Source organism: Cibotium barometz, chromosome 3, assembly GCF_041138505.1.
Source record: "Cibotium barometz isolate CiBa-2024 chromosome 3, ASM4113850v1, whole genome shotgun sequence".
In the NCBI taxonomy this organism is placed as follows: domain Eukaryota; kingdom Viridiplantae; phylum Streptophyta; class Polypodiopsida; order Cyatheales; family Cibotiaceae; genus Cibotium; species Cibotium barometz.
Window position 1 is genome coordinate 60175093 of NC_141048.1, and position 72089 is coordinate 60247181.

Consider the following 72089-nt stretch of genomic DNA (forward strand, 5'->3'; position numbering starts at 1 on the left):
TTTTCTCTCATGGTGAAAGAGGAGAGAAGGGTCCCAGGAGAAGGAAAGGGAGAGGGAGGAAGAGGGAGAGGGAGGGAGAGGCTTGAGGAAGAGAGGAAGGCTTGAGGAAGACTCAAGAGGGAGAGGCTTGAAAGGTGAGGAAGAGGGAGAGGCTTGAGCCTTGAGGAGGAGATGCTTTAGAGAGCCTAGAGGGGACTCAAGGGAGAGGATAGACTTGAGCAATGAGCACTTTTGAGGATGGGGTTGAAGGAGGGCCTATTATATAGATAATAGGGAGAGGCTCAAGGCTCAAGCAAAGGCAAGTTGGCAACCAAAGGGCCAAGGCAAGCAAGCAAAAGCTAAGCAATGAACAGCCCCAAAAAATGCCCAACAAACGGCTCTCCAAGGGTCAAAAACGGGAAAAAAAATGGGCAGAAAAAAAGACGGTCGCTTGAGATCCATATCGAACTGCTTGCATACCGTCCGTTTCGAACTGCACCGTACCGTTGGTATATTGAACCTAGGGGCGGTGCGCAAACCGGTTGCAACTATGCGTACAAAGCATAAGCAGACAGATTAAGACAATGCTTCATTATAGAGGGGGAAAGTTGATGGTATCATTTTGATGTTGTATTGCTCATGGAGGAGGAGATGTGGAGACAGCCTGGATGAGCATGGGCTTTAGGGATGAAATGTACAAAGCATAGGCAGACAGAATAAGACAATGCTTCATTATAGAGGGGGAAAGTTGATGGTATCATTTTGATGTTGTATTGCTCTTTATGAAACTTGTAATTGACACTTGCTTATGGTATTTGCAGGATCCATGTGACTGATGTGATGGAGGTATGTGAGTGTCTGGAAGAGTGCATTCCCTACCATCGGGGCTGGAGCAAACTCTGCTTGGATAATTTGGTGTGGGACTGATGGTTTGATGCGGATCATGCGGGAGAACATCATGACCTAGGGTTGTTTTACTAATTCTCATTGGATAAATCTGGCCCCTAGAAGGTTTCTCCATACATCAAGCTTAGTGTGATGAGGGTGTCAAAAAGCCAACTCAGTTGAATCTGAAAGGACGATGATGTCATCTGCATAAGTAGTAGGGGGATCAATATGCTTGCCAGTGTGGGACTAGCGCCGCCTAATCCGTCAATGTAGCTTGAGATTTCATCAATGTAGAGGCCAAAAAGAGTGGGTGATAGAGGGCAGCCCTGTTTCACTCAAATAGTGCCGGAAATCTCCTGCAATGTTCCTCTTGGGGCTCTCACTCGTCCGATGAGAGGCTCATACAGGGCTATGATGCTCCAAACCATGTCAGATGGGACTCTTGTATCCTATAGACAGTGTAGGAGGTGGGCTCGGGGTACAATATCAAAAGCTTTGTGAAAATCCACAAAGTAGTAGTAAATCCTTGATGCCATGCTCTACCCTTCTCAATGATGGCATGGAGGGTGAAGATGTGGTCAAGGGTAGAGTAGCTCCTCCGAAAGCCTGCCTATCTTGAGGCTTTGCATCCCTGTCTCTGTGCAAATGAATTGAGCTCCACCTCTAGCACTGATCCATAGAGTTTGGCCAATGTGTGGTCAATCATGATCATCGTGTAATTATTAGGATCAAGTGGATCTCCGGCTTTGAGGATGGGGGTGATGGTGTTAGCGGACCAAGAGGGTGGAAATCCTTTAGAAAGGCTTCTTTTGAATATGTAGGCTAGTAGGGACACCAGGGTCTCATCGGCATGTGAGATGTACTCGGCAGTGAGTCCCTTGTGATCTTGTGTTCGGCCATTACTTAGTCTATGAATGGCCTTGAGGATCATGCCCTTTGTGAAGAAGGTAGAGGTGGATGATGGGGGATGTGATACAGGGAGCGTGCATAGAAGTGCCATGTGTCCGGGCAGGTGATAAGTGTAGGTGGGCTTTGTAGTTCGGCCCTAAGAAAAGTCAGTAAACTCATCCTTTTTTTGAGTGTAGAACTCTTGTTTCTTGCATTGTTGAGGCGTTGAGAAATCGATTGCGCTTGGCACTTTGTGATTTGCCCAATTCGTACCTCATCCTTAAGATGGGAGCGTGTGGCTCGGCAATCGTCATCATACTAACAGTTCTGGGGCATGGAACTGCAATTTGTACCTCATCCTTAAGATGGGAGCGTGTGGCTCGGCAATCGTCATCATACTAACAGTTATGGGCATGGAACTGCAAGGTGGCTTAGCAGACCACCGCGTGCTTATGAAAGACTTGTTGGTAGATGTGTTGAGTATGGTGGTGAGTTGTGATGTTAGGGTGGGTAGAGGGATAGTAGGTTCCACATCCTGGAGTTGGCAGTAGATGTGGTTGGAGTAAATAGGGTAAAGCTCGTGATTAAAACGGACCTAGGTGTAATGTGAGATGGGGGGTGGTGGTGGAGGGACGGGTGGTGTGCAGGTAAGAGTGAAAGAGAGGTAGGCATGGTTAGCTTCATAGCGGGGTGGCGGGATGGAGAAGTCGGGGAGGAGGTGTGCCAAAGCCGGAGATCCCATAAGATAGTCCATGGTGCTAGTACATTTGGAGTGAGGAAAGGAGGTGTGAGGGCATTGGAGGAGGGCCGTTGAACATCCTGTTATAATAGATAACAAAATCATGTGGCAGCTCCCAGCTCTTTAAGAAATATCTCCCATGCACCGTGACCTCCTCACGGTCATGTGATGATCTTTGCAGCTGCATGTCAGTGACGTCTAGCTCCTATAGTCTGATAGGGTGGGTCCAGATCTAGTAGTGGGACCTGTTGACTCCCCGTCAAGGCATTGAAGTCCCCGAGTAGGAGGACGTCCCCCAACTGTGAGAACTCCGTGATATCCCCATATAAAGGTAAGTATGGTGATTGGCCCCATGTTGTGCGGTGTATGGGGAGTGGTGCGGTGCAAAATAACACAGCAATATGGATGACTTTTGTCATTGCTAAGTTGTAGCCGCACCCAAAGATACCGTGCATTCTCATCCTTCTGGACGATGCTGAGAATTTTTCGGAATGGGATCTAAAAATGACAGCTACCCCTCTTGAGCCATGTACTCGTCCTGATGTATGGGTCTCGCCTCGGAAAGCTGACTCCTTCCACTCATACCCGGTTATGTATGGTGAACCCCTCAGGGCTCTGATAAGTCTCCGTATAGAAAATGACATCCTGCATGTGAGAATCTTGCTCAAACCTCATGCATTCAACCATAGGGTGCCACATGGTGGTTGAGTACTACGATGCGGTATGGTACGTGTAAGGTACGAGTACATAAAGTACACATCAAGATAAGTACTTTAAGTACGCTCACGTTTTTTACTATATATATATATAAGGAATATCTAGCATCCATACAAAAATAGCATGAAAGAAAATGGTAATGCTAAATGAAAACTAATCTATAACTCCTGAGCAATGACCATTGACTAAAATAATTAAAAAACGGGCCAAATAAGTGTTGTACATTGAACCTCATATTTGGTACGCAGACCTTATCCGTACGAGGTACGGTACGTATGGAGTAGTACGGAAAGTACTGAAGGTACACATCGGACGAGTACGGGTACGGAATGCAACTATGGGCTGCCATTGCAGTTCCATATTGCTAACCTTAGGTGTTTGGTCTCATGGAGACCGTGTCTCTATTTGGGACCACGCTCAGTGATAATGACCCCATCATCTTTGTAGAGATCCCACTTACCTGCTCGACGGGCCTCATGAACTGTCACCATCGCCTGACGCTAGTGTGCCACTTGCACTGGGGCGAGATCATTCCCCATGTAGTCTTGTGTGCCCTTGAAGGCAGCCCGTTTGTCTAGGAAAGCCTGTCTGCTGGTGGCATCAGGGAATTTGATGATGATGTGTATGTGAGAGAGAGATTTGTATTAACGACTGAAGGGTCTAGGAGACCAAAAAGTGGTACAATGAGTCCATGCGAATACTGGTCCTGGTAAAAAACTGAAAAGAGACTAGATAATAGTGCTGAGAGAGCAGGATGGTTGACACAATATGTCAGTATGTGGGGTGAATAGGAGATGGTGTAGCAAGGCTCCGCTAATGATGCCATCTTCGTCCAACGCAGATCGGAGGGCTGTAGCAATATCTCTCGGCTGAAATGGGAGCTCTTCATGTCGTCGAAGAATGTATCGGATCTGCGGTTGACGGGTAGAAGGTTGTGCATGTCTGGCCTTCGAAATGTATCTAGCCCTCTTTGGTGACCCCCCGAGTGTGTGGCTCCAGGGGATCATGTGTTTGGATGGCAGCCTCTGAAGTGGATGATTATGCACCAAAAAAACTTAGAGGTTTGAGAAGGGTCTCGCTGGATCTGTCACTTGGAGTGCCGCCCAAGCATGGCCTTTCTATGATGACGAAGCTCTAGTAAATACATGCCCAAACATCTCTGATATGCTATTGACCTGTGAGAGGGGGCCGAATCTTGTCTTGGAAGAGCAATGGAATCTCCCTCAGAACTCATACTAGGATGGGCATGATCATATGCTGTTCTGTTAAGCTTCCAATCACATCATTTAGAGAGTGTCCTCCTTGGTCACTCACCAACTCAATCGAACGTCGTGATATTGCTGTATTATCCTTCAAGCTTTTACCTACTTTGTGCAATAAACTGTTGCAACTAAGATGTACCGGTTGCCTGTTCTTTGAGCTTCTGGATTTGCTTGTCGGACAAAGTCAAGACCCCATTTTTTGACAAGGTTCTATTGTAAGATTGGATTGTGCGGAATTCTGTCTGCTGCTGTAGGCTGACCTAGCCGTTGACAGACATCACATTTCTTGGCATTCTCCCATGCATCTTTCAGAACACATGGCCACCATAATCCAACTCAGACTCAATCTTAAGATGGTGAGAAGATACCCTCAAGTGGCCAATTGCTATCCACATGGTAGGAATTTGTTAGGCTCTCAATGAATCCGTTCTCTGAAAGTTGCGTGTGTAAAACCGAGGTTTCGTGGTGAGTTCTGTTTGGGACACCCATGTCTGGCTTGTGTAGAGCCCTAGTAGGTCCAACCGAATGACGGTTGATCCTTTGCGCGCGCGCGCGCGCGCACACAGAGAGAGAGAGAGAGAGAGAGAGAGAGTAGAGATTTTGTTGAGAGGGATGTATGTGGAGTTTGGCCTGCAGCCATAGATTATGAGGATTGAAAGCACACCTAGCTCATGCTGACGTCTTTTATCTTTTGGATTTTTAGAAATCTTTTTGGAGCTTTTGATACACGAAAGGAAGGCAGAATAACACTTGACTTCAACCAGTTTGTTTATTGCGGTAAGGTGAATGTGAGCTTTCCAACTGACCTAGATTTTTCTGTTTGCAAAAGTGATGACGTTTTGATTCTAATGGTATGTTCTATTTGTCTTTGCAGGTGCGAATTTGAAGCTATGAGTTCTGAGCTATGGTGTAAGTGAAACATTGAGGTGTATTTTTACAAATATTGGATTGGGCTTTAGTTTGCTTGCATCGAAAGGCGGGCTGTTTGTTTGTCTTGCAGGTGCGAATCTGAAGCTATGAGTTCTGAGCTATGGTGTAAGTGAAAAATTGAGGTGTATTTTTACAAATATTGCATTGAGCTTTAGTTAGCTTGCATCGACGAAGACGGGCTGTCCGTAAATTGGTCCCACCTTAGTACAAAAACTAGAAAAAGAAACCCTCCTAAGAACATAGCCTTGTGGAAGGCAAACGTATTTTGTTTTGAATATACAAGATTTCTCAAGTATAATAGGGGTTGTTTGTCCTACCGAAAAATTATTCATCACCCTCCCAAAATACTCTTCTTTGTATTGCATTCCATATTTGCAAAACATGTAATCACTTTGTGAAAAGAGTCTTAAATACAGAGAGTATGAGCTTAAAAACATGCAAAATTCGCAGACATGGGGAGCACGCCCCCTCTTCGGAATATGGGAGCTGTGGTAGTGTGACAATACGTTTCCAGGTTGTGCCATTACCTGACTGGCAAGGTAGACAGCAGGCAGGACAGGGCTGCAGTGAGAGACACCTTGACCTTATGGTCTTTAGAGTGACCTACTTCTTTTGCACTCCTTGATGTATTGCTCCCTTTTTTGCTGCATTAAAACCTATCAACTTTCTTTTTGAACTGTTATCTGATAATGCTATTTATTCGAAACCATCCCCTCACCATTTAACCATCCCTTCATGTTAGCATTAAAGCTTGTTTTCCTTGCCTATATCCAAAGTCTAAAATTGTCTTTTAACCATGCCCAATGGACAATTGATACTATAATGTTTGAAGTATAGATTTTTTGTACATGCTTTATGGAGTCTAGAGACTTGAAGTTGATTGTCATAGCTCCCTTTTCTCAACACATCAAGAGGCTTCCACACCCTCCTTATTAAGGTTTTTGTAATTCTTTGGCTCTCATATAATTTGGAACCATGCACCTTGGTGGTTTCTCCACAGGTAACTCCTCTATGTTTCTATTAAGGAAAGCACTTTTTTTTTCTCATAAAAGAAACTTATATTAGTATGAAAAAATATAAGAGGGAGATTTCAAACCAAACAAGGTGGAAATCTCAACCAGTTCGGTATCTTATATCCCATATGAGTGGGAGTGAAAAAGATGCCATAGTTCCACTCATAAATTTTCAGTGCTCTCTCCGTAGCCTTCAAATATCCCTAGATTTTGGCCCAAGTGGCCATGAGGGCGTGAATGATATTATTCCAAATCTTGCAAATGCATTGGGACACTTAAAACAAAATTGCTCTCGGTGGCTTTAGTGCATCTAGCCTTCCAAATGTGCTAGGATATAGTATTGGCAATAATCTCCCAACATTTGTGCTTGGGATACGACGCATGTCTTGAAGACGGCATTGTTGAGTAATTCCTTGATTGATCATAATGAGTAGATTTATGATGTTGCCCTCGTTAGACCTTAGTTGTGGGCCCAACTATGTCAACCAAATGATAGCACCAAGAGAAATGTAAGCATCCTTCCTCATCCTTATAGATATGTGCTATCATAGTCCAAATTTTGTGTTTTCTCGAACTCATCCTTCCTCATTCTTACAAGGAGATGTGCTATCATAGGCCAAATCCTATGTGTTGCGTTGCATTCCCATAAGCAATGGTAAACACCAACAATCAATGTCCACACTAGTTGGTGGCAAGACTACCAAGAAGAGATTGCCAAATAAAGGAGGATATTTGTGTCCCTCTTGTAAGAGTGCCACTTCTTCCAAAAATTCCTCTAAATGTTAGGTGTGATACCATGAGCCTCTCAATGAGGTCTAAGAGTAGGGACTGTGTCCTAGAACAAGATGCTTGGTGTTTCACACAGTATAATTGAAGAAAGCATGCTTTTTATTGGGTTGGTAGCATTCCTCCACACCCACTCACCGTGGTCCCAATGCAAGTACTTGATACATAGGCTCCAAGCATACATGATTATCGTTGGGGCATGATCACTATAAAAGAACTTACCTTTAAGTAAACATTCATGTCCATGCAGCGCCAAAGCTATTATGATGCATATCGTAGTCAATTTGAATGTGGCAAGAAAAGCCATTCAGTAAAATCCTTCAAAACTTGTAAAAAACCTGTAGCAACTAGCTATGCCTAGTATATTTGCAAAATACTAGTAGACTTGGATCCCCATGCTATGGACTCCTAAATCTCAAGTACATTTGACATAAGAGTGTAGTTTACAAGATTCTTCGCTCCTAATTGTATAGACTTGCTAACATGCTGAGGCACATACTTGATGGCTGGAGGTTTTGGTCCATAAAAAAGTTGCTTATTCCACTTGGATAATTGATTGTTATTTTGAGACACATCAAGTTCTAAGTCCTTGACTCAAGTGTGGTTTTGAAGATGGAGTTGTTTTCTACTCGCATGGATGCCATCCAATTCGGTTCTCTCATGCTTGTGGACTCCTAAATCTCAAGTACATTTGACATAAGAGTGTAATTGATGAGATTCTTCCACTTCTTATTTATGTGAAACATGTACAAAGCATTCACGTTTCAAAAAGTTCAAGTGTGTAGTTGAAGGTTTCAATTTCTTTTATAACATTTTGTTGCATTCCAAATAAGAAAATAGTTAACTCTATTAATTATCCTAGCCCAAAAAGAATTTAAGATCTCTGTCATTGACCATACACCTTACCGTTTTGACATAAGCATACGCTACAAAGCTCTAAATCTCAAAGATCTCTTGTAAATAAATATGATACTAGAAGATCTCATGTGCTTTGCAATACCACTTTGTTACAAATATAAGTGATGATGAGTTGATGTTTCATGCCTCATTCTTTACAGCAAGCCAAAAATCCATAAAAGCAAAATTTCCTCCTTGATCTGTCATGAATTTCTTTAGCTTGTTCGCTATTTGAATTTCAACAATGCTTTCCATTATTTTCACTTCCATTAGCAAAACTTGGTAAATTTCCATCACTTATACTTTAAAATGGAATTGGAGAATTGTATCCTCTTTAGACATGAGAGAGATTGTACTTACACTTTTGATATGGCTATGGGTAACTTGAAATGAACAAACAAAGTGAACAAAAGTGAGTTGCATTTAGGGACAAAAAATTGTGTATTTTTTCCATTCAAACGGGAGTATTTACATAAAAAAGCAACCATTGACAATCTTTTCACACTTCCCCTCCTAACCCCTAGCCATAGTTACAAAGATACCATACTTTTCCATGTTGCCTAAGCCCTTTCTGGCCATACTTGCCCACACAAAAAGACCCTTTCAATCCATATACAAGTACTCTAGGACTTAAAATGTTTCACCTTTCTTGGTGAAAGCCATAGCAATAGGGGTTGTACATTCTCAATCCTATATCTACACCACATGATGCAATAGGGGTTGAACATTCTCAATCCTATATCTACACCACATGCCAAGTTTTCCCACATGAGACCACCACAACAACCACTTATTCCAATACAAAGGGAAGATGGACATACATAAGTCATATTAAAACAAGCCATAAAGATGATGCCGAGACTCCTCAGAGGTGGGTCTCACTCTCAAGACAACTTGGACCTTTATCTCCACATCATCAAACATGATATCAATGCTTACCAAGGGCAAGCCACCCCATATATCCCCTTTGGATCACAAGACCCTCGTGCTCCTAAAAATATTTTAAAAAAACTATGGCAAATTTATGATTCCAAACCGATAAGCCACTTTTCTGATATGAAGAAGGCAAGGTGCATGGAGGAAACTTAGAGTTAGCATCAGAGGTGTTTCCAAATCCAGCAAGGTCACAGACACGGTCACACACGTACATGGACAAACCAAAAACATAATTAGAACACATGAAGAGGCTTAATGAGGTAGACAATTGAAATGAATCCAAAAAGAAGAGAAGGAGGGGTAGTGATTAGAAAAGAATGCGAGATGAAGGGGTGGGGGAGGGAGAGGGGGTAAACTAAGAGCTCTTGTATATAAGACATTTTATGAAATATGAAAAGGGACAATCCCATTAGTCTCATTTGAGTTTTGCCTCTCTCTCTCTCTCTCTCTCTCTCTCTCTCTCTCTCTCGTGGATGCATGCTTGCTTTGTTATTGCTTGCATGCTTGATTGTTGTGTATGCTTGTAGGGATGGTGATGATCTAGCTTCTCCTCTCCTCTCCCGTCTCCTTACTCTACCAAGGTTCCTATGGCATGCATGTGGCATCACGCCCAAAAAGAATGGGAAGGTAAGAGTATGCGTGAAACTCAAAAAGGTCAATGCCTTCACAATACAAGATCATTATCCCGTACCCTTCACCGAACATGTGCTCAAAAAATGAGTTACAAGAAAGGAAGCCTACAGCTTCCTTAATGGATTCTCTGGTTTTACAACCAGGTGTTGATCGACCCCAAGTATCAGGACAAAATAACCTTCGCCTCAAAATGTGGCACTTACACATATTGTGTCATGCCCTTCGGGCTGACCAATGCCTTCAACACCTTCCAACAATTAATGTGCATTGCCTATCAGGAATATATTTGGAAATTCCTTGAGGTCTTTATGGATGACCTTTGTGTCAACTCCTTATGGAAGGCACACCTTGACTGTTTATGTAAGGTGTTAGAACGATGCAGGCTATATCACATTTCATTGAACCCACTCAAATGTAAATTTTGGGTTAGACATGGAGTTATCCTAGGTCACATCGTCTCGAGATAGGGAATCTCCCACAGATGATAGCAAGATGCGGCTCATCCTTGAGCTGTCACCCACCAACTTTAAGGGAGTCCAGCATTTCATGGGACATGTTGGCTATTATCGGCGGTTCATTTTTATGTATGCTGACATAGCTCGACCTCTTTACGAACTCTTGATCCTTTTCGAATGGACGAAAGAATGCAAATAGGCTTATACCACTCTCAAGAAAGCCTTGGCTAGTGCTCCTATTCTCAGGTCCCCCAATTGGGACATTATCTTTTATCTCCACATAGATGTCTCCGCTTTTGTTGTGGATGTGTGCTCGCTGAATCGGAGAGCACAAGATGGATTTTCCCATTAGCTTTGCCAACCGCCAACTCAACGAGGCTAAGAGAAATTATACCACGATGGAAAGAGAAGGGTTAGCCATGGTTTACACTGTTTAGAAGTTTTGCCATTATCTTCTGGCGACCAAATTCATTCTCTTTGTAGACCATCAAACTCTTCTATACCTGGTAAAGAAGCTCTGTGTACAACAGGAAGGATCACCAAGTGGCTGCTGATCTTGCTTGAGTTTGACTTCATTGTCACAATGAGGAAAGGCTCCCAGCATGTCTTGGTAGACCACATGTCAAGAATCCCCAAACGGCGATCCGGCCTTGGGAGTGGATGATGATCTACCAGACGCCGCCCTATTCGAATTGTGCTTAATTCCAGGTGGGACGAGGTGTAGCACACTTTCTAGCCAACGGCTTACCGGTGGAACCTCTCCTAAACAAGCACCTTGCCCGTCACCTAATTAAATAGGCAGCCCCCTACCAACTCATCGTCGCAGGCCAACTCTACAGGCAAGGGAAAGAAAAGATTCTCGGACGCTGTGTTCGTCGTCGCGAAGACGAATATGTCTTCCTTCTAGAACAAGCTCACTTTGCTTGCGCTGGGGGGCACTTTGTAGCAGATATCACTGCATGGAAAGTCCTCATAGTCGGGTTATGGTGGCCCACCTTAATGGCAAATGCAGCAGATTTGTTAAAGCGGTGCGATGAATGCCAACGAGCGGCAATCCCCCACTTTAAGGATCACTTGCCCCGAAACCCTCTCGTGTCCCTGCAACAATTTAAAAAGTGCGGCATTGATTTCATTGCGCCCACTAGTACCGCAGCCAGATACACTTAAGCTAGATATATAATCACTGCCATGGACTATTGTACCAAATGGGTTGAAGCTTGGGCTACCCGTAAAGTTGATGCGTGATCGACTGTAAAATTCCTATATGAATCAATCAACAGGGTTGGATGGGACACAATAGGTGCAACATCGATTGGGATGTAAGGGACAACTACCTTACACTGGCCTCCGGCCAAGGCCTCCGGCCAAGTCACTGTCCTCCGGCCAAGTCACTGTCCTCACATGAGACAGATGAAGAGTCCACTGCTTCCTCATGCCAAGAAGTCCCTCCTCCATGCCCCATCATCATTCCATCCTCAAATCCCCACCAATCCATCCCATTCAAAAAGAGGCCGCTCATCACTTAGAACACCCCACTGCCTCTCCCATCCTCTCCACCACCGCACTCAGTAGTAGCAGCCCAATCCCACATCTCAAAAACTACACAAGCTGCTAACCAACCAAAGAAAACTAACCACACTAACACTTCACACGCCAGGTAACAAAAGCACACAGGGCACACCTTCTCAAAAATGGGTACCTAAAAGGCTCCTAACCGAGCAAGGCTATTATGAGGGCACTTCTATTTTGTGGGTCCCTCGATGATCCAACTCTTATCTTCATATACCAGCACCCGAAGCTCCTCGTCCCCCTTGCAGGAAACCAATTCCTCAACCACAAGTTCAAGTGGATCCCAAAACCTCTACTACAAGCCCAACATTTCTATGGAGGGAAATTGCCACATTTGGGTCCCCAAGTCACCATGACACCAACTCCCAACTCGTGTCACTCCGCAGTTACCCACCCTTCAATGGAAACCTAAAGTGGCCTCTGCCACAAAGACTGCCTAGGAAAAAGGGAAACAAAAGCTTCACAACGACACTCTGACCCCCATTCAGTAGTTGATAGCTATTACCAACAATAATATACCCTCGACATCGGTAACTCCTCCACCCATTATTACCAGGCTACATCGGAGTACTCCCAATCAACCATTAACCGCTCCTATCTCAGGTACTCCCTTGTCACCAGCTTCTGAACTCCCCTAGGAAGTCCCACCATTGCCTTCACCTAATTGGAATCGACTACTCCATTTGGTGAATTGGGCACGCAGTCAGTACAAAACCCGCAATACAAAACCTGCAATGGGATGCTGGTAGCATAGCCCAAGGGTACACAACCTATCCTCATGGTGCTCTTAAAAAAAAAATCTATTTGCCACCACGGTTGTACCACAGTTGCCACGGCTGTACCATTCACCTCCCCCTTTGCCACAGCCGGACCATTCAGAAATTTAGCGTTGCCATGGCCGTAGCAAACTTGCTATACGACCATACCATTCAGCATTCCAGATGCCACGGTCGTACCAACATCAATGTTAACCACTCCAGTTAACATTATTTTCCAAGCGTGGCTATACTCATTGTAACTGCGCAAAGCGCTTAATGATAAAAGAAACATGGGATGATTGAGGTTACGGCTTGTGTAATGCCAGTCACATAGGAAAGAGTTGTACACAGAGCTACAAAGACTAGTTTTGGCTCCCTAATTGTAAAGCTCGCCATTGTAAACTAAGAGCTCTTGTATATAAGACATTTTATGAAATATAATCCCATTAGTCTCATTTGGTTTTTCCTCTCTCTCTCTCTCTCTCTCTCTCTCTCTCTCTCTCTCTCTCTCGCTTGTGGATGCATGCTTGATTGTTGTTGTGTATGCTTGTAGGGATGGTAATGATCTAGCTTCTCCTCTCCTCTCCCATCTAGCTTCTCCTCTCCTCTCCCATCTCCTTTCTCTCTACCAAGGTTCCTCTTGCATGCATGTGGCATGGAGTGAAGATTGATATTTCCATAGCTCCCTCCTTTTTGCCCTCCACCTAGCTCTTGAATCTCCATTTGGGTGACATACGTGGAGGTGGAGTGAGCCACTAGCAGCCTCACAAAGGGGAGTTAACTCTCATAAGGGTTGGCTAAGTGCACATCTCCAAGCTTGACCCTTGCATGTTTCTCTTCTTCTCTCCCTCTCTCTTGTGTGCAAGGTTGTATGTTAGGATTAACAAAACGGATCAAGTCTGGTGTCCTAAGCACCATCCCCTCAAGCTCAAGTCACGAGACGAGGATGAGTACTTGAGCTTGCACCATTCAAGCCATGTACTCCCATAGCATGTTGGAAGTACTATTACTTCTCTTGGGGAAATGATTTGGTGAATATGTCTACAACCTGCTCCTTGGTAGACACATGCTGCAAGTCTACCTCTCCACTGACAATTTTCTCCTGAATGGAATGGTAGTGAACCTCTGTGTTTCGTACGAGCATGAAACACATGATTATTAGCAAGCATGATGCTGCTAATATTATCATAGTAAAGTGGTATTGGGTCCACCACATCATACCCAATCTGATCAAGTAGGCTACATAACCACACAACCTCACATGCTGTAACTGTTGCCCCTCTGTACTCAGCCTCTATAGAAGATAGTGCAACTATTGTCTGCTTCTTAGATGACCATGAGATTGCAGTCACTGCGAGACTAAATACATATCCCGATGTAGACCTCCAACATTTGCACTACCTACCCAATTGGCATCCATGTATGCATAAAGCTTGGGTTCTACATTAGCCTTTGTAGTGCAATCCGTAGTTCAGTGTATGCTTCACATACCTCATGATTCGTCTCACTGCATCCAAATGCAGTTTCCTGGGTGACTGCATAAACTGACTAACTACTCCTACCAAATATCTCAAGTCAGGATGAGTAACAGCACTGAGATATATCAAGCTACCCACCATTCTCTGTACCTATTTGCATCCTCAATCTCATCACCCGTATGAGCTGACATCTTTATACTTGGATCAAGTGGTTTGCTCATAGGCTTGGTTTGCTCATAGGCTTGCATGCTGTCATGCCATACTTTGCAAGCATATCCAAAGCATACTGTCTTTGAAGCATCCATATATCATCACCTTCCTTGACAACCTTTATGCCAATAAAGTACCGTAAAGCTCTGAGATCTTTCATCTCAAACTCAGCAAACTGAGCTTTCACCTGAGCAATAAGCTGCACATTATTGCCAATGACTATCAAGTCATCTCAACATATAAAATGATAAGCACCTTATTGCTCCCCCTGACCAATGCAAACAAAGATGAGTCGTCCGAACATGCATAAAAGCCTAACTACTGCAAATAGGGTGTAATCCAACCATTCCATGCACGCGGTGCTTGTTTTAGCCCATATATTGCCTTCCTCAACCGACATACTATGTGTGGGTACCTCGAGTCTTTAAATCCTGGTGGTTGGACCATGTATACTTCCTCATGCAAATAACCATTCAAGACCACATTATTGACATCCATTTGATGCATCTTCCACCTATGAGCCATAGATAATGCAACCACCATACGTATAGTTACCATCTTGGACATTTGACTAAAGTTTCATCATGATCTATGCCATATTGCTGAGCATAGACCTTTGCAACAAATCAGGCTTTGTACCTACTCACCCTGCCATCCGCATTGTGTTTGACTTTATATACCCACTTGCAACCTATGGCACTCTTACCAACAGAGCAGCATCTCATCATTCATGGCGTGTACCCACTATGGATTCTCAATCACATCCTCAAATGTTTCCGTCTCTTTCTCTTGTAACACTTGTGTCATGTAAGCATGATAAACTGCCACAAATCCATTATAAGAGAGTCTTTGCACACTGGGTATCTCACCCGAGTCGACCTGCATGGCATAATACTCTGCGGTGTACCTTCTTTTCTTGCATCCACTCCCAGTTGTTGCTCAAAATCAGCAATACCATACGTTACATTTGGGCTGTAAAACTCATCTACATGGGGGTGAACATTAGTGCTACCAATTCCATGCGATTGAGGGCTTGCTAGAGCTGATACCATGCCACCAAAATCACTGATTTGGGGCTGATTTACAACAGTAAGATCAGCCATACTCCTTGCATTCCTATTCTGTTATTAGCGGATGATGCATTGACATGTGGCTTTCCATAAGCTTGATTTTTAGCCAACTTTTCATGTGAATCCCAAGTGACATTTGTTAACTTGTACCAATTGCTCAACTCATCAAAGACTACATCCCTACTAATGCGTAACTCTCTAGTGACTGGATTGTAGCACCCGTAGTAGCCTTTTGATTCCAATGTAGACCCAACAAACACACATTTCTCAGCCTTGGGAGAAAGTTTCTTCCGCTTCTCATCTGGAATATACATGTAGCAAACACAATCAAACACTTTAAGATGTGACACATCCGATTTCACACCAGTAAACCACTCCTCATGCACTTTGTCATGCACTGCCATTGTAGGCATCCGATTCATGATATATGCCGCACACTGTACCACCTCTGCCTAATAGTGTCTAGGCACGTTCTTCTCATTAAGTAATGCTCTAGCTACCTTGTATATACTCCTATTTTTTCTCTCAGCTACACCATTTTGATGCGGTGTATACGCACATGAAACTTGCCATTTAATGCCATGAGATTCTAAGTATGAAGTGAACTCTTTCCACATGTATTCTCCCCCTCCATCTGAATGGATGGTAACAATATGCATATCCATTTCTCGCTCTACCATAGCCTTAAACTGTTGAAATTTATGAAAGACTTTAGCCTTCTATTGCATGAAGTAGACCCATGTTTTGCGTGAGAAATCATCCACAAATGACACACAGTATTTCAGCCTGCTCATGCTTAATTGCTGTGAAGTTGTCCATACGTCTGTGTGTATGAGCTCGAGTATGCAACGAGCTCGCTTTCCTTCTATCAAAAATGGCTTTTGAGATTGTTTTGCAAATTGGCATGCCTCACACACGCATGAAGGTTCTGTTACCTTAAATTTTGTATTCCGGTCACTACATTTGACATAGGCAACTTGCTCAAATTCATGTGTCCTATACGTTTGTGCCACATCTCAATGTTTGAGATTTTTGCATTGGAAAGAGCATACATTTCAGCCTTAATGTTAGGCATAACATCATCAAGCTTAAACATGCAACCAACTTTCTTTCCTTGAGCCACAACACGCATGCTATTGTTCATGTCCAAAATTTTATAGCCACGCCTATTCATGTGCACCTCATAACCGCTCTCAGTCATATGTTGCACTGACATCAGACTCTTAGCGATACTGACACAACCAAGTGTTTGATTTTTTTTGTTTACCGATTTGATTGGCACATTGCCTGTATGTGTAATAGCATGCTTTGTGTCATCCCCTGTGTACACATAAGATGCATGCTTCAGTAGTTGCAATTTCGTAAACCATTCCTCATGTGAACATACAATGTATATTGAAACTAACCCCCTCACTTGCAAGTTTTTTGTGGTTGAGTATGTGTTGGAAGCAGATTTGATCTTGGGGCATAAATGGACTGTTGTTGCCCAAGCACCACTGTGCTTTGCTCTAGCAATAGAGTCATCATGTCGATCAATGACAAAAAGTTGACAATACCATATTGTTAGGAAGAGGATCCAACTTTAATGGATATCTATGATGCTGAATGCAAAAGGATACAAGCCTCTTCCACAACAGCCCCTCTACACAATGACCTACCATTTGTACCAACAATTGACTTTGATAAAGCATCTACTCCTTCAATCCCATCCTCACCTATGAAGTTTGATGCCAAGACCTCGCAATCAACATCTATTTTTGAAGAAATTCCCACAGCCAAACCATCTATCTCTAACACGGAACTCAAAGGAAAGGCCTCGGATCCTATGCATCTTCATCAACAAACCTCACCAAAGGAGACAACCACATGCTCAAAGGCCTCGTCATCGACAACCACTCCACAAGAGACTCTAACCTCATCATCAACAACAATGCCAATGAGTCTCAAACCTACAGCCTCAGTGCCAACCCAAGTCAAGGAGGGCCCCAAACCTTCCACACCAACCCAAAAGAAAACTCCACCAAGATTCCCACAATCACAATATCTTAATAGTATCAAAATGTGGGTGGAGAAGCAGCTACTTGTAGCCTAAGGCTACTATGAAGGTGCCAATCGAATTTGGTTGCCTCGAAAGTCAAAAACTCTTCCTCAATGAAGCACTCGAAAGCTAAGGAAGAAGAAGAGTACTCCACAACACCGTCCACAAGAGCCTATGCGAGTTCCTTAAAGAACTCCACCAATGCAACAAGTGTGGGTACCAAAAACATTGCTACAAGCACAAGGGTACTACCAAAGAAATACCAAAGCTTGGGTCCCCAAGCGCATCACAAAGTCCCCTAAGCTTGCACAAAGAAGAAAGCCTAGACACCAAGCACATCGGTAACCAAATTACATAAGTAGACCCATGTTTGTCTGAGACGGGTTCAAGATCTTGGATGATCGTCCTAGTGTAAAGCATCCAATGGATGACATTCTAAAGATGGGTGCCTGTGCATGTAGTTCAATAACAAGGATACTATGATGGTAATTCCATCTGGTTGCCAAAATCTAACAATGTGAAGAAAATCTCACCATCAACTTCAACCCCACAACTTCAACTATAGCTCGACAAGAATGAATCCCAAGCAACAGTAAGCAAATCCCTCCACCACTCTTGTGCAATCCAACATAAGAGCTTGTCTGTTCAAGCAAACAATCAGCAGTCTTCCCTACTGCCTCGACATCATTTTACCAAACAAATTCAAGATCAAATATGGAGACTTAGGAGCACATCAAGAACAAAATAGCAATGCTCTTGTCACTCCTCTGGTAGTGAGAAATGAGCGTACAAGAAGCTGTTGCTTGCAAGTCATGACCTAAAAGATAAAAAAAAACACCTCCAGGTCAAAACCTACAAATTCATGGAATTCTATATCACGAAATTACAATTTACGGAGTTCCATCTCACGGCTTAAGAACTTGCACTTTCACAATTTAAGCCTCATCATAGATTAAGCCATATCACACAATAGCCACCACTATATATTTGTTAATCTTACTGCTTACTATGCTTTTGGCTAAATTAATGTAGTAGCCGCTCCATGCGTATATATCCATACTTATGCACTGGAGAACATTTGCACCAAAGCCTCACCATCGACAACTTCCAGGTACATCTTTGGATGGGGGGCCATGGTGGGCGAAAGCTTGGTCAATGGTACAACCCATCGCCTGTAATTTTCTTTCAAATTACAAACCTCTCCAAACGACACCATCATCTTCACAACTCAATGATTTTCAATCCCTAGTGAAGATCTCTATATTAGCCTCGCTAGTTGACGTAATACTTTCAATCCTCACCAAAACAAGTGGCTACTTCAACACATAGCAGTTCAATAAGAGTCTATATGACTCAATTCTTGTACATGTAAATCTGCTTCTAAGAGCACTTAAATATGCATAAAAACATAAAAGCACATGGGCAGAAGAAGACATGATTAGTAGGTCCTACTCAACAACATTTGACAAGAATCCTGCCACACAAAGGGACATCATCACAAGCCAATTACTTCAAATGATGAATGTCACTTCAATGAATCAAATGAGGAACTGAGAATCATCATCTCATTCTGATGATTAAGTCTTCTCTCTCTTCTCTCCCATTATTAACATCTCTTAGTGTCTCCACTAACAAAAATCACATGTGACGTTGCCGATGATTGCTAACAACAAATTGAAACAAAAAAAAAAGAGAAAAAAAGAGGGCTCACACAAATATAAAAATGCAATCATTCGCAAAAGCCCCCCACCCCGTTAGGAATTCCTAATACACCACTAACCTCTTCATTCATTAACTAGCTTTTCTTATTCCTTCCAGAGGAACAAAGACCATTGAACGTCATTCAACATCAAAGCCATCGACAAAGCTTGTTCACTCTCCCCACACAAAGGTCTTTAACGCGATCATGTGGACACGATCGTTATCTCAAGAAGGGGGGAATGCTAATCCAATTCTAGGATTAACAAGAGCTACTGCCATTATCTTACATCAAGGAGTCATGGTAGATACACCAAAGGGTCATACATTCAAGATATGAAGCAATAGTGTCCAAAGCTACAACTTGGACGGGCACCCGTAATGGTGTGACAGAGTATTCATGGCGATTCCCGCTTCAAGAGCGTGTGGTAGCAAGATATGATGAAGTCCTAAATGATATACTTCATGGATATATTATGAGAGTAGTCATTGTAATAGCATTAGGCCTCTTATGAGCCTAAAGTGCCCAGTCGGCCATAGTTTGAGTGTGAATACTTATGGCCATGTATATAAGTGAATTTCTCTCATAATATAACATACTCTCCCATTGTGCAATTGAGTCTTGCTCTTGCTAATCCTCTTGCTAATCTCTCTCCCTAATGCATGCTAGTGAGTGTGTGTGAGTGAAGTGAGGTGAGAGGAGGGATGAGGATCCATAGTGCAACGTGGCGGTGTGACAACGCTCGTGGGAGACACGGTGGAATTGCTTCTCAAGGAGTTGTAGAGCTTGCAGACCTCAAGGGTTACGAGATCGGCTATTGGAAAGATCCTCACGACAGTTGCGGTTCACTAGGTAATCTCTTTTTGGATATGTTTCAAGGAGGGTTAGGGTGAGCCATAACAGAGCATGCAGTGAATTTTGATGTAAAGGAGAACTTTCCACAGTGAATTTACACTCCAAGTTTCCAATTTTGGACTTAAATTAGCCTAATTTCTGAGTTTAGTAGCGTTTCTTTGTTTGGTAGGTTTGGGGATTGGGCTGGTTGATAGATATTGTTGAGTTTCTGGCTTGGAAATTTGGCATCGAGTAACCGTGGTTCATCACTCGCCTTATGGCTATGTAGATATTGCCGGTATGAGGATTGAGGTTTGTTACTTTGCCTATTGTAATGATTCTTTAAAATGACAGGGATATACACAAATTCTTGTTTTGATCAAACAACCTTATGACATGAATGACTCTTCTTTCAGTGCTTGACATCCATGCTCCTCTTTGTGCATTGACTTGGTATGGATCCTCCCCTGTATGTCCTAGATAGTACACCTCTTTTTCAGAGTCTCCACATGAGGCCCTTGGATACTTTGGCGTATCATCACATGCCTGCTCTGGCAGTGAGCTATGAGTGTATACAGTTCAGATTTGTGTGGTGCCTTGGAGATGAGCTCCACTTTTGTGGGGTGCTACTTGGAGCTTCTATGTCGGCCTTGAGGCACATTCTTGGAGTTAGAATGTGGGACTGCACCTGTTCTTAGAGCGTGCCTTGCTATTGGGCGCGAATGTGCATGGTACTTGACACTGACAAGAGGGCCCTAAGAGACTGTGTCACCTATCCTTGCGCATCAGAAGAGGGTGATTGGTGGTAGTCCTAGCCGACAGCAATAGCATGGCAATGATATGGTTGATCCTCTAGCTGGGGAGGGCCCTTACGAATAGTGAGCACCTTCCCTTTTTGGCTTCGTACTGGTGACTTTGGATGCACTATCCTTTTATGAATGTAGTTGACCATTTGGGTCTTCTATTTTGCTTTTGAGTGCTTTTGTTTATTTTGGCATTTGCGACGATGGACTCTGGATATGTATTTTTGGCATTTTTGGGTCTTGCCTTATTATGTGATGTGGCCTTGGTTTTTTGGGCCTTGCCTTGTTATGTGATGTGGCCTTGTTATGTGATGCGGCCTTGGTTTTTAAAATCATATCTCTTTTTTGCCTTTCCATTGCGGTGTGCATATTAGTTAAGTTAGTGCATCTTCCATGCACTGTTGATGACTTGTTTCATTTTTTTTGAAGTACTTTACCAATGTATGCTGAGGCTATGGCTAGACAAATGATGGGGGATGCAAGATATGAGCATTGTAGTCGAGACCATCACCGATAACGGTTCGTTTTGGTGGATGATGAGTGCATCTCTGAGTAGCACTGTGTGGCAATGTATCTTTTGTGTTTGAGAGTGTTCTTTTGCCTCTATTGTTTTGTACGTTGTAACCTATATGAACGAAATTTCTCTCTCTCTCTCTCTCTACCTTACACACACACATACACACACACAAGTCTGTGAATCATTTTAATATGAGAAATAATGGGCCAAATGCAATGTACATTCTGTTGGAAATGATGGGGTTTGCTCAGACTTTGTCTTGCTCGTTCTTGCCCGCTCGTTGTTTGGGTACATCTGTTGCCCCCATGCGACGGTGACACTTCACCCTCAGGTACACTAGGTGGATACTCCTATCTTTGGTGCCTCTCTACTACCTTTTGGCGCACCCTCTGAGCTTGGAACTCCTCTCTTATGTGTCACCTCTATGAGCTAGCCACTCCTCTATTGGGTGCCTCTCTATTTTCGGGTGCACCCTCCAACCTTGCCACTCCTTTCTCGGGTGCCTCCCTTGAGCTTGCCACTTCTCTACTTGGTGCGACCCTCGCGAGTTTACCTCGCCTCTCTTAGGCAATACCTATGAGCTCGCCACTCCTCCATCTAGTGTAGCCCATGAGCGTGATGTCACTCCTCCTCAAAGTGGTGGCCATGCATGTAATGCTCGTCGCATCATAAGCTTGAGGACTTGTAAGACTAGAACTTTGATTCTTCACCCAACCATATCCCAAATGGACCCTAAACACATGGTTATATAGGCCTAAGTGATGCATGACCTTCCAACTTCAGCCCCTTGACCTTTTGTTGGCTAGGCATGGCCCTTTCACTATCCAATGCCTTCTCAACTCCCCCTAAAATGGGGTGCCAACTTTTGTGCTAAAATGGGGTGCCAACTTTTGTGGACTTTGGGCTTCCCTCATGCACCATCTACATCCCTTTTTAAAGAACCTTAATGCCTATTAACCATTACTTTGGGCTTCCCTCATGCACCATCTACATCCCTTTTTAAAGAACCTTAATGCCTATTAACCATTGCTTTAGGTATTTCCAATTTGAAATCCCTTGAACCTTATTTATATACAAACCTTTCACATATAAATAATCTTTTCTAGTCTTACCTTATAGTGTTTCCTGTCAGTCTCATAACATTTCCTCCCCCTTGAAAGAAAAGTTTTCATCCTCGTGAAAACAAACTCAGGAAACCTTTTCTTCAGTGTAGCCACTCTTTCCCAAGTTGATCCTTCTTCTGGTTTATCTTTTCACTTTACTAAACATTCTTTAAACACAGAATGCCTAGTTTTCTTTTCTCGATATTCTAGAATCTTTTCAATCTCATGTGGAAGAATAGGTGGTTTTATGAAATCAACTATTTCTTCTTTTCCAATGATGCTGTCATTGTTTTCCATTTTGCGTTTCAGTCTACTAACATGAAAGACAGGATGATCCTTCAGGTAAAGGTACCTTGTAAGATACACTTCCAATTTTTTTAAGTATTGTATAAGGACCACAATACCTTGGACTTAACTTTGGAAATTTTCCACTTTTTAAAGTTTCTGACTTTTCAAAAAAATTTACATAGACTAAATCACCTTCCTCAAAATTAATGGTCTTCTTTCTCATAACTAATAGAATGATCCTACTCTTTTAACATTGCTTGTTGGAGCGTTTAACATGCCTTGCATGTCTTTGAGAAATTCTTTTACACTCTACAATTTTACTTTTTGTAACCCAACAGCTATGGGTGCTCTAGGTTGAAATCCATACATTAGCATGAATGGACTAAAATGGGTAGCAGAATGTTTAGCATTATTATAAGTAAATTCTAATAATGGAATATACTCATCCCAATTATTTTGCTTATGGTTAACATATGCTCGAAGCATATCTTCTAGGACTTGATTAATCCTTTTTGTCTGTCCATTGCTTTGTTAATGTTCAGACATATACTAAGTTTGGTGTCTAACTTTTTAAACACTTCTTTCAAAAATGGCTTGTAAACTTTTTTGTATCTCGGTCGCTTACTATATTTGCTCACAATCTATACAATCTATATAGATGATGGATAAACATTCTAGCCAAGTCTGATGTTTTTACTTCATGCCCTCTACTTGTTCGAGGTTACCTATTATGAAATCCATAAAAATACTTTCCCACTTACCCTCAGGTGTTTGTAGTGGTTGTAATAATCCACCTACTTTTAGGTGCTCAGCTTTATTGACTTGGCACTTAGGGCATTTTATAACATAATTATGGACGTCCTTCTTTGAACCTGCCCAATAAAACTATTTTTTAACAAGTGTATAGGTCTTAGAAATTCTTGGGTGTCCCACACTTGGATTTTCGTGACATTCTAGTAAAATATTCTCACGAATATTTTCTTCTTTGGGTACATAAATGCGACCTTTATATAACAAGTACCCATTATCGATGGAAATTTTTTTCCAATGATCTTTTTCACTTATTGACCCTTCTTTAAGTGATTCCTTTAAGTGACACTCTTTTATCACTAGAGCAACTACGTTTTCTTTACTCTCTATTTGAGAGTTATCTTTTTTAATTAAGTAATTCCAAACTACTTTTGATAGCTAGGTTCATTAGCATATTTTCCTTTTAAGTGAGCCAACACTTCACTTTCTAGTTGAGTAAAACTCAACTCATTTATCATGGGTGCTCGACTTAGAGCCATCTGCCACACGACATTAAAATTTCTCAAACCAAATCATGTGGTCCAAATGATGGTTCCCACATAGATTTTTCCACCATACAACAATGCTTTTCATTAGAATGACAAACCTCGATCGATTTATATTTAGGAGAATCCTTAAGTGTTACCACTTAAATAGTGTGCATTGATTTTCCTTTAGGTTTATAATTACCATTCCTAGTAAGTTCTTGTCCTTGAGACTAAAAACAATACTTTTTATCATGTCCCAGCTCAAGATAAGAGAATTTTTTTTTTCTTTAATCGCTCTCTCAAAATCTTGCTTTTTTAGAAACTTACTAGGATTGGATTTTTGGTTTTTTGAAGGTTCATCTTTTTTAAAGAAAAAGCCCTTTCTTTTTTGAGAGCTAAAATTTTCTCCATGTGGCTTATATGAAAAAAATCTTATCTTTTTTTTTTACGATTACCATTACCCATGGTATCGTCAAAATTTTTTGCAAATCTTATTGCCTCATCTAAGTTTTTTTGGCTCTTTAGAGCAAACTTCCTTCTTGTACTCCCTTTTTAGGCCTCTAATGAAGCCTCTTACTTTTTGAAAATTATCTATGTCCTTAAGTTTTAAGACAATTTCTCTATAGCAAGCTATATATTGAATGAGATTTAAATTCTTTTGTTCCATAGAACAATTATCCCAGTCCTCCCAATTCATTTTCAAGAAGATATTCCTTTTAAGAACAATTCCTTGATGAATCCCAAGAATCGGGTACTTGCCTAGCTTCTGCTAAACTCATCCACCACTTAGAAGCTTTGCCTTGTAAAGGATAGGCTAGCTTCAATGGGGCGGTTATGATCAAGCACATTTCTTAAAAGATGCAAATCTTGCCATTTTTGTAGAAAAATATGGACCGTATCTTTATTTCTCTCCTTCTCTTCTCCACGAAAAGTGGGTGCCTTTAAATCTTTAAATACATACCGTGGTCTCTAGTTTTCGGACCCTCTTAAACTATGGTTTCATTCAATCCTGGTGCCTTTAAATCTTTAAATACATACCCTGTTCTCTAGTTTTGGGACCATCTTCCAACTATGGTTTCATTCAATCCTTTTTCTAAAGTTTTTTCCCTTCTCCACTAAAAGTGGGTGCCTTTAAATCTTTAAATACATACATTGGTCTCTAGTTTTGGGACCCTCTTCAACTATGGTTTCATTCAATCCTTTTTCTGCAGCTTTTTCCCTTCCCTCATATTTTTAGATATTTTTTTTAACTCCCAATCCTTCCCCTCCCATCAGAGCTAAGAAGACCCATCATTTTCTTAAATTTTTTCTCTATATTAGAGATTTTTCTTTCATTTTATTTATTTCTATATCCTCATACTTATTAAGATCTAAATCTTGCATATCTATTTCATTTGTTTTTGTAATATCCTTTTCCATGTAGAAAGAGGACATTGGGTTTTCCCCCTTCTCCCATTTTCATCCTTCCCATCTTAAGAAGCCATTTACTCTAATAATAAGCAAAATGGAAAGTTTCTTACAAAGCAAAAAGATGCAACACAACGACCTTACTTGGTTGGGTAATTATGAATTGTCTTAAATGATATGAAGAACAATTCTGTTGATTCCTCCTTGTTGATATTTTCTTCAATGATTCTTCAAGGTTGTCATGTACCCCACTTGCTTCGTGTAGAATCTCCAAAGTAATATATTAAGAATAAGTATTTGTATGGAGAAGATTTGAGAAATATGAGGATTATGAAAATGAATAGAGAAGAGATTAAGGATTAGCTTATGAAAATGAATAGAGAAGAGATTAATGAGTAGAGATTAGAGTTAGCAATGAGTAGCTCAATGGAAACATGAAAGAGATAATTTACTTAGCTCTGATACCAATGTAATGCTCCTTGCATCATAAGCTTGAGGACTTGTAAGACTAGAACTTTGATTCTCCATGACACCATATCCCAAATGGACCCTAAACACATGGTTATATAGGCCTAAGTGATGCATGACCTTCCAACTTCATCCCCTCGACCTTTCATTGGCTAGGCATGGCCCTTTCACTATCCAATGCCTCCTCAACTCCCCCTAGAAGGGGGCACCTACTTCCGTGGCTTTTGGGCTTCCCTTATATACCATCTACATCCCTTTTACTTTAACCTTAATGCCTATTAACCATTGCTTTATGTATTTCCAATTTGAAATCCCTTGAACCTTATTTATATGCAAACCTTTCACATATAAATAATATTTTTTAGTCTTACCTTATAGTGTTTCCTCTCAGTCTCATAACAATGCAATTCCCTCCACTCCTCACTTTGGTGATGTTGATGACATTGTCGACCATGTTCTTGCCACTCCACTCTCCCATGTCGCTGATGAGGCATCTTCTCATGGGAAATCCCTTTCTAGGTCTGGTGCCCAAAACCATGCTAATGCTATCTTTGACAAGTACTTTGTCGACCTCGATGTGGCATCACAGTCTAGTGTGCTAGATGCATTGCTATGACACTCGTGCATGGCACAATGTGTCACCGCTTCCACAATTTGTAGCCCACATTCGTCGAGGAGGGCAGAACTTGGTTTGCTATAGAGCCTGAGACAATCCTACAGCACACTCAAGCATAAGGTGTATTCAAATGGATTGGCTACTAGTCGTGCACCTAGACGCACTCGTTTATTGGACCCTAAGTTGAGGGCAATGATATAGATATTTTAGGAGGAGCACTGTCATGCATCACCAGAGGGCAAGACAGCATTGTGACATAGGGTTCATCATGGAGTACATAGTGCATGGGGCTTGGTTTCTTGAGATAACATAGATAGAGTTGTACTTTAAGTTTAGGTCTTCACACCCTAAGATCACCATTAGCCAGCATTTATTCGAGGCTTGCAAGCCTTGGTTTGTGCACTACTTGAGGTAGTGACATGTCTTTGTATGTACCACATTGGATTTCAGATTTTATATGATGTCTTTCGTGTCTTGACTAGTAGGCATCGGGAGTGGTGCCTTATAGTTTGAGGGATTTTATTCACTCTCGCTATTATTTCTGTGGGGAAAAGGATGCCATCTACCATGGGGCTTATGTTATGGTGGGGACATGTACCTCGTGTGGTAGCTTGACCATGTTGCTTCACTTGTGTGAGGAGGATTCCTCGATGGACGAGAGGTGGTGACATGACAACAATATGAGTATGTGACACATGGGGGGAGTCGAGGAGATTACAACTAGTGCAACACCATTCATGGCACATTTACATCTTCCATCTATGACCATATACATCATGCTCACAGTGCGAAGTGGTAGGACCATTAGTTTCATGCTAGCTTCTAGTAGCTTCCTATTGGTGTAGTTGTCTCTATGGTTGACTTCATAAAGAGAACTACACGTTTTCATGCTAGCTTCTAGTAGCTTCCTATTGGTGTAGTTGTCTCTATGGTTGACTTCATAAAGAGAACTACACGTTTTCACCACCGCAGGAGATTCAGTCAAAGTACTACTTTTTTGAGTAAGTTTTGCTTGAGACATTTCCTCATTCTCAATTTAAGGTCTTCTAGATATTTTATTTTGTTGTTGTCTACGAATATGACATTTCCCATTCTTATGTGCTTGAATAGGTGGTCTCATGATGGTGCATATTAGTCATCGGCATATAGTAGTAATATTGGATGGCATAGCAAGCACCCTATAGGAGCGAGTCATCATTAGAGAGTATCACTTTTACATTAGTGGTTATCGCTCTCACATCTTCATGATGACTGGCATAGTTCAAGAGTGCTCATCACTTTTATTGGCTATATTCTTGGCATTGTATGATAGGTTACCAGGTTCTTTGAGACAGGGCAAGTAAAGGGGAAGCACGATGGTGTGGGTGTGTGTGTCAGCAAACACACCCTTAGACATCACCAACTCTGATGAGACAATGTGAGTGCTTTCGAGATGCATGTTTCGAGATGCATGGTAGGTAGTGGATTAGTGTAATGTGCATTTGACCACTGGTGCTACCTCTTCCTTCCCTCAATGAGATGTTAGGATTATCAAAAGGTTCTTTTGATGTGTTAACAATAGTGACATTGATGGTGCTTCTCTAGATTGTGCGATAGTGGATGGCACACTTAAGCTACACTCCATCAAGAGCACATCCTGTGGCAACTCCACCATCTTCACATGGTGCCGTTTATGCTTTTGTGGGCCATGCATCAATGGTGACTACTGACTCTATGAGATGCGAGAGTGGGAAGATCCTTGGTACAAGTAGGTGTTGAGGCCAGAGCGAGGAGAGTTACCCCCCACTATGCTGATCCTGTCACACTACCTAACGGGGCGGATCATAATTGCTTGATAGATATTTTGACAGTGGGTGTTAACATTTTTGGCATCATTACTAAGGAGGGAAATGAGGAGGAGGCGGACTACTACATTCTACATTGAGGGTGATGTGACTGATGATTATGGGCTCTCATTTGATACCCATAGCATGCTAGTTGTAGGTCACTACTATGCATAGGGTCAGATGTGCAAGGGAAGTATCGAGCTTGTACAGTATGAGTTGACCAAGGAGGTGATTTTATACTCTCATATAGTTCTTGCAATGAAGCTCATGGTGCAGCAGAGCAATGAGTTAACAGCAAGAAGGGAGGCCCTCATAATGGACCCTATCATAGCACGATTATATGAGCATCTTGAAGAGCCTCAGAGCTAGAGAGACTATGGATTAATATTGGAGCCTCCTTCCTCTCTTTTGTTATATCTAGGTGTATCTTTCTCTTAGTTTGTATCTTTTGTCCATATATATTATGATTTGGCTTTTCTTTTACACCCTTCATTTGTATCTTTCTCTTAGTTTGTATCTTTTGTCCCTATATATATTGAGTTGGCCCAGCACGAGTATGTGAGCATCATTTGACCTCCCCATGCTATCTGAGTGGATGCACCTCACCTCACCCTTCCACTGGGCTTTCGGGGATTGGACCAATGTGATCTCGCCTTGATGTTGGCGGTCCGGCGCTCTTTCTTACATATGGCCCAGGGGGTCCCGTATGCAAAAAAGAGCGAGTTTGGGTAGAACCACACCCACCCGGCATCCGCTGGAGGTGAAACTTTGCAAGTGGGTCCATGGTGCTGCTCTCCCTTCACTCACAATATTTCATCCCCATCAGTTTGACATTGTGACGGTGTGATGTCTCTCACTCTTTTTTGCATGAGGCCTAAGGGGTCTCATATACAAAAAAAGAGTAGGTTTGAGTAGGACATCACACCCATTTGGGTGGCATCCCGATGGAGGTAAAACTTTGCAAGTGGTTCCATGGCACTAATCTCCCCCCACTTGCAATATTTCATCCCTATCAGATGCCGAGTGGGTGTGATGCCACCTGCTTTTTTTTTGTATATGGCCTAAGGGGTCATGTATGCAAAAAAAGAGTGGGTTTGAGTAGGACATCACACCCATCCGGCGGCATCTAATGGAGTGAAACTTTGCAAATGGATCCATGGGGCACTCTCCCCCCACTCGTAAAGTTTCATCCCCATCAAATGGATGTAACGGTGTGTTGCCATCTGCTCTTTTTTGCATATGACCCAAGGGGTTCGGTATGCAAAAAAGAGTGGGTTCAAGCACCCATCCGACTGATGGGGGTGAAACTTTTTAAATGGGTCTATGGGATTGTTTTCCCCCCACTTTGTAAAGTTTCATGCCCATTATAAAGTTTCATTCCCACGGGACACCAGATGGGTGTGATGGTATGTTGCCGCCTGCTCTTTTTTGCATATGGCCCAAGGGGTCTCGTCTGTAAAAAAAAAAGAGTGAGTTTAGGTAGGACATCACATCTATCTGGCACTGCGTCCAATGGGTGTCAAACTTTTCAAGTAGGTCCATGGGGTTGCTCTCCCTTCACTCACAAAGTTTTATCCCCATCGGATGTCGGATGGGTGTGACAGTGTGTTGCCACCCCTTCCTTTGTGTATATGGCCCAAAAGGGTCCCGTATGCAAAAAAAAAGAGCGAGCTTGGGTAGGACATCACACCCATCCAATGTTCGATGTTGGTGAAACGGTCCATGGGGCTACTCTCCCCCCACTTGTAAAGTTTCATCCCCATCGGCCTAATGGGTATGACATTGTGTTGCCACCCGCTCTTTGTTGCATATGGCCCAAGGATTCTCATATGCAAAAAAGAGCGGGTTTGGGTAGGACATCACACCTACTGATGGAGGCAAAACTTTGCAAGTGGGTCCATGGGGCGCTCTTCCCCCACTCAAAGTTTTATGTCCATTAGATGTCTGATGGTGGGTGTGACAGTGTGTTGCCACTCGCTTTTTTTTGCACATGGCCCAAGGGGTTTGGTATGCACAAACGAGCGGGTTCGGGTAGGACATTACACCTATCAGCATCAGATGGGGTGAAACTTTGTAAGTGGGTCGATGGGGCCCCCCACTTGTAAAGTTCCCATTGAATGGGAGTGTGACGGTGTGTTGCCACCCGCTCCTTTTTCCATATGGTCTAAGGAGTCCCTTATGCAAAAAAAGAGCGGTTTTAGATAGGACATTGCACCCATCCAGCGTCCAATGGATGTGAAACTTTACAAGTGGGTCCATGAGGTTGCTTTCCCCCCACTTTGCAAAGTTTCATCTCCATTGGATACCGGATGGGCATTCCCATTAGATACCGGATGGGTGTGATAGTGTGTTGCCACCCCCTCCTTTGTGCATGTGGCCCAAGGGATCTTGTATACAAAAAAGAGCGAGTTCAGGTAGGACATCACACCCATCCGAGGTCCGATGGGGTTGAAACTTTGCAAGCGGTTCCATGGGGCTTATCCCCCCACTTGTAAAGTTTTATCTCCATCGGACGTCGTCGGACATCAAAAGGGTGTGATGGTGTGTTGCCACCCGCTCTTTTTAGATATGGCCCGAGGAGTCCCGTATGAAAAAAAGGAGCAAGTTTGGGTAGGATATCACACCTATTCGGTGTCCGATTGGGGGTGAAACCATGTGATATGCCCTAAGGGGTTTTGTATGCAAAAAGAGTAGGTTTGGATAGGATATCACACCCATCCGATGTTGGGGGTGAAAATTTGCAAGTGGGTCCATGGTGCTTCTCTCCCCCCCACTTGTAAAGTTTCTCTCCCTATCGGATGTGGGATGGGTGTGATGGTGTGTTGCCATTGGCTCTTATAGCCTAAAGGGTACCGTATGCAGAAAAAGAGCGGGTTTAGGTAGGATGTCACACCCATCTACGTCCAATGGGGGGTGAAACTTTGCAACTGGGTCCATGGGACTTCTCTTCCCCCACTCGCAAAGTTTCATCCCCATCGGATGCTGGTGGATAGGTGTGACAGTGTGTTGCCACTTGCTCTTTTTTTGCATATGGCCCAAGGGGTCCCGTATGCAAAAAAGAGCGGGTTTGGGTACGACCTCACACCTATTCGATGTCTGATGGGGTATCAAACGCCAGATGGGTGTGAGGGTGTGTTGTCACATCTGAGCAAGAGAGTGTCCTGATAGCTCTACTGAAGATGTCTCCACATGGAAATATATCGACATGAAACACACCATTCCTAGTAGTGAAACACAACATCCTATCATGGAAGACACAAGAACATACAAATAGAAATCTTACACAATGAATCATAAATATGAACAAATGGTCAAGGTTGAGCTTGATAGACCCATCAATGGGGGTTTCATCTATGAGATCGAGCATATATGGACAAATAGTCAAGGATGAGCTTGATAGACTCATGGATGGGGGTTTCATGCATGAGATTGGGCATTTTTTATAGCGATCGAGCGTTACATTGGAACTAAGCTTGTGTTTTGCAAGTTCTATGTGACCCTTGTAGTCATTATGAAGGAAAGTATCCTCCTCGGAAGAGAATGGATTGCTGCCATTGTACAATTAGTTGTTGGTGAAAGAGGGCGGCAACCCTCGAGCTCCCTTTCGGAGCTTTGAGGACACCCCAAACCACTCAACATCTCGATCCTCATCATCAAAACAAGCCTCATCTTCGCCAGAGGTAACTTCTTACCCCAAATTAACTCCATTTAAAATCTCGAGATGGACATCCTATCGAGGCTCAGTTGTGACTAAGCATCCCGGCCAACCTTGCTGAGCATGGGAAATCATAACTGCCCGGACAGTCCGACGGACGCTTGTGAAAGGCCCCTATGATATAGAACTACTACAAGGAAACGGGAGATAATGCATCGCGGATGATGAGGACCCTGGGAGCCTCACCATCTTCTCTAGCTTTATCTTCAGCATTTTCTACTCTCTTCTTGTGCAACACGAAGCCTCTCAATATACCTGCTCTTCCCCACCAGCGCTTACCCAACGCCATCGCCACCATCACCATATCGTGCTCTTTCAACCCTCTCAGCAGCAGCGGCAGCAGCAGCAGCAACTGCGGATTTGACCGCCACAGCAGCTATGACGGCAATGGCAGCTATGGCAGAGACTCTACAACAGTCTCGCCCTTCAGAAGCACAACAGTTTCTGTGTTCTGGGACCTTGACAACAAGCCCCCCAAATCATCACCATATCATGCAGCTCTGTACCTCCGCCATGCTGCTTCACAGTTCGGCTCTGTGGTCGACATGGTGGCCTATGCAAACCGCCATGCCTTTATTCATGTCCCTGAATGGGTCCGCGAGGAGAGGCAAGACCGAAAGAAGTTGGATCTCCTTGAACAGAGAGGGGTTGTGAAGCCGGAGCAACCCTATGTATGCCGCCTCTGCGGCCACAAATGCAAAACAAATATCCATCTAAAGAAGCACTTCAAACAGCTTCATGAGAGAGAACAGCATAAGAGAATGTCCAGGCTTAACTCTCTTAAAGGCAAGAAAAGAACTAAGTATAGAGATTCCATTCAGCCCAAAACTAACAGGTACAAAGAAGCTGCACGGCCCATTTTGGTCCCAAAATCTGGCTATGGCCTTGAAACCGACTTGCGCCGAGCTGGCATTTATGTCAGAACTGTGCAGCATAAGCCCCAGGCTGCTGACATTGCATTGAAGAAGCAGATGGCAGACTCCATGAACAGGGGCATCAAATGCATCTGCCTTGTATCTGATGATACCGATTTTGCAGAGATGCTCACAGATGCCAGGGCTCAGAACCTCAGGACTGTAGTCTTTGGAGAGTCCAAGTCTCTAAAAAGGTTTGCGGATTTCTGGTTTCCTTGGGATGATATCTCTCAAGGTGTACCAAGGCGTGACTTTGACGAGGCTGTTAGCACATGGACGCAACAACACAATTCAATTAGACAGAAAAACCATGAATTATTGGCAGGATCCAAAGCTTCTTCATTTGCATATAAATTAAATAGTGGTCTTTCGGGTGATTTAGAAGTGCAACACCGGATCTTTGTGGGTGGCAGTCCTGTAATCAAGGCTAGCTTTTCGGCTTTCTCAGAGGAGGAAACAGGCATAGAGCAGGAGGAAGACATTTATGGATCGTCTTCAGATGATGATGGAGAATGGTTTCATGAAGATGCAGATGATGACTTTGATGATGGTTGGGAGGATGATGGTGATGGAGGGTATGTAGACGCCAGGTGATTTGGATTGACACCTCACTGTTGTACATCTGCTTTTTTCGATACTCTTAGAATTTTAGTTGCAAGGAGAATGATTAAGAATGAAGAAGAATACAAGTTTGCTTTACCGTTGGAGTAAGGTAACATTTGTATTTATGAAAGAAAGAAGCTTGAAAATTAAGAGTACTTTGTGCGGTTAGAAAGTGGGGAAAATAGATGGTCATGTGGCTTTGGGTGGGGAAAAGGTGTCATGCCTTGTATATAACATTTTTTGCAATGAAATTTCATCTCTTTCCAAAACCATCTACAGCCATAAAGGTGTGGGATTCTGTCTTTTATGTTCACTAGTCATTGAGGATTCACAAGCTCTCCATTATTCAAGGTTAGCAATGTGTAACCTTGCTATGTGTGTCAAATGCACAAGCCTGCATGGAATGCCATGGAAGCTTCCACCAGGCAGACTGTTCTTTGTATAGATGAGATAGCCATCATGTGTAAGATTGTTTTGATGCAATAGACTTCATCCAGGTTGACCATGGACTTTATCACCCCTTGATGTGAATCACTTCACCATCTCCTTTGACTTTTTATATCTCCTTGTCTCTTAGTTAGTGAGGTTTTTGTGGTCTGTTGCAGCACATGACATGATGCCCGCCCTCTTGGATATTTCAAAGATTCCACATTTGATGTCACTAGTTTGGCTATGAGCACTCGTCACTGTGTTCCTCATTTGCCTTTCCCCTATGACGCTACTACACCATCCTCAGTCTTCTTCTTCTATGCCTTTTGTAGTCAGAGTCAATATTTTGGTGATGGAGGGACTGGGATGGTAAGAAAGATGTGTGCATGAGGAGAGTGATCAAGAAGTCTGCCAAACAGTAAGGTTTGGGTAATTGCGGAGCATACGGACATCCATGCAAAAGCAAGAGTGGAAGTGAAGACATGTGGCATGGCAGCCCACAAACTGAGCTGTCCAGAGTTCCCTTTCGTCTACTTCAGGGCAGACTCTCATTCACTGTGCATTTCAACCATGTTGCTGTGGCTTTTGCCACTCCTTCTAGGTTACTATCTTGGGCTTATCACTCCACTGTCTTATCATGCTTCTTTCCTACCACGCCTCCATCGCTTTCTCCATATTTGCTTCTCATCTTACTTCCCTTGTTCCTCCGCTACCTAGACACAGACTTCGCCTCAAGTTTCCCATTATGCCCCTGTGGAGTCACCCTGGCCTCCACCCTTCCACATATGCTGTTCAGCACATGACACTTCGCTTCTCCTACTGTTTCACCTATGTGCTCTTTCTGCTCCACCCCTGCCACTTTCTCCTTCTGCCTCCCTAGTTTTCTTACTCCACCATATGCTGTGCCTCTTTCATATCAATGCTCCTGTGTTTTATCTATAATTATTTTTATTCCAGCCCCACTTCTTCAGGCACCGAGGGACAACGTGGTGGACAACTTGATCAACATCTATTGATGATCCACTTCCCTCTTCTAGCTATGGAGCTACCCATTCTTCCCTTTGCTCATCGCTCATGACACTTTTTACTCACTTCTTTGCGAGATCTTCCCGTTGGCTAGTGATACCTGTATCTACATTCCATTTTTGCCTTTCACAACTTCTTCACCTTTTTTCACTTCTTGCTGTTTCTCTCGACACTCCTTCGGCATTTAACTAATGCCTCATGTTTCTCACAAGTTACATACTGTTGTGCACTATCTCCTCTATTCCATTTCTTAATCTGGTTGTCTTACCATAGATTTCCTTCAGGTAAATTATTGTCTTGTATTAGTCTTCTGCCATCAAACACCATTCATGCAGAGTAGTAGTTAGCTGGAGCTTGTTGAGACTTTAGATGTTAAGACCTTGCAGGTTAATATATCCTTGCTATGGAAGAAGCCCCTAGTTCACGTGTGACTGACTCACTAGCTTCATGTATGTTTGATGTCCACTGCATGGAATTAGCGTCTTTCTGACTAATTCTAATTTTGTTTTCTATGCACATTGAGCTACAATATGTAAGGTTGGATTTTTAGCCGTGAGTGGTCTTTTACGGCATTGAGACTTCTGGATTGTGATGGTGAGGGTGCTTCTCTTTGAGCAACTTTGGCAGTCCATGATAGCCTCTGCAGCACAAGTGAAGGAGCAAATTCTATGTCACTATCTCATACCTTGTGACACATCATGGCACATCGAGAAGTGGTTGTGGTTCTTCTTTCATCTTGACTTGTGGCTTGTCTCATTGATTGTTTACCGGATTCAGATCAGCTTGGACTTGGCTAAACAATGTTTTGGCTCTTTTTTGCGTGGGCAACTTATTTTGGTGTTTTTTAAACATATCAAGTAGTCCTTAAGTTTCATCTTGGTTTACTGTCTAGTACTTTTTTTCCTTTGGTGTTCTCCTGTATTTGAGGATAGGCATATACCCAGGTTTTCTAGGTTTTACTGTTTTGCTCCAGTGTTGAGGACGTGGGTTATTTTAACTATATGTTCTGGTGAGGCGCTTTCATACATAATATTTCAATTGTTCCCTTATTTGTTTGAAAGTGTAGCGATTTCATGATGTTGCAAGTGGTCAGCGGTTACTCTTTTGTTCAATAGCTTCCATCATGGGCCTTGTGGATTGAGACTCTTCTTCCTTTTCTTGCATGAAGGAGGTGGTTAGTTCTTCAACAGGGCCCTACCTTATGCTTCACCTTTGTTATCGTCTCCTATGCCTCTCCTTTGGCATCCCACCCTTGGACATTACTTCTTTTGGGAGAAGGGCCTTAGGCAAGAGGCAACCTGTTGCCAGAAAAGTAAGGTCAACCTGAGGCACACTAGCATGAAATCACCACTCTATTGATGTCTAAATAATCCAGTAATTTAATGTATTGGTTTTTTGAAATCAGTTCCCTTGGTATATGTGACATTGGTATTAGAACAAGTTTTGACATCAGATTTTCATGTGAATCATGTGGAAAGAAATTTTTGTGTTTTTTTTTTGCCATTTCTCCATGCTAGAGATGGAGCAACAGGTGGTCCATGTAACTTTGTTGTGAAAGCAGACCTGAACTCAGATTCAAATTGCTATACCTTACTTGTTCGAAGGTGTAGCAATTTCATGATTGTTATACGAGTGGTAGAGGTTACTCTTTTGTTCAATAGGTTCAATCATGGGACACTTGGATTGAGGCTCTTCTTCCTCTTCTCGCATGGAGGAGATGGTTGCTTCTTCTTCAGCAACCTACTCTACACCTCACCCTCTCGTGTGGCGTCCCACCCTTCTACATTGGGATTAGTGCCTTAGCCCGAAAGGCTCATGACAGAACCTGTTTCCAGAAAAGTAATGTTAACCTGAGGCACACTATCATGAAATCACTACTCTGTATTGCTGTCTAAATAATCCAGTACTGTAAACTGTATTACTTCTTTTAGGAGAAGTGCCTTGGCCCAAAAGGCCCATGATAGACCCTGTTGCCAGAAAAATAACGTCAATCTAAGGCACACTATCATGAAATCACCACTCTGTATTGCTGTCTAAATGATCCAGTACTGTAATTTATTACTTATTTGAAATAGGTTTCCTTGGAATACCTGAGATTGGTATCAGAAAAAGGTTTTGACACAAATTTTCATGTGAGACCTTTCTTCTCATGTTTTTTTTTTTTGGCCATTCCTCCATGCTAGGCAGTCCATGTAACTTTGTTGTGAAAGCAGATCAAAGCAGACCCGGAACTTAGATTGGAGCAAGTTGCTACGTAGAGGCAAGTCAAGAAACAACCAATGAGAAGCAAGATTGGGCAGGCCAACTTGCTATTTTTGAGCTGCAAGTTTACCTTAAATTGTCTTGAGAAGAGAGGCTTCAGAAAGAGGTCAAAGAAAAATCTCAGCATGAGGAAGCTGAAGCAGATTCTTGCAGTGACAAGAACAAGGCTTTAGGTTGGCAGATGAGACTCAGGCCAGGTTGAACAGTTTGGGCAAAGCAAGTGTTCTCTTTTCTGTCTACAAACCAGCCCTTTCAGAGTCATCCTGGAAGGTGGCTTTCAGCAGTGTCTCAAGAAAAGCCTTTCTAGTCAAGCTGTTTGTTGCATGGGCGAACCATTCTAGTTGTACCTCAACAAGGTGATGACGGAGGAGAATAGATACTATGGTTCTCTTGTTTGGTAATGCCATGACTTATATGTATCAGTTTGAGCAGGATCATGTAGATGGCAGGTTCCTTGCCTAGAATTTACTGGTCCCACCAAAGTAGTTGCCATGTGTACCTATGATAGCCGCAAATCATTCGTGAACTTGCTGTTTTGTGTGCTGCAACTATCAGAGAGCCTTGTGGATGCTATTAATTTAACATGAAGAGGATCAAATGTGGAAACACTTAGATGGTGGACATTGGCGTTTGATCCTGATGGCCAAGACACCCCCCCATTTTCTCTGTTGCAGTATTTGCTTAAATGATATGAGAATGAAGTAAGGTCATTATGTGGGATGAATACTGCTGACTGTGCTCTTCGTGCATGGACAGATCAGGAACTTGAGAAACTGGCTGCACCTCCTTCAATGTCATGTGCATGCACATGGACATGCTCATCCCAGGGCTAATCTCAGAAAGGCAGCAGAAAAAGAGAAGATTTAGGGCAGGAGCAGGGCACTGGAAGGACAGGATCCCCAGGGAGCAGGGCTTGGTCAGCCAGGTGTGAGTAGCATTCTGGACTGGTCAGCAGCATTTATGGATTTTATGTCCATAGATGCTGGCCCACAGCAGTCGGCCAGCAGGAGTTGGTGTCTACATGCATATAAGGCTCAGCCAAGAGTTCTTTCTGTCATCTGATATCTTCATGGCGATAGGTCACAATAAATCATAGAGTAGGCTTGTAGCTACCTTTTTGGGCATGCGTAGGGATGCCAAGAACATGTATCTTTTTGTATCATATGAATATACCGAAAATACAGCTATCTCTCTCTCCTCTCCATCTCTTCCTTGCATTTTGCATCTGTGTTCCTATGAAAGGTGTTTAGGGCTGAAAGAAGACAAAGCTTCTGCGACACATATGACATTGGTATCAGAGCTTCAGGTTCAGCAATGCTAAACACTGATGGTGTCCTAGATGAAGGTGCACAGTCCAAGGAGAGTAAGTCAAGGCCCCCCACACCCCCCCCGCCCCCCGAAGCTGGTTGGTGTCAGGCCTAAGGTGTATTGTGGTGCAATACATGTCAGTAATAAGCAGGGGCTTATTTCTACCTAGGCTTGTAGCAACATTCCTTCTAAGAATCTTACTAGATACGACGACATTGTCAAGAAAGACTACAAATAACTTAACAAGATAAGGATGATATCGATCCCATAAACTTGAAGGTTGCAATGGGCATCAAAGCCATTTTAGCCTTCAGGTAAGGGCTACCACTAAAAAGACGCTTGCAAATAAAGGCCATAAAAGCAAATTTTCCTTAATAGTAGGCTTCAAATGAAGGCCAAAACAACACCTAGGCCTTCAATTTTGAAAATTTTGAAGTCTAGGGCAGGGTTGCATATTTCAAGCGTGTTGATCATTCATCGTATGTAGGAAAGGAGCTAGGCCATTGGTGAGACCAAAAGGTAGCATCAAAAACTCATAATGTCCATACCTTGTATGGGAATGCGTTTGGAATCATCCTCTTGTCCATAAGGTAGTTGCAATACTTTAGGTATGGTGCGTTTGATACGCGTCCCAAATGAGTATGCAAAGTATGCATTAGGGCCAAGATCATATGAAGGTGGAGTGGTGCACCCTATGGAAGGGGCAATTGATTTTGGAGTTCCTTGGCATATTCAGTTTTTTAAAAATCCCATTTGTCAAATGGCGCCATTAGCCTCATATAACATTAGTGCTTGATGATAACCTTATAACAAATGGAGCCCTTAGCCTTGCTAACATTATGATAACCTTATGACAAATGATGCCCTTAGCCTTAGCTAACATTAGTGCTTGATAATCTTAGCTTTCGATGATTAATTGAAAGAATTTTTTTCCACTTATTGTGGCCTCTATTTATTACTACAAGAAGTAATAGTGTGAGTAGGGCGTCGAGAAGCCGCCATTAAAGCTTGAAGAATAGAAGAAAAATGGCGAAAATAGTGTTTGAGAGAAATGGCGCGTATTGTGAAATGGCGCGTATTGTAATGTGAGAGGAATTCAAATTGCCAAAAAGGGATAGTTAATGCACCTTGCTTTTTTGGACCTCACGCAAAAAGAGATTTATTCCACCCTTGAAAGTGACTACTTCACCTCGTTTTAAGCGTATTTTGGCTAAATCAGAGAAGGATGGCCGTTTTGAATTTGAAAATAAGCCCGAAACCTCCAAGATGAAGGAGACAAGAATGTCATATTTTTGTGCACGTGGCAACTTGTTATTTGTCAGTTCCTTAATCAAAAAATTAAGAAAGAGCTTTTTTTAAAGACTTTTTGGCCCTAATGTCACTGGCACACATGCACAATGACAAGGTTTCATTGATTTATTCACAATGTGGTAGAGGCTTCGTTGTCGGGCATATTAACAAAAGTAGAGAAATATTTACTATTTATATCTTCGTTGTTATAAATTAGATTGTTTAAATTTATATTGGTTATATTTTCTATTAGTTAAAATTTTATTGTTTGAATTTATATTGGCTATATTTTTATTGTTAATATGTCAAATTCTTATTGGCTATGTTTTTATTGGTAATATTTCTATTTGTCAAATTCTTATTGGCTATATTTCTTACTGGTCAATATTTCTATTGGTCAAATTCTTACTGGCTATATTTCCTACTGATTAAATTCTTACTGGCTATATCCTTAAAAATGCTAGTAGGCTTCATGCCCATTTTTAAATCCCCTCCTCTCCCCAAAACTACACCAAACCTCTCTACTCCCTCCCAAACCTACACCAAACCTCTCTACTCCCTCCCAAACCTCAGGAATGTGAAACCTCTCCTTAATATATTATAGAGAAGAATACCAAGGATCAAAGTGACTTAGGGGCGAGTAATCAAATTAATGCAAGATATAAATGTGGGTAAATATATTATAGAGAAGAATACCAAGGATCAAAGTGACTTAGGGGCGAGTAATCAAATTAATGCAAGATATAAAGGTGGGTAAATAAAACGGAACGCAACCGCTTTTACAAAAGAAGACATTGTCGACTGAAGCGCATCCTCTTCTTCTCAAGCAAGCCAGGTTTTGTCCTATTGCTGCCATAAAATTTTCTTAACGTTAAAGAGAGCGATGAGCCTTTCGTTTTTAAGCATAATCAGGGAAATTAAAATTTAAGCATTTTTTTCCCTTTCGAAGAGAGAGTGATTAGCTATGGCAAATGATGATGATGATGAAGAAGGAGAGGAAGAGGAAGAAGAACATGTTATGGTGCGTCTCATATGCCTTCACATTTAATTTGCTGTATCTAATAATACACCATGTAGAAGCATATGCATGCATGAATGTGGGAGTTAAAAGCATATGCATGCATGCATGTGGGAAGCATATGCATGCTTGAATGTGGGAGTTAAAAGCATATGCATGCATGAAGGTGGGAGTTAAAAGCATATGCATGCGTGAATGTGAGAGTTAAAAGCATGCACACATGTATGTGAGAAACACTCGAGTTATTATGCTCCCACTAAGTTCTGTGATGGTTTTCAAGACATGGAGACTTATGTGATGCCTGTATATATGAGGGATGCATGCTCTAACTTGGTTACATGTTGACTTTGAAGACATGGAGTGGAGAACTAGTTGAGTACATTCCACATGGTCAAGGTGTTGCAAATTACTCAAATGGAGACTCTTATGAAGGTTCATATGACATGGGAAAGAAACAAGGACATGGTCTGTACAAATTTGCCAATGGTGCTAATTATGAGGGAGGATATGTTGACAATTTGAAGGAAGGGCAAGGGGTTATGACATACCCGGATAAAAGCTCATATGATGGTATGCCTTCATATAAGTGATGTTGGGACTTTAACATGGCTTGAATCTTGTTGTGTTGGTAAAAATCTCTGAAGCTTTTGGATGCCTACATTTTCACATTCAAGGAAAAACCTTAAAAGCCTGTGTTTTTCATCTCAAATCTATGTTCAAAACTTCAACAAGGAAGAAAACAATCGAATTATGCCATCATATGTCAATAGGGTCTTGGAAGAGTGGGAAAAAGGATGGATTTGGAACCTACACCTATCCAAATGGTGACATATATAAAGGTGAATGGCTTGAGGACAAAAGACATGGAATGGGGACATACTATTTCAAAGAAAGTATGAGCCAGGTATGTTGAAAACACAAAATCTATGCAAATGAAGGTAGTTGTTACTTTACTTCAAAAAAATAGTATGTAATGTGCTTACAGATGTGTATATGAAGTACTAAACGTTGTAAATAAACACAAACATGGAATTGTGGAACAGTTTTGTGGGACTTGGACACTTGGAAATTTTGATAATGGAGAATGGATCCTTCGAGATGGAAACATGTATGAAGGAAGTTTCATACTAAACAAGCCACAAGGGGTGGGCAAATACAAATTCTTCCAGTTGAACAATGTACTCCATGGAGCATATGAGAACCAAAAGTGGTCATATGAACAATTTGTATCAATGCCTTAATTTTTCATATGATGTAATAATCTTTAAAAAATACATTCATATGTTGATGATATTTAGTGTAGAATTTCAAAATATTCAAATATCATGGGACTGAAGCTTACAAATATATTATAGATAAAATTAATAATTGGTGTTTCATAAGACAAGCTTAGAAGTGATCTACATACTGGTTTTAGTTTGTTGATTATGATAGCTACATTCTTTTAGCAAGTTTGTATGTTCAAACTTTTTAAACAAGTGACGCGCGCGTGCACACACACACACACACACACACACACACACACACACACACACACACACACACACACACACACATGCACACATGCACGTGCACATTGACACACATGCACATGCGCTCATGTGTGTGCACGTGCACACACATGCACGTGTGTGAGGTTACACATGCGAACGCACGCATGCACTCACATATGCATATATGTATGTATGTATGAATTGTCCAAGGTTAGTGGCTACCTTGAGAGGCAAAATCATGTGTGAGGCTACACACGCGAATGCACGCATGCACTCACATATGCACATATGTATATATGTATGAATTGTCCAAGGTTAGTAGTGGCTACCTTGAGAGGCAAAATCATGTGTGAGGGTGTGTGAGTAAATAAACAAAATGGGCTAACCTTTCTATCACCCAATGTGTGGTAGATCGGTTAGCTCATGGAGTTGTTATTCAACACGTCTTGTGTTCGAATCTCACTCCTGTCAGATAGATCTTGTTTGGTCTCTTGGGTTGTTCCTACGACATTAAAACAACGTTCTCTCTCTCTCTTACCACACACACACACACACACACACACACACACACACACACAAACACACGCACATATATAGACACCCTTGTTTGTTAGCACACTTAAATACTAGTATTGCTTGAAAGGCATGTGTGTGAACCTAGGTTTTTGTAGCATGAATTAGCATGCTTGAAAACTATTTTAAATAAGGTCATGTTTGGAAATGGACATTTTCTTTTCGACTATGCATTGCTCATGTGCAACTTATGCACCTCCAGTTAAGAATTAGAACTAGATACTTTTATACTTACAATGTCACATATATTCTCTCTCTCTCTCTCTCTCTCTCTCTCTCTCTCTCTATCTTCAACATTGCTTATTGAAATATGTGTTGTGCATTAATTAAATGGGTTTTTGTAGTGTGAGTATGATTAAATTTAGCATTAGCTAAGGTCATGTTTGGAAATTGACATTTTCTTTTTAAATAGGTAGTGCTCATGTCCAACTTATGCACCTCTTGTGTTGAGCATTAAAAATGGTTTATTTTTTATACTTATAATGTCACAGATACTTTTACCCCTTCTCATATTATTTTAGTTTGTTTGATATTATAATGTCCTCTTTGATTTTATTCATGGCTGAAAATAATTGGCTCTTTTTCTCCCAAAGATCCTAGTATCCTAGTTATATAAAGGAAACAATAAACCAACACCATATTATTAAAAACTATATGTATTTAACATTAAGGTTCATATTTTATTTGTGGACAATCTCTAGTTTATCATGCCAATCTATGTGTGCTTTTTTCAGTTGACAAATCTCCTTTGAAAATGAGGTTGTGTAGGTGTTTCTCTTGGTCCATATCCTCCTTGAGCTCTTTTATTGTTGTGTTTTTGGTAGTGAGCTTGTCTCTATTGTATATTGCTCCATTTCTTGTTTTACACTATATTTGTGTCCAAATACTCACTAAATTCTTAGTATTTTAAGAAAGACCTAATGGGGTGCCCTCAACAGGGAAGTATCAAGGGTTCTATCATCTGCCATGAGATTGAGCACATTGGTCCCCTCATCTCCTTCAAGTTTTCCATTTTCTCACAAGGCTCTTGAGACCACTTGTTTTTTTGTCACTCTAATTTTTTTTTTCAAGTTGACTTTGGGATTGTGTATGACCATGCTTTTTGGCATTGATAGTGCCTACATCCACATCATGAGCACCCACCAAGGGGGTCAAATTGAAATGCATCACCCTTTTTTATGAAAGGCTGATCCTCATGTGGCTCTTCAACTTGTGTTCCTTCATGGCAGTCTTTAAATTCTTCAACTTCATAAGACTCCTTGGCATCCTCTCCTCCATCCATGAGAATCATGGTGGCTACAACCTTCTTAGCTTTGCATACATGCTCGGGTGACCATGTCTCTTTGCACTTGAAGCATAAGCTTTTGCTTCTTAACTCATAAATATTTGGGTCATCCATCCTTGGAGTCTTGTTGAAGGTTTGAGGAGACTTCTTGGTGGAAGTATTCCCTTTCTTTGCATCAAAAGGAGCTTCACTCTTGGGTAGTCCACCCACATAAATGGTAGGAAATCTAGGAATGGAAGAGGATGGTATAGAAAGAGAGTTTGTGCCCTTATTACCCTTATTAGAAGAAATAATGGGTGGCTTAGATGAGTCATTCATGAGTAAATTGGGCTGTGATTTTCTGTATTTGGGTTCATAAAGCTCCGCCAACCTCATAGCCTCTTTAAGGGTAGGTGGTCTTTGAGCCGACACATCTGCCTTGATGGAAGAATCCAACCCACATGTATAAACTTCTTCATCTTTATTTGCTCATTAAGCCTTTCCACATACATGGATACCTTCATAAAGCTTTAATGTACTCCCTTACTATCGGGCCCTTTTGAGAAAGCTCATACCATTGATAATGGTATCTATCAAGCACCAAAGGTGAGATAAAAGTTAAGTTCATCTCCCTTTTCAAATCATCCCATGAGTGTGGTACATTCCCATGAGTGTGGTACATTCCCATGTTTAACCATATGTCTCCACCATTGGTGAGCATAATATTCCAAGTTTAAGGAGGAAAATTGCACTTTATCTTACTCACTCTTAGGGTAGAGCTGAAAATAAGTGTCTAGCTTGGTGATCCACTCCAACTCATGCAAAGCGGAACCATCACCCTTGAACTTGGAGAGGGACACCTTGTCCTTGATATCTTTGGAAGCATTGGAAGAAGGAATCCCATGATGTGGCTTGTTCTTTTGCAATTGCATGTAAGAATTGGAAAATTGAACAAAGTATTTGTACTCCTTCTTAACAAAGAAGGAAATTCCATCCAACTATCATGAGCTTCCACTTGTCTTTGTGCAAAAGACATGTGCTCCTAATCATGATCGGCCCCATCCTTATCCCAAAGCATCTCCTCATCTCTACCATGATGGAATGATTTGATTTTGAATAAGATGGTATCTTCTTGGCATCTCCATAGCATGAATCCATAGGCTTGAATGAATCTTGTGGTGGTTTACTATTCACTTGAGAAGTGCCGGGCTGAAATGAAGAAGGCCCAAAATCCTTTATGAGAGGTTTCCTAGCATCCATCATGAATCCAAATGAAGGAGCCTTTTTAGAAGCCTCTTGCATAGCTTGTTTACCTCCCTTGTGACCACTATAATGAACTTCATACATAGGTTGCTTGCCCTCATGAACCCCACCAATTCTATAGCTTCTTCATGGTGTTGATTCATGGATTGACCTAATTGATCTTCAATGGCTACCATTTTGGTAGTCATAGACTCAAAATTTGAATTCAAAGTTTGGTTGATGATATCCAATCTATCCATGAGTGGCTTAAAATAAAGTTTATTCACAAGCAATTCTAAGAGAGTATCATTTGAAATGGCTTGTGAACTTTGAGAGGTGTGCTTATGGGCACTTCCCATGGTAGCATCCGCTTCAACTCCGTTTGAAGTTTGACCCATGGATTGAGATACATTTTTATGAGTGCTCAACCATTTTCTCTTCAATCTTTCCATTGTGTCTATAGTACCATGTTCCATCGTCGATTCCTCTCCTTCCATATCCTCCATTGCTAATGATAACTTTCTAGGTCTACCTCTTGGCTTATCGGCCAAGTAGAACTGTTTCGGCAAATTTGTTTATAGGATGATGTAGGAGAATCGGATTTGGGTATTCTAGGGCTCTATAAGGAGGGATTAACATAAGGGATAAGCCTATGCACACTTTTGGTTCAATCAACACTCTATATGCCTCTATTTTGACCTTATAGTCAAATAGTGATAATTTGGTCCACTGCTTGCACTGCAATGCTCCAAATGAGTTGAAACTTGGTGGTTAAAGTATTTGGCAGTGGAGAACACAATGGTAAAGCCAAATTTATGATCCAAGACTTGGTTCAAATTTTGTCCAAACAGGGTACGCGGTAGAGAAATGGGTGTAACTCCTTAACCAAGAAACCAAACAGGGTGGGTGAGTGCTCTATGGGAAGCCCTAATGACGTGGAATATTCAATTTAGGTTTAGTCCAAAATCTCTTAGATTAAATCACACTTTTTTGAAAACTATAGATTATGTCAAATTATCAACCATAACTTGTAAATCAAGTCATGTTTGCATCCTGACATATCCAAAGCATCAATATGCATCAATTAGAATCCATCAATATGCATCAATTAGAATCCATCCAAGGAATTTTGAATAGATTTTGGTAAAATTTCAGCATGATCTTAGTGCATTTATGAGCCAATCTCAATACCAATGTGCCCAATAATGCCAACTATGCATCCTTGCAAATCTCATTGATTATCAATTGCTTTTCAAATCACTGTCACTTGTAGGCATAAACCATTGCCCATTTGATTCAATGTAGCAAGTTGATGGAGAGATTTCACTTGTCGATCTCCTAGCTAAGCCTTCTCACCCCCTTACTAAATTTTGAAATCCAATCGCAAGGGTTGAGGCCATGTCTTACCTAATCCCCCTCCTTGCCACTTTTCCAAAAGCACTCACGACGACAAGGAGAGTTCAAGCCATGCTCTCCCTTGGCCTCTCCACCAATTCCAAAGGTACCCTCTCAACATGCTAGATTCTAGTGCTTATTTGGAATGAACTTGTACAGTTTGATTGAGAATCTAACAATGTAAAGAGAGTAGAGTGTTTGATGGCTTACAATTCCAAGCATGTACTCATGCTCACGTACATTACAACTTTAGCATGTAATCATTCTCGCATTATGCTCCTTTTACACTTTCTTCATCAAAATCCTTTGCTCCAAGGCATGGAATAGTCACCCAACCAAAGAGAATTAAACAATGCCCTCACCAAGGCAATAAAAATGCAAGAAGCATCATTGATTGCATACTTTTCTCTTCTTTCAATCCAATTGTTGGCTTCTTTGCATGTATAGGTTACAATGATTGGAAAAATGTGTGGGAATGATAAAGAGCAAGTAGAGGTTCAAAATAATGCAAGCTATATGCAAGGGAATGATGAGAATACCATGATATGCAAGAATTTTCCCCTAAACCTTGTTTTCTCCCAAAACCTTAATGCCCTTAGCCAAATTGATCAAGCAATGCATGATTGTATAGAGAAGATCAAGGGAAGAAGGATTGTAGATTGAAAACTCAAGAAATCCCACCACAAATCCTAATCTTGAGGGCAATTCCCAAAACACTATTTCTCCCAAGAAACCCTGAAATTGTGATCATTATTGCAATTCAATAATATGAGAGGGTAGAGAAGAGATAGGAGAAGAGAACTAACACCTTGGATCTTAAAAATTTTAAGTGGAAACCCTGATTTTCAAGAAAAGCCCTATTGAACAGAGGGAAAAGCACATTTAATCTTGGCTTAATCAACAACCAAATGCATGTATGAGAGGAACTAAGCATGAGGGAGGAGATTATTGAAGAAATTCTCCAAAATTTATGAAAGAAACCCTGATTTTTCTATGGGAACCCTATTATAAAGAACTTTAAACTTGGAAACATTGAAGAGATTAAAGTCTTGCTTACACTTTAGTGATGCATTCCCAAGCATTTTGTTGTATTTGTGTGAGTCTCCATCTTCCAAATCAAGAAAAACATAGACATCTTCATGGTATCTTCATGGACAAAATCGTGCAAGAAATAGCTCCCTATAGAGCCTAAAAGAAGGCCCCAACAACCATGCCTTAACCAAGATCACTAATTATGGCAAGTATTAGATAGAATTTGTAGGCTTGACAAGGCTCAAGATTAAGTAGAAAATGGTGCAGCCTAATGGCAATTAGCATGAGAAAAGAAATCACAACAAAGCTTGAGATGTAGCCAACACTTGCCCAATCCATTACCCTAAACTTTTGCTAGCTTAAAACTTAAGATTGAAGCTCCATAGCTCCAAGATCAAGCACAAAGAAGAGGGAAAAAGAAAAAATGTTTTGATTAGTCACACTAATCAAGATGAGTGAAATTTTCTTCCAAATTTGGTCTTAGGTTTTGAAATTTGGTGCGGCTCCCCAAGAATTTAGTCCACAGTAAACCCATTGTCCCAAAAGCTTAGGAATTAAACAAAGAAAAGGAAATTTGCCCAGTCAAGGTCACCCCCATAACCATCTTCTTGATCAAGAAAATCAAGAACACTCAAAAGATTTTCAAGAAAATTAGAGAGAGTCGATCAAAAGCAAGGCTCTGATATCAATTGAAATGAAGCAACCATAAGAACCACAATAAGGATGAATGGGACGAGTCCCTGTGATAATGTTCGTAGCTGGAATGACGTTAATGACTTTAGCAAATCACTATGAGATTAGTGGATTGTGCTGGCAGATTGCTACTGTTAACACTTGACCAAGTGGATCAAGTGTTAACCCAGTGGATTGTGCTGGCAGATTGCTGCTGTTAACACTTGACCCAGTGGATCAAGTTAAGGGGTGTCATTAAAACTTTGTAAAATTGAAAATTTCCATGGCGGACTGTTCAGATAGAAATCTCGGTCTAATGGACCATTATTGTGATAAGGATTGAATGTTACGATCTGAGTGAATTATTATCTGATGATGAGTTTTATATAAGAGATCTTTATCCCAGGATTCTGTTGGGTTCTCTAGACTATAAGGAACTCAGAATCATTTGGATCTTAAGGAAAACAATTCTCCTCTAGCTTTGCGAGATGAGGACATCTCGCGTTTTTTAAGTGGGGTAGAATGTAAGATTTCTCCCCAGCCTCTCAAGATGTCCAGCATCTTCCCCTGTAATCAAATCCCTCTTCAGAAATATAAAAGATCTTGTTTTTGCCTGTTTTGGCCTAGAGAGAGAAAATATTCTAGAGAGAGGTTATTCAGATTTTGGATGGAAAAATATCTCTTCTTATTAAAATAAGTTCCCCCGAAACAGAAGTTCAAAAAGATTTTCAAAAGGTGCATTAGAAATCAAGTATAATCTGTTCAAGAGGCCTCATCCTAGGGTCCAGATTTTTGAAAAACCTTAAATTAAGGTTTTGAGGGGCCAATCAGATACATCCAAACGTGTGGAGAAGATAAATAGAAGAAATAAAGAAAATCCCCCCAAAAATGAGTAAATACTCACATAAGATGAAGAGTGGACTAAGGACCAAAGGAATTCTAAAAAAATGGATTTTTGACACCTCAAAATAAAAATTCCCCTCCTCATGAATGAGGCACCTACTTCACATGTGTAATGGAGTTTTAAATCATCAAAAATTGAGATATTTCATCTCTCCTCTCTCCTAATTCAAGTCTAGCTCCAAAAAGTAAGCTAAACTGACCTAAAAATGGTCAAAAATTGACCAAACTAATTTGAAAAATTCTAGAATCAGTTTGCTTGGTTAGGAGCTCACTTTTTCCTACAAATAGAAGCCTCCCCCTTTGTTGAAGTTTAATAGTGTTTTATGCACTGTTACTCTACTCCTCTCAAGAGCCAAGAACTGTGAATTTCTTAATAATTCACTAGTTTTTGACCAGTAAGCTAAACTGACCTAAAAATGGTCAAAAATTGACCAAACTGATAAATTCTAGAATCAGTTTGCTTGGTTAGGAGCTCACTTTTTCGTACAAATAGAAGCCTCCTCCTTTGTTGAAGTTTAATAGTGTTTTATGCACTGTTACTCTACTCCTCCCAAGAGCCAAGAACTGTGAATTTCTTAATAATTCACTAGTTTTTGACCATTCCCTCTTCTAAAGAATTGGTGGCCACTCTTGTTGCAAACAAGAGTAGATCCCTCAAACCATCAAGCCAAAGGAAAGCTCCCACAATTTCATGTAAGTAAGAAATCTTACTTTTTCTTATTATTTTATTGGTTTTCTAAATTGTTTGTTATCTTAAAATGATAAACACATGCTATGCCTTCTTGGAAAGGCTTTCCCCCTCTCTCATTCTTAAATTCAGCCCTTCTTTATAGTTAAGTAGTCTAATTGTTAGAATTAAACTTTTCATATTGTTTTTCTTTTAAAAGTGAAATTTGATTAGTTTAGAGTGCTTAAAACCAATTGGGGATAATTTTTAAGTAATTTTAAGTTAGAAAAAATTGAAAAATGGTCAGCCATACAAAGGAGGTTATGGCAAAATTTTCTAAAAATTGGTGAAATAAGTTTTATCTTTTATTATCCAAAAAAGAGTAATCCCCACCAATTGTGTATTCTAAAAGTGTAATTTTTATTTTAGGCATAGAAAGATTCATAAAGAAATTTATTTTTATTTCAAAAGAGTTATTTTCATCAATTTTTATTTTATGCATAGAAAGATGCATAAAGAAATTATTTTTTATTTCAAAAGAGTTATTTTCATCAATTTTCATTTTATGCATAAAAAGATGCATAAAGAAATTATTTTTTATTTCAAAAGAGTTATTTTCATCAATTTTTATTTTATGCATAGAAAGATGCATAAAGAAATTATTTTTATTTCAAAAAAGTTATTTTCATCAATTTTCATTTTATGCATATAGAAAGATGCAGAAAGATTTTTTTTTAAAATTTCAAAAGAGTTATTTTCATCAATTTTTATTTTATGCATAGAAAGATGCATAAAGAAATTTATTTTTATTTCAAAAGAGTTATTTTCATCAATTTTCATTTTATGCATAGAAAGATACATAAAGAAATTATTTTTTATTTCAAAAGAGTTATTTTTTTATCAATTTTTATTTTATGCATAGAAAGATGCATAAAGAAAATTATTTTTATTTCAAAAGAGTTATTTTCATCAATTTTCATTTTATGCATAGAAAGATGCATAAAGAAATTATTTTTATTTCAAAAGAGTTATTTTCATCAATTTTCATTTTATGCATAGAAAGATGCATAAAGGAATTATTTTTATTTCAAAAGAGTTATTTTCATCAATTTTCATTTTATGCATAGAAAGATGCATAAATGTTGCCATATATATATATAGGCAGTGATGTGTGTGAACACACTTAGGACCGCCGAGGCACTTTTTCCCTCTTTAGGAGGTTTTTTCCCCCGGCTTATATATACGCCCATCCTTCTAGGGCTAACTTATCTTTTGTACATTGACACAATCTAATACACTTTGTGTTGTGTGCATTCTTGCTTCTTCTTCTCCAAGCTTTGTGTGCTTTCCTGCAACCCTAATTCCAACAATTGGTATCAGAGCAGGCATCGGCTCCCAGGGCTACGCTGCCAGCACCCTCCGACTCACGTTCTCCGATTGAGTTGAGCTTTCACGAGCGCTTGCAGGTCCCTATACTCTGCAAATAAGCCCATAGGGCTTGGCGTTCTCGAAATTTGCATCTGAGGTTGTTTCGGGCTCCGTTTTTGCATTTCAAGTTCTGCACAAGTGTTTTCGTCATTTTCTGCAAAAATTTCGACAGTGCAGTTTTCTACAAAACAGGCATACGTACTCTATTGTGGACCGTGCTACATAGCACGAGTTGTTTTCTGTTCAGTCTTTGCTTCATTACAGGTAGCTTTTGCATCAGTTTCAGTCAGTGGCCATGACTGATAACAACAATGATGTATTTCGCATGTTATCTGCTGATGACAAATTGGATGGAGACAGCAACTACCCACTTTGGGCATACATGATGCAGCATGTTTTGGTTGCAAATGGAGTGTGGAACATTGTGCAGGGTATGGATGTACGTCCAGGTTCTGTGGATGTAGGATCTGTTGAGGATGTTGCAGGTTCTAGCAGTTCTGCTGTTGCTGTTGTTTTACCCACTGGTGAACAAGCTCGTTGGGATGGTAAAGATGCGCAGGCTCATGCCTTGATTGCACTTTCTGTCAAACGTAACATCACTCCACATATTCGTTTAGCTAAAACAGCAAAACAGGCTTGGGATATTCTAGCTGGTTTGTATGCAGGTCCTAATGAGGCAAAAATCGCTTACCTGCGTAAAGAGCTGGAATTGAAGATTATGCAAGAAGATGATGACATGAATGTTTTTCTTGCTGAGATTAAAGATCTCAAAGAACAATTGATTTCTGCAGGTGAGATTATTCCTGATCATTCTCTTGTGCAGACTGTTCTTGATGCTTTACCTGAGACATATTAGACTTTTGCTTCCACGTGGAGACTTCTTAATGAGGACAGACCTGATGCTGTCAAGTATGATACTTTAGTCAACAAGCTCTTGCAAGAAGCACAGTCCAGGCAAAACAGGGCCAGGCGCAGCGTGCAGTTGATCAAGCATTTATTGCTGCCCAGCAGCAGAGAAGAAGTGGTAAGGCAGCCCCTTCCACTGTTTCTTCTCCTATTAGTAGGTCTGCAGCTTCTTCTCCTTCCACAGGTAGCAACAATAAGTCTGAGAAGGCTCTTGATAAAGGCAAGAAAAAGACCACGTGCAACTATTGTAAGGCAAATGATCATGTCATTAAGAATTACCCTAAGCTAAAGGCTAAAGAGGCAAAGAAGAAAGAGTTAAATGCAGCCACAATAGCGGATGCTTCTACAAATGCAGATTCTGCAAATGTTGTGCAGGATACAGAATGGGCGTTTAGCGTGTATTGCCAGTATAACCCATCTGTACATGATGCATGTTTGGCAGTTTCTGTTGACTCTCATGTTTGGTATTTTGACAGTGGTGCTACAAAGCACATCACCTCGCATCGTGATATGTTCACTTTTCTTGAGGTTGTCCCTAATGGGAATACTGTCACATGTGCCAATAATGCTTCTTACCCAGTGAAGGGCGTTGGTAAAATTATGCTTACGGCTGCAGGCAGCGCTTTCACACTTTCAGATGCTTTGTATGTGCCAGGGATAAACAAGAATCTATTGTCTGTCTCTGCGCTTACTAGACTTGGACTTGTAGTGAAATTTGTGGATGACAGATGTACTGTTCATGATTTGACTTCTGGTGATACGATTATTGTATCTGGCACCTTGTTTCGTGGGATGTATAGGCTCAATTCTTATGACAAGTGTGTGGAAGATTCAGCAAATGCAGTTTCTGATGAAAAGGCAGTTTCAGATGCAAATCTATGGCATGCTCGTTTTGGTCATCTGAACTTCGCTAGTTTGCTGCGTTTGCAAAAATTTGATATGGTTGCTTCATTGCCCCCTCTTGAGGCACCATCAAAACATGTTTGTGAAGGCTGTATTTTGGGCAAAATGCAGCGTTCTGCGTTTCCAAAGGATGGTTCTGTGCGGGCCACTCGCAAATTGCAACTTGTACATAGTGATGTATGTGGGCCTATGCAAACTCCGTCATTTGGTAAACACTTGTACTTCGTGACTTTCATTGATGATTACTCAAGGCATGCATGGGTATATCCACTGAAGGCAAAGTCCGAAGTGTTTTTGTGCTTCAAACAGGTTTTACTTATGGTTGAAAATGTATCCGGTTGTAATGTGGGAACCCTCCGTTCTGATGGAGGGGGGGAGTACATGTCTAAAGAGTTTGATGCATTTCTGGCTAGTCATGGAATAAAACACCAATGTACAGTGCCGTAACCCCTCAGCAAAATGGTGTTGCTGAGGAGAGGAAAAACAGGTCACTTATGGAGATGGCACGATGTATGGTCAAGAGCCAAGCTTTGCCACATGCGTTTTGGCTTGAGGCTGTCATGTGTGCTACATATGTACTCAACAGGTGTCCCACTAAGGCCTTGCAGTCTATTACTCCATACGAAACTTGGCATGGCAGGAAGCCTTCTATTGGTCACTTGCGTGTCTTTGGTTGCTTGGCCTATGCTTTAGTACCTGCGCAACAACGCAGAAAATTGGATGATAAGGCTGTCAAATGCATTTTTGTTGGTTATAGTGCTGAGAGCAAGGGTTACAGATTGTATCATCCGCAGTCAAAGCGTATCTTGATTAGTCGAGATGTTGTTTTTGTGGAAGATGCTGTGCAGCCTTTGTTATCATGTACCAAAGAGACAGGTGTGAGCTCACGGGATGTATTTGATACGTTATTGCCTCTATTTACAGGTGGGAATTCCAATGTAAGTCCTAATGAGGCAAATATTCAGCCTATGCAGATTTCAAACGACATCATAGATCAGCCTATTTCTGATGCAGATTTACAGGATATAATTCATGAGGATAGGGATGAAAATGAGCAGGCTAGAGGTATGCCTAAATGGCTGGTGCAAACCTTGTGTGATAGTAAAATTGATGCACCTATGTCTAGTCGTACTCGTTCAGGTTTTCAGCATGCCTCTTATGCATCAGATTGTTATGCTTTGGCTGTGTCTAGTATGTGTGAAGAGGAAGAACCTCTTTCATTTGATGAGGCACAAAATTCAGAAAATTGGTTGGCTGCAATGCAAAGTGAATATGATGCTATAATGAAGAATGGTACATGGTCTTTGTGTGATTTACCTATTGGTAAAAAGGCCATTGGATGTAAGTGGGTTTTTAAATTGAAACGAAAGCCAGATGGCAGTGTTGATCGCTATAAGGCTAGACTTGTTGCAAAGGGTTATGCTCAAGAAAAGGGCATTGATTTTGATGAGACCTTTGCTCCCACTTTCGTAGCATTTGTGCATTGGCAGCTCATAATGGTTGGAATGTACATCAGTTGGACATAAAGACTGCGTTCTTGAATGGAGATTTGCATGAGGAGGTGTATGTATCGCAGCCTCGTGGTTTTGTTCAAAGAGGGCAGGAAAACAAAGTGTGCAGGTTGAAAAAGGCTTTATATGGTTTAAAGCAAGCTCCACGAGCTTGGTATGAAAAGATACATGCATATTTAACTGCACATGGTTTTCAGAATAGTCCAATAGAAAGCACTTTGTATGTTAAACATGTGGATGATGTACATCTAATCATTGCTCTCTATGTCGATGACATGCTGCTCACAGGACCAAATGAGAGTCATATTGCTGATTTTAAGGCTGATTTGAATGCCTCTTTTTTGAGATGTCAGATTTGGGGCATTTGCATCATTATTTGGGGATACAATTTAAGCAGTGTGATGGAGGTATTGCTTTGTGTCAGACAAAGTATATTGAGACATTGTTGCGGAGATTTGGCCTTGAAGACTGCAAGCCTATTGCTACTCCAATGGAGACAGGTTTGAAGTTGAGTCTTCATGATGTTGGAGACCACTTTGATGTCACACTCTATCAGACAGCTATTGGTTGCCTCATTTGTGTATGCATTACGAGGCCGGACATTCAGTTTGCAGTCTCACAGGTGAGCAGGTTTATGCATAGCCCAGGGTCTCAGCATTGGAAGGCAGTTAAACGCATCTTTCGCTACTTGAGTGGCACCATACATCTTGGGTTGTTTTATCCCAAGGGGGGATCGTTGCCGCCAGATTTACATGCTTTTTCGGACTCAGATTGGGCTGGTTGCTATGACACAAGAGTGTCCACAAGTGGTTTTTGTTTCATGCTCGGTAGCTCATGTATATCTTGGTTGAGCAAGAAGCAACCTACTGTGGCCACTTCTAGTTGTGAAGCTGAGTACAGGGCAGCTTTCACAGCTACGGTTGAGTGTGTGTGGCTCAGACGGCTTATGGCTGACTTGGGTGTTAGACAAGAGTCTGCCACCTCTATCTTCACTGACAGTCAGAGCGCATTGGCAGTTGCGAGAAACCCAATTTTTCATGCTCGCACAAAGCACATTGAGGTGCATTATCACTATGTCAGGGAGAGACTCTCAGTAGGAGAGATCAGCTTGGCCTATGTGCCAACATAGGACAACCTCACCGATCTTTTCACAAAGGCGCTTCCTCGTGAGAAGTTCGAAGCTTTCCGCAAAGCTTTGGGCTTACTCCCCTTTGTGGACTGATCTACTTCGGGCATGGCACTCCCCTATACATGAGTGCCAGCTCTCGTTCACACCATCACTCCCAGGGGGGATTTGTTGCCATATATATATAGGCAGTGATGTGTGTGAACACACTTAGGACCGCCGGGGCACTTTTTCTCTCTTTAAGAGGTTTTTTCCCCCGGCTTGTATATACGCCCATCCTTCTAGGGCTAACTTATCTTTTGTACATTGACACAATCTAATACACTTTGTGTTGTGTGCATTCTTGCTTCTTCTTCTCCAAGCTTTGTGTGCTTTCCTGCAACCGTAATTCCAATAATAAAGAAAATTATTTTTATTTCAAAAGAGTTATTTTCATCAATTTTCATTTTATGCATAGAAAGATGCATAAAGAATTTATTTTTATTTCAAAAGAGTTATTTTTATCAATTTTCATTTTATGCATAGAAAGATGCATAAAGAAATTATTTTTATTTCAAAAGAGTTATTATCATCAATTTTCATTTTATGCATAGAAAGATGCATAAAGAATTTTTTTTTCAAAAGAGTTATTTTCATCAGTTTTCATTTTATGCATAGAAAGATGCATAAAGAAATTATTTTTATTTCCAAAGAGTTATTTTCATCAATTTTCATTTTATGCATAGAAAGATGCATAAAGAAATTTGTTTTTATTTTAAAAGAGTTATTCTCATCAATTTTGATTTTATGCATAGAATGATGCATAAAGAAATTTCTTTTTATTTCAAATCTCATGCTCCCTCCTAACCAAGTCATCTTTCTTCTCCCTATCATTGCCCTTGTCAGCATGAACATGAACAACCCTATCATGAACTTCCAACCATATTTTCTAGTGTATCTACACTCCACTCTCTTTTTCAACCCTCTTTGATCTCCCTCCCCTTCCTCTCTTACTCGACTTAGGTGGACTACCAATTGGACCTCTCCTCTTGGAGGCCCGACCAGACACATTTATCCTGCACAAAAATCCAATGCTTTTCTTACACTCAAAATGATAATTGATATATCATATAAGCTCACATTTTTTCAAGTTTTGCCATGGAAAGCACAGGCTTACATTGAGCATAATCAATAGTTATCATTACAAAAACATTATTATGAGCATGCATGTATATATTTGATCAGTGTAAACAATCATAGCCACCTAAGTGATGTCCATGATGGCCATAGTTTAAAAAAATAAAGGGGTCTGGAAGCAGCAGGCCGCGCATTGGTAGGGTTATAAATTCCTCACTAGACCATACCCATGGATTAATTGACATAGGAACACTATGGATCATAATAGAGTACATACATGAGAAACCCTAGTAAGGTTTTCCATAGACATGACATTGAACTCATCGCATGATTGCAAATAGATTATGGCTATTATGGATCATAATAGAGGACATACCTGAGAAACCCTAGTAAGGTTTTGCATAGACACGACATTGAACTCATCGCATGATTGCAAATAGATTATGGCTAGCGATTCACCACCCAAACAATTCAGTATCTCAAACCACCCCCGAGCTTGAGGGGTCAGATTGCCACACGAGCCTACAATCACCAATGAACCCAACCTAGTGTCCCATACCACTAAGCTATAGAGACACTCGTCTTGACAACTCTATGGTTGAGAGATCCTGCATGCTATTCTTGGTAGCCCCAGGCTACTACCACATGGTTACTTGATCTCTTGTGGTTAATAAGTGAGCCCAAGCCACTTATATAGTAATAACCTCGCTGTAAGTTGTGTGCTTTTATTTATAAAGTTTTTTTTCTTTGTTTATTATTTTGTTATTATTATTAGTCCCTAGTTATTATTATTAGCGTGTGGCTATTATTTCCAATCCCACAGCCAATTTAGACCTCTATTGCTAGCACCCTTAGCCTATGTGTGAACCCTCTAGGTTGTTGAGATATTGAGCTCAACTAATGAGGCGGTGGACACTGATGACCCGCCTAGGGGATAGACCCCACACTTACACCACTGGCATGGTTGGTGAGATCATGGGTGATATGCGGCCAGTGGGATGACAGGCTGTGTGATAGCCATTCTAGAGACTGGCATAGTTATAGCGCCAGCTCATTTAGTTGGGTTCACACTATAGAGAACCCTAGTATGTATGTGGTTGAGTACCTTTTCATATGTGTGTACTCTTATCTTTGTATATAGGGTGTTGAGTGTTGTGTGAAGAAGAAGAAGATTTTCAACCTCTCACCTTGTGTGTTCTTTATTAGGGTTTTGTGAGTGTGTGTGTGCTTGCAAGAGCTCAAGCTCTCTTCTCCCCTGCATCTTTTCATGGTATTAGAGCTTGGTTCATGCTAAGAGCTGAGCTGCAAGCAAGAGAAGCACAGGAAGCGGTAAGAGCTTCAACTACTCTTTCCTATTTGTGTTGGCAACTACACCCTTGTATCAGGAGCTCTACGGGAGGCACCGACAAACGATCTCTGATTGAGGAGCTTTCTTTGCGGGAGTAAAGCTATAGGGCAACTATATTGTCTTATTGGACCGTATTTTTTGGTCTGAAAATGCGTTTCGGGCGCGTCGTCAGGACCTTCGTTTTTCAGAAAGCAGGCGATTTCGAGCACTGCGGGGTAAGTCATCGATTCTCTACAGAACTCTGTTTTAAGAACTGCAGGAAGACAGATTGGCTGTGCAGACACTGTGTGTGCTGCAAGGAGGTCAACAGTTGCCATTGAGTGTATGTATGCACGTTGAGGTCATTGGTTGTGACATTTGAGTGTACTACAGTACCGCTGCAAAAAAATACAGCAGTTTGTGCAGGACAAACCAGAGTGCTATTTCTGGTAAATTTGTGTGTCTAGCAAGATGTCAAATGATGGCATAAACCAGATTGTTGCTAAGAAGCTTGATAAGAACAACTTCAAAAGGTGAGCATGAAGAGGCACCGGAGATACCAGAGATCAATCCGATCGCTGCAGATGTGAAAGAGTTCAAGGATTGGAACCAAGGAGCCAGAAAAGCTATGTATTGGCTCTCTATCAGTATATAGGACACCATGATTGGGCACATACAGGATGCCAAGTCCCCCAAGGAGGTGTGGGACACCTTGGTAAAACTCTATAAAACAAATACCAAGGCGCGAAAGATACAGTTGAAGAATGAACTTCATACTGTGGAGAAAAAGAGTGTCTGTGAATGACTATGCATTGAAGATAAAGGAAATTGTGGAATCCCTTGCATCTATTGGTGTTTCAGTAGATGATGATGATAAGGTGGAAGTCTATCTATGTGGTCTCGGGCCACAATACAAGGCGTTCAAGACGTCTATTCAGACTCGGGAAAACATTCCCAATTTTACAGACTTGGTGTCTATGTTGATTATAGAAGAGAAGAGCTTGGGTGAAGACCAACAGTCTTCACAAAACAAAAACAGTTCAGAGCAACAGGCCTTCTACACAAGTTCAGGAAGAGGACGAGGTAGAGGAGGCCGTGGACGCGGTCAAGGAGATGGCCGAACAGGTAATCAGAGTTATGGCCAGCAGCAGCAACAACAACAGTCCCAGAATTCACAACAACAACAACAACACGCAAGTGGAAGAGGCCAATTCAGAGGCAGGGGGAGTCAAAGAGGTCGTGGAAATTGGCAAAGGCAGTATAATGATACACGCGGATGCTTTTATTGTGGTAAGCCTAGACATGTGTCGGCAGATTGTTATAAGAGGCAAAAGGCAACAGAGTGGGCTGAATGTTTACATTGAATGTAAACATGCCTGAAGTGAGTGCTGTGATGTTTGCAAATGGTTCAGGAATTATTGCAGATACAGACATTTGGCATAAAAGAATTGGACATGTGAATGTGCAGAGATTGAAGTCTATGCAGACTAAAGGAATTGTGACAGGGTTGTCAAAATTTAAAGTTGAAGGTATGCAGAGAATATGTGAAGCATGCCAATTTGGAAAGCAAACAAAGCATGTATTTCCACGTAATAGATATGTGAGAAGAAATGTACTAGATAATGTGCATTCAGATGTATGGGGTCCTACTACGAAGACCATGTCTATGGGAGGCTGCAGGTATTATGTGACATTTATTGACCACACAAGGAAAGTATGGGTATAATTCATGAAGGAGAAGGTACTTTCAAAATTTCAGAGTTATGGTTGAAAAGCAAACAGGGAAATATGTAAAGTGCCTAAGGTCAGATGGAGGGGGAGAGTACTTCTCCAATGAGTTCTCTGAATTTTTGAAGAAGAATGGTATTCAGAGACAGTTTACATGCAGATACACTCCGCAGCAAAATGGAGTTGCTGAGCGAAAAAACAAGCACATTGCTGAGATTGCGCGAGCATTGATGAAAGAGAAGAATATGCCGCATAGCTATTGAGCTGAGGCTATTTGTATAGCAGTTTACATCATGAACAGGACTCCAACTGCAGCCATACATGATGTAACTCTAGAGGAGAGGTTTACTGGTAGAAAACTTGATTTGTCTCATCTAAAAGTTTTTGGATGCATTGCATATGTGCATGTGCCAGATGAGCTGAGAACTAAGTTGGATCCAAAAGCTGAAAAATGTGTGTTTATTGGATATTCCCTTGAGCAAAAGGGATACAAGTGTTATAACCCTGCTACACGTGAGCTGAGGGTAAGCAGGGATGTTGTTTTTGATGAGATGAGCAGCTAGTATGCTATTAAAAAAGAAGCTGTTGGGACTGATGTGAGTGAAAATGTGGTTGCACAGAATGCAAGTCAGCAATCACAGTCTTTGAGTGGACCAGGAGAGTCCTCATCTAGTGGTTCAGTGTTGATAGACCATGGAGTGGTAGGCTGCATCATAATACTAGTCCTGCAAATGTGATTAGTACATCACATAAAGGAAAAGAGAAAGTGGTTGAGCCCCTTGGTATGCCTGACATTTCTGCAGGGCATTCTCATGTTGATGGAGAGTCTAGTGGCTCAGAGATGAGCCTTGATGAGGAGCTGAAGAATCCTGTGCAGAGGTTTACCTATGATGGTTATGTGGCACATCACTATGCATACATGGCAAAGGTTGTGCAGGTTGTAGAGCCCACATGCATTGATGAGGCTGTTGGAAATGTGTGTTGGGAGAAAGCTATGGATGAGGAGATGGATGCACTATATGGAAATGAGACTTCGAATTTAGTGCAATTGCCTGAAGGCAAGAAAGCCATTGGATGCAAGTGGGTGTACAAAGTAAAACATAATAGTGATGGAAGCATAAATTGGTAGCCAAAGGATATGCGAAGACATATGGCATTGATTATGAGAAAACTTTCAGCCTAGTTGCCAAGATGGCAACAATGAGAGTTGTGATAGCAGTGGCTGCGTCAAAGCAATGGTCTTTACATCAGATGGATATAAAGAATGCATTCTTGCATGGGGATTTGCAGGAAGAGGTGTATACGTTGCAGCCACCTAGTTATGAGGTGGCTGCAACATATGGATGTATATGGATGTATATGGATGTAAAGAATGCATTCTTGCATGGGGATTTGCAGGAAGAGGTGTATATGTTGCAGCCACCTAGTTATGAGGATATGAGTCACCCCGAGCATGTTTGCAGGTTGAAGAAAGCCTTGTATGACTTAAAACAAGCACCAAGAGCATGGTCTGACAAGATTTCTGAATATCTTATCACTATTAGCTTTCATGTAGCCAATGCAGATTTCTCGCTGTATGTGAGACACAGTCATAGAGGGGTTGTGCTTGTTGTCATCTATGTAGATGACTTGATCCTTACGGGGGAACATGATGCAGAGATCTTTGATGTAAAGATCTTGCTTAGACAGAAGTTTGAGATGAAGGATCTGGGGGAGCTTAGATATTTCTTGGGCATTGAGGTGATTAGGTCACCACATGGTATTGGATTATTGCAGAGACAGTATGGCTTGGACATGTTGTCTAAGTATGGTATAATAGGCTGTAAGCCTATCTCAGTGCCATTGGATCAGAATGGCAAGTTGAGTGCAGATTTAGGAGAGATTTTGGAGGATCCTACTATGTATAGGCGCATAGTAGGAAGCTTGATCTACATGATGATCACCAGGCCAGATTTGAGCTATGTTGTTGGGTTGGTGAGTCAGTTTATGCACGTTCCATGGAAGCTGCATTTGGATGTATTGAGATGCATACTGAGGTATGTGAGGTCTACTTTGCATTGTGGACTATTTTATGAAACTGGGACAGAGATATGTGTACATGGGTACACAGATGCTGATTGGACTGGTAGTATCTCAGATAGAAGATCTACTAGTGGATTCATGTTTTCTTTGGGGAGTGCTGCTATGACTTGGAGTAGCAAGAAGCAGCCTACGGTTGCTCTATCTAGTACAGAGGCCATCGTACAGAGGAGCTACTATGGCAGCATCTGAGGTAGCTTGGTTGAGAAAGCTACTTGCAGATTTGGGTCTATTAGTGGATAGACAAGTTGTCATTTTCTGTGACAACATTAGCAGTATACAGTTGGCTAGGAACCCAGTTTTTCATGCTCGCACAAAGTATATAGAGGTCCACTACCATTTCATCAGAGAGAAGGTCTTGGCAGGAGATGTTGACCTTGTTTATGTCAGCACATAGGATCAGGTAGCTGACATCTTCACCAAAGCATTGGGTGTACAGAGAAGCTCTGCAGATTCAGGGCTTCGCTTGGTGTACATGAGATGGAGTTGAGCTCGAGGGGGAGTGTTGAGATATCGAGCTCATCTCGTGAGGCGATGGACAGTGATGACCCGCTTGGGGGATAGGCCCCACACTTACACCACTTGCATGGTTGGTGAGATCATGGGTGATATGTGGCCAGTGGGATGATAGGTTGTGTGACAGCCATTCTAGAGACTGGCATAGTTATAGTGCCAGCTCATTTAGTTGGGTTCATACTATAGAGAACCCTAGTATGTATTTGGTTGAGTACCTTTTCATATGTGTGTACTCTTATCTTTGTATATGGAAGAAGATTTTCAGCCTCTCACCTTATGTGTGTTCTCTATTAGGGTTTTGTGAGTGTGTGTGTGCTTTGCAAGAGCTCAAGCTCTCTTCTCCCCTGCATCTTTTCATAGGTTCCCATGCCCTAGCTAAGCCTTAACCCTAATTTTGGGTTAATCATAACCCTAATCTCAGGTTAGTCCATGTGTTCCATGCCCTAGCTCAAATGGTTGAGTGCAAACCATTGATGACTGCATCTTGAGTGCATCTCACATCCAATTCCACCACCACTAGTAGGGAGCCTCAGAGTGAACCCAAGGGTATGCCTAAATTGGCGATCTCCCAAAGTAAAGATCCAAGGGAAGAATCTACTTTGGAACCAAAGGCCTCATAGCCTCTAAAAGGAAGAATTGCTTAATGTTGTAGTTGAAGCCTAAAAGGAAGGCTAAAAAACATGTGTCCAATGTCATTGATGATGATTTCCATCTATCTTGCATACCCTACATGATCACATGTCAAAGCCCACCTACAAGTAAGTGTAAATATTTCTCGAGTGGCATAACATGTCTAAGTACCTTCTTGTCCTCAAAATTTGAGAGCCCAAATTGAAGAGCTAGAAGAGATTGAGCCCAAACAAAAGAGCTAGAAGAGATTGATCTCAAACAAAAGCTTTCCTTATAAGCCCAAAACTAAGCAAGGATTACCCAAAAGTTTCCATGAACAAGGTGGGACACTACTTTGAAAGCTTCGAGAATGATAAAAAAATGATGTGCTCCTTGTTGTGTATAATGGAAAACATGTAACTACAAGGTAATCACAATCTTGGATGGTGGTACTGGAGTCATCATAATCATCAAGAGTTGATGTGGGAAGTCCACCATTGGTAGACACAAACCTATTGGTGAAGCTTGCCAGAACATCACAAAAACATTGGGAGTCCTTAAAGATGTGAGGATTAAGAGTTTTGGAGTGAGTTTCCACCACTCATTCATGGGAATGGACTGGGTATCCTATAACATAAACATAATCCTCAGAAGTCCTTACATTTGAGATGCAAGAGTGGTACATGATTGGGACATTAATCATTTCTATATCTACAAGGGTGACTAGACCTTAAAAGTAAACTCATGTGATGAATTCTAGTAAGGGGTTTGAGACAACTACTCTGACTGCTTTAGTTAATGCTTGTTGTGATCATGCAACAAATTATTGAATCATTTATGGCAATTGACTTCTAGCAACTAAGATCCTACAACATAGTACTCGGAAGGCCTTACATGTGAGAGGCTTGTATATGATTAGGACACTGATCATATCTACATCTACAACAAGGGACACTAGAACTTGCAAGTAAACTTTAGAACAGGCAATACTCGCACGATGGGTTTGGCAATAGCTTAGACAGCTTTAGTCGATGTTTGTTGATCATGCAACAAGTTGCTGGATCATAAAGATGAGAACCTTGAATATGAGCACCTCTCCCAAAGTCAAGTTGTCAAGTTGGACGACTCTAAGGATTGGATTCATGACACTCTTAAAAAGAATGGAACGAGATTTTCTAGACATGATTGAAATCACGTATTTGTTCATGGTAAGCACAACATCTCTCTTGGATTGAGCGAGGAACAAAGGTTCTTGGAGAAAAGAATCCTTTCAATCCCAACTAGAGTACTTATCCTTTCAATCCCAACTAGAGTACTTATCAACAAAAGAGGAGGAAATTGAAGGGGAAGACTAAGAAGTACATTTTCTCTATATAAATTAGCTTGATGGCTTTGATATGTCGTTGTTGATGCACATGAGACTTACACCAAAAAAAGGGAAAATTTGACCTTAATTTTGTCACATTTTTTCTTAAGCCAGTGGTTACAAAGGTGACAAAGAGCCTGGTAGATTAAAGCAAGCAAAGCTCTACAAAACAACCAGGAGATAAACTTAAGGTGGAAGCAAAGAGAAGGAAACAAAGCTCAAGAGCTCGCCGAGACTCTTGATGAAGAAGATATGAGGCATGTACCCAAATATTCCAAGTTCCACACAACATCGAAGATGAAAATGGTACATGGCAAGAAAGTTTAAGAAGCCTGAATGAAGAGCTTCATACCTCTTATTATGGCCCACAGAATTCAATCTTGTTGACCTAAGTCAATATTCATTACAAGAGAGCACCAAGATGTCTTCACTTGGAAATAAATCAACATGAAAAGGAACAACATGATAGCTCAATTAAAAGAGTACCAAGACGTCTTCACGCATGGAAATAAATCAACATGAAAAATAACAACATGATAGCTCTACCAAAAGAGTACCAAGACGTCTTCACCTTAATTTGGTCACATTTTCAACCAAGCTAGTACCCATAGAAAGTGATGAAGAGCTTGTCAACTCATCAGAGCAAGTAGAGCTCTATAACTTTGCTAGGAGAAAAACATCAACAAAAAGTAGCTCTCTAGGAGCTCGCCGAACCTCCCAAAATAGATCTTAGGTATGTACCGAAATATTTCAAGTTCTATGACATTAGAGACATAAAAATACATGCGAGAAAGCTCAACGAAGCTTAACCTCCCAAAATAGGTCTCAAGTACGTACCCAAATTACGTACCCAAATATTTCAAGTTCTACAACATTAGAGATAAAAATACATACAAGAAAGCTCAAAGAAGCTTAAGTTGAGCGCCTCGTAACTCTTATGATGGCCCCACTGAGGTCAAGGAACTTAATCTTGCTGATCTGAGTGGGAAACCTAAGACACTAGTCATTTCAAAAGACATTACCCTAGAGAGCTCTTTTTTCATATGGCCCAAGGGGTCTCGATTTCAAAAGACATTACCCTAGAGAGATCTTTTTTCATATGGCCCAAGGGGTCTCGATGCAAAAAAAGAGCACGGGTCTGGATATGGCTGGGGCTGCTCTTCTCCCACTCACAAGGTTTCATCCCCATTGGTGGATGCCAAATGGGTGTGATGGTGTGTTGCCACATGCTTCTTTTTTGCACATGGCCCCAAGCGGATACATATGCAAAAATGAGCCAATTTGGGTACGACATCACACCCATCTAGTGTCCGAGGGATCGCATACATAAAAATGAGCGAGGGGGCTGAAGCTTTGAAAGTGAGTCTATTGGGCTGCTCTCTCCCCACTCGCATAGTTTCATGGCATTGGATGCTAGATTGGGTGTGATGGTGTGTAGCCACACCCACTCTTTTTTACATATGGCCCAAGGGGGGAAGCATACAAAAAGAGAGGGTTTGGGTACAACTTCACACCCATCCCGATGGGGGTGAAAATTTGCAAGCAGGTCAGTGGGGATTCTCTCCACCCACTGGTAAAGTTTCATTCCCATTAGATGTTGGATGGGTGTGATGGTGTGTTGCTCGCTTGTTTTTGCGTATGGCCCAAGGGGTCCCATATGCAAAAAAGAGTGGGTTTGGGTAGGACATCACACCCATTCGACGTCCGATGGGGGTGAAACTTTTCAAGTGGGTCCATACGGCTACTCTTCTCCTACATGTAAAGTTTCACCCTTATCGGATGTTGAATGAGTGTGACATTGTGTTGCCAAACCACTTGCTCTTTTATGCATATGATCCAAGGGGTTCCATATGCAAAAATAGTAGGTTTGGATAGGATATCACACCCATGGAGATGAAACTTTGAAAGTGCATCCATGTAGCTTCTTTTCCCCCCCCACTTGCAAAGTTTCATCCGCTCTTTTTTGCATATGGCCCCAAGAGGTCTTGTATGTAAAAAGAGCAAGTTCAAGTAGGACATCACACCCACAACTGATGGGGGTGAAACTTTGTAAATGGGTCCATGGGGCTACTCTCCCCCCACTCACAAAGTTTCATCCCCATTGTGATGGGTGTGACAATGTGTTGCCACCCGCTCTTTTTTTCATATGGCTGAAGGGGTCCCGTATGCAAGTCGACAAGGACATTCAACTAGTGAGTGTCCAGTCCTAAGGGCACACTATAATGGTAATTGTGCCTTTTGTGGACGTTATGGTCATGAGGCTTCACAATGCCACACACATTTGCAAACCGTTGCTAATGCCTCTAGGCCTCAACAATTGGCTTTATCGGCCCCATCACAGCCATGAGCCATAATGCCTGCACAACATCTCAACCCAATGTGAATCAAATGACACAACAACCCATTGTAAGTGAGATTTACAATGGACAAAATGTGTCGTTACCTCCACCAGTGTGGGACCTCAACCTCCACCCTTGAGGATCACACCTATTAATCAAGTAGGCTTTGAGGAGCCTTTTGATTACCAAGAATATGAGGTTGATTTCAAACCCATCCCCCACCTCTTTGAGGACCCCACTGAGCTGCATCATGTCTATTATGTAGTGGATAGCAAGGGAGAGTCAAACTTGTTTACCAACTTACTGTGATTGGGCAGGGGTTGAGACATTAATGCCACAACTAGAAGAATGCCTCTTCAATGCTACCATTGTCAAGGTCCCCATCGAGTTTCGAAAAGCCCTCTGAAGTTTCCTCATCTCAACCAAGCAGTCTCCTCAAACATGCCATCGGTTACTTGTAACCGTTGTGGCATAGATCATTGGATTAAGGACCGCCCTAGCAAGATTATGGTGATAAGTCCACAAATAGGATCCATCATCACACCCCTAAACATGATTGGGATAAGTAATCAAACTCAAAGGCAAATCCTTAAAAATCTAGATCTCACATCGCTGAATTGAAAAGATGCGGGGAGAAGAGAGCTTGAGCTCTTGCAAGCACACACACACACACTCACAAAACCCTAAAAGAGAACACACAAGGTGAGAGGCCGAAAATATTTTTCTTCTTCACACAACACTCAACACACCATATACAAAGATAAGAGTACACACATATGAAAAGGTACTCAACCAAATACATACTAGGGTTCTCTATAGTGTGAACCCAACTAAATGAGCTGGCGCTATAACTATGCCAGTCTCTCTAGAATGGCTGTCACACAGCCTGTCATCCTACTAGCCGCATATCACCCATGATCTCACCAACCATTCCAATGGTGTAAGTGTGGGGCCTATCCCCCAGGCGGCGGGTCATCAGTGTGTCCACCGCCTCACTAGATGAGCTCGATATCTCAACACTCTCCCTCGAGCTCAACTCCATCTCATGTACACCAAGCAAAGCCCTGAATCTGCAGAGCTTCTCTGTACCCAATACTTTGGTGAAGATGTCAGTGACCTGATCCTGTGTGCTGACATAAACAAGGTCAATGTCTCCTGCCAAAACCTTCTCTCTGACAAAATGGTAGTGGACTTCTATATGCTTCGTGCGAGCATGGAAAATTGGATTCTTGGCCAACTGTATACTGCTAATATTGTCACAAAAAATGACAACTTGTCTATCCACTGATAGACCCAAATCTGCTCAACCAAGCTACCTCACATGCTGCCATAGCAACACCTCTGTACTCGGCCTCTGTAGTACTGGATAGAGCAACCATAGGATACTTCTTGCTGCTCCAAGTCATAGTAGCACTCCCCAAAGAAAACATGAAGCCACTGGTAGATCTTCTATCTGAGATACTACCAACCCAATCAGCATCTGTGTACCCATGTACACATATCTCTGTCCCAGTTTCATAAAATAGTCCACAATGCAAAGTAGACCTCACATGCCTCAGTATGTGTCTTAATGCATCCAACTGTGGTTCCGAGGACCTTGCATAAATGGAATCACCAACCCAACAACATAGCTCAAATCTGGCCTGGTGATCATCATGTAGATCAGTTTTCTACTATGCACCTATACATAGTAGGATCCTCCAAAATCTCTCCTGAATCTGCACACACTTAACTTGCCATTCTGATCCAATGGCACTGAGATAGGCTTACAGCCTATCATACCATACTTGGACAACATGTGCAAGCCATACTGTCTTTGCAGTAATCTAATACCATGTGGTGACCTAATCACCTCAATGCCCGAGAAATATCTGAGCTCCCCCAGATTCTTCATCTCAAACTTCTGTCTAAGCAAGATCTTTACATCAAAGATCTCTGCATCATGGTCCCCCGTAATGATCAAGTCATCTACATAGATGACAACAAGCACAACCCCTCTATCACTGTGTCTCACATACAGCGAGAAATCTGCATTGGCTACATGAAAGACAATAGTGACAAGATATTCAAAAATCTTGTCAGACCATGCTCTTGGTGCTTGTTTTAAGCCATATACAAGGCTGTCTTCAACCTGCAAATTTACCCTCAACTCACGTGTAGCTGGGTTATAACACATGTATCCCTTTTGCTCAAGGGAATACCCAATAAACACACATTTTTCAGCTTTTGGATCTAGCTTAGTTCTTCTCAGCTCATCTGGCACATACACATATGCAATGCATCCAAAGACTTTTAGATGAGACAAATCAGGTTTTCTGCTAGTAAACCTCTCCTCTGGAGTTACATCATGTATGGCTGCAGTTGGAGTCCTGTTCATGATGTAAACTGCTGTAGAAATAGCCTCGGCCCAATAGCTATGCGGCATATTCTTCTCTTCCATCAATGCTCGTGCAATCTCAGCAATGTGCTTGTTTTTCCGCTCAGCAACTCCATTTTGCTGCGGAGTGTATCTGCATGTAAATTGTCTCCGAATACCATTCTTCTTCAAAAATTTAGAGAACTCATTGGAGAAGTACTCTCCCCCTCCATCTGACCTTAGGCACTTTATATATTTCCATGTTTGCTTTTCAACCATAACTCTGAAATTTTAAAAATGAGTGAACACCTCACCCTTCTCCTTCATGAAGTATACCCACACTTTCCTTGTGTTGTCATCAATAAATGTCACATAATACCTGTACCCTCCCATAGACATGGTCTTCGTAGGACCCCATACATCTGAATGCATAACATCTAGTGCATTTCTGCTCACATTTCTATTATGTGGAAATGCATGCTTTGTTTGCTTTCCAAATTGGCATGCTTCACATATTTTCTACATACCTCAACTTTAAACTTTGGCAGCCCTGTCACAATTCCTTTAGTCTACATAGACTTCATTCTCTTCATATTCACATGTCTAATTCTTTTATGCCAAATGTCTATGTCTGTAATAATTCCTGAACCATTTACAAACATCGCAGCACTCACTTCAGGCATGTTTACATTCAATGTAAACATTTAGCCCACTCTGTTGCCTTTTGCAACCAACCTGCACTTAACTTTAAAGTCTTCAACATAACAATCATCAGGGTAAAACCGAACCTGCAAACCCTGCTCAATCATCTGGCCAACTGAAACCAGATTCTTTGTTATGTTCGGAACATGAAGTACATCTGCAAGGTACTTCACTTTGCCATCCTGCATAGACAATGGCACATCTCCAACATGGGTAATTGGATGAGCAGTGTCATCCCTTGTTTCCACAAAACCTGGTCTTTCAAGGTTTTTCATCTCCTTGAACCACTCCCCAAGACTTGTCATGTGGTTCGAAGCACCTGAATCAACGTACCATACATTATCTTTATGTGCTACTTCAACATTTTCAGACATGGCATTAACGACATGCTACATAACAAACAACCTGAATCAACGTACCATACATTATCTTTATGTGCTACTTCAACATTTTCAGACATGGCATTAACGACATGCTACATAACAAACAACCTTTCATTATCCTCATTGTTTTTGCTCGAGGATGCATAGTTGTTTTGCTACAATTTCCCATTTTGCATTATAGCTTGTCTCTTATAACAATCTGCCTGCACATGTCTAGGCTTACCATAGTAAAAGCATCCACATGTATCATTATACTACCTTTGCCAATTTCCATGACCTCTTTGACTCCCCCTACCTCTGAATTGGCCTCTTCCACCCGCGTGTTGTTGTTGTTGTTGTGAATTTTGGGACTGTTGTTGTTGTTGCAAATGGCCATAATTATGATTACCTGTTCGGCCACCTCCTTGGCCACGTCCACGGCCTCCTCTACCAAACATGGAAGTTGTTCTTATCAAGCTTCTCAACAACAATCTGGTTTATGCCATCATTTGACATCTTTTCGGACACACAAATTTACCAGAAATAGCACTCTGGTTTGTCCTACACAAACTGCTGTATTTTCTACAGAAGTAGTACTATTGTACTACACTTATATGTCATAACCAGTGACCTCAATGTGCATACACTTATATGTCACAACCAGTGACCTCAATGTGCATACATACATCCAATGGCAACTGTTGACCTCCTTGTAGCACACACAATGTCTGCACAACCAATCTGTCTTCTTGAAGTTCTTAAAACAGAGTTCTGCAGAGATTTGATGACTTACTCGCAGTGCTCGAAAGTGCCTGCTTTCTAAAAAACGGAGGTTGTAACGCGCCCGAAACACGATTTCGCCCAAAAAATTCTGTTCGATGTCTGATAGGACAAAATAGTTGCCCCTATAGCTTTACTTCCGCAAAGAAAGCTCCTCAATCAGAGATCGTTTGCTGGTGCCTCCCGTAGAGCTCTCGACAAGGGTGTAGTCGCCAACACAAATAGGGAAGAGTAGATGAAGCTCTTACTCTCGTACCGCTTCTTGTGCTTCTCTTGCTTGTAGCTCAGCCCTTAGCATCATGAACCACGCTCTGATACCATGAAAAGATGCAGGAGAGAAGAGATCTTGAGCTCTTGCAACAAGCACCCACACACTCACAAAATCTTAAAAGAGAACACACAAGGTGAGAGGCTGAAAATCTTCTTTTTCTTCACACAACACTCAACACACCATATACAAAGATAAGAGTACACACATATGAAAAGGTACTCAACAAAATGCATACTAGGGTTCTCTATAGTGTGAACCCAACTAAATGAGTTGGCGCTATAACTATGCCAGTCTCTAGAATGGCTGTCACATAGCCTGTCATCCCACTGGCCGCATATCACCCATGATCTCACCAGCCATGCCAGTGGTGTAAGTGTGGGGCCTATCCCCCAGGCGGGTCATCAGTGTCCACCGCCTCACTAGATGAGCTCGATATCTCAACATGAATGCTATCACCAAACTATAGGCCCAAAACCAACATGTTCTCGAGCAATGATCTATGGCCTCGGTAGCGGAATCTAAGAAGAAGAAAACAACAGAAAAAATTCTGTTAAGAATGGAAAAATAAAGGAAACCAAAAAGATAAATCTTGGGACGCCTCAAGATCCAGTCTTCACATTAGGGACCTAGATGAGGACTCAGACTCCTTGGACACAAGGGATGATTTTGAACAAGGTAGGAAAATACCCTCCAAATCTAATAGCACAGGGAAGGAGACCCCATGGGAACATGAGATCCCTAAAGCTAGATCACACATGACAAAGCCTGGCTCTT

The 72089-nt window shown here is 41.4% G+C and overlaps 3 protein-coding genes across 11 annotated transcripts in view; all 3 read left to right on the forward strand.

Moving 5' to 3' along the window:
* The window catches only part of LOC147640339 (uncharacterized), a 53260-nt gene extending 47126 nt beyond the window's left edge, over positions 1-6134 (forward strand). The window contains exons 9-12 of one of the 9 annotated variants that reach the window (XR_015262847.1): positions 5177-5255; positions 5348-5382; positions 5474-5508; positions 5854-6134. Coding sequence is in view for 6 of the 9 variants with exons in the window: in XM_086779478.1 (XP_086635604.1) it covers positions 5177-5250; positions 5474-5493 (94 nt within the window). In the remaining 3 variants the exon portion in view is untranslated. The other 8 variants (XR_015262845.1, XR_015262842.1, XM_086779478.1 and 5 more) reach the window with 8 other exon arrangements.
* A 25813-nt stretch (positions 6135-31947) lies between these two features.
* LOC147640340 (uncharacterized) lies at positions 31948-38218 on the forward strand. The gene has a single exon (XM_086779513.1). It carries the CDS (start codon positions 31961-31963, stop codon positions 33305-33307), a length of 1347 nt encoding a protein of 448 aa, XP_086635639.1. The 5' UTR covers positions 31948-31960; the 3' UTR covers positions 33308-38218.
* A 2218-nt stretch (positions 38219-40436) lies between these two features.
* On the forward strand, positions 40437-41890 carry LOC147640341 (uncharacterized). The gene is made up of 4 exons (XM_086825157.1): positions 40437-40652; positions 41003-41219; positions 41420-41553; positions 41693-41890. The coding sequence occupies exons 1-4, from the start codon at positions 40596-40598 to the stop codon at positions 41888-41890; spliced, it is 606 nt and encodes a 201-aa protein (XP_086681283.1). The 5' UTR covers positions 40437-40595.
* Positions 41891-72089: the final 30199 nt, after the last annotated feature.

What these genes read in the sequence shown, in the direction of transcription:
- LOC147640340 (XM_086779513.1), top strand. Translation starts at nt 31,961, where the DNA reads ATGATGAGGACCCTGGGAGCCTCACCATCTTCTCTAGCTTTATCTTCA.
- LOC147640341 (XM_086825157.1), top strand. Translation starts at nt 40,596, where the DNA reads ATGGCAAATGATGATGATGATGAAGAAGGAGAGGAAGAGGAAGAAGAA. An exon ending in AGGAAGAAGAACATGTTATG is followed by an intron (nt 40,653 to 41,002) that starts GTGCGTCTCATA and finishes TTGACTTTGAAG; the next exon opens with ACATGGAGTGGAGAACTAGT. An exon ending in GGATAAAAGCTCATATGATG is followed by an intron (nt 41,220 to 41,419) that starts GTATGCCTTCAT and finishes ATATGTCAATAG; the next exon opens with GGTCTTGGAAGAGTGGGAAA.